Below are 61,072 nucleotides of genomic sequence, written 5' to 3' on the forward strand. Positions count from 1 at the left end.
TGTATATTATACATTTGTACACGCTGCATTTCAGAAAAGTGTGTAATAACCTTTTCATACCTGCGAAGTCACGTTTCCTTTTCCAGCTTAACGTGTGAAGTGCACCTTTAGTACATGTAGCATGTCTGTATGACGATATGAGTGTCAATACTTTGTATGTTAGCCGTTCGCGTGTGAAGTGACAGTCATTTCCAGTGTGAAACATGACGAAGCGTGTGCAAATATCACCTAGCATGTCACTGAGAAATAAAACTGATTGAAAATCAATAAATCGCACCATCATGAAATATAAAAGAATGATGCTGCAACTCCGTATAATGTTATTGTACAGGTGATTTATATCTTATTCTTACGTCTACCGAATGATATTTCATTTCCATATAAATGTAACCGCAACAAGCGCATATATTGTAGGTATAAACAGTATCCTTGCACTATAACTAGATCGGTTTCTATGAAATAACACTAAACACTAAATATTCAAGAGAGAAAAAATATCTACGATGAACAAACACAGCATGGAAAAAATCGAAGAATGATTTACATCATAACAGTCTGTCTCTGAGCATAAAAATTCTGTTTAAAATGGGAAGGTTTGTATCAAAATCGATAAAGGAATGATATTTCGCACGAGTAGTTCACACATCTTCGTTGATTATAGAGATAGCACACAGAAGAAAAATTGATAGAACAAAACTTTGTTAAGAGGTGTAGAAGTCATGTCGAGACGTGCCAACACAAGAGAAAGGCTACAGAGGAGAATATTGAAACACAGAGGTCGAACTAAATCATCGATGCTGCATGTTGTCTGGAGATTGCAATAAAGAACAGCGGCGACTTTTCTTTGCTTTTTATTTATTCTTTTTGCAATGAAAATATGTTAAGACGTAATTAGCAACAAATGACCAAACAAGCCAAGAATAAAAAAAAATTGTCACCCTTCTAATATGTAACACTCTTTCTAATTGGATATCTTGCCGGGGTCTATATTTATATAGACCCCGCTCTGTCGAGGTTTATAAAAGCACGTGCGAGGGGAGATAACTCAAACTAGAATATCTCTTCATAACAACAAAGTTGGCGTCCGACTCACTCAAGCGTTTGAGGTGTTCCAATCATTCACAGGATGAAATAGCCTACTAAATTGAAAGCAAAGTCAACGAAACGGGTGCCACTCCAGTGCTAATTACAAAGATGGTTACATTGTATGTATTGTCAGAAATATTGCCGAAAGGGTGTCCGGTAAGCCGGTAGGGGCTTTTTTGGCAGCAGTGAAGTACAACTGAAACTCTCAAAGTAACTTATAACTTTGCAGAAAAAAAAAAAAAAAAAAAAAAAAAATTGTCAGTGTGACAAATTTACATACGCATTAAAAAAATGTATATAAACAGGGAATCAACACATTTCACTTCGGCTTATAAAACTAACTAACCAGATATGTTGAAATGCAGGACCAAAGGAGCAGACATTGGAAGGTTGGGTGATACAAAAAAGGGTATTTTCTTATGCGCCACTACTCTTTTCTGTCCGTGTTGCTTCCCAATAGATGCCAGGAATAATGTGACCTGGTGAGTTTAGTGTATTATGCTACCGGGTCAAATGTGACATTTCTATGTGGATACACTTTGCATTATCTGTCATCTTTGTACATCGTCTTTATACTGCGGTCGTAGCTGCTGTTGGGAACCTATAATGTTTCAGACAAATTCCGCTGGGTATATAAAGTATTATGTTACCACATCTACATAACTACGTATCTGATTCGATTATATTGATCACATGGCGGGTGGGGAAACCAACATGTTTCCCTCTCGCGCTGATGTGTCCTCTTCATATTTCCCTACTCGTGACCTCTCTAGAGCAAGAATGAGCAAGACACAAAACACCTGCGTTCGCAGTGACTAAAGCAAACGACAATGGTCGCGTAATCCCGATCAATTTTACTTTTGGTTACTCTTCTGTTTCGACATAATCAAATAGGTATTGCCATAGTGTTAGGGAAACACGATTCTTTGTTTTCCCTCGATACAGCATGTTTCATTTGGACTTTGCACTCGTGAAGCATGATTAATTTCGGGAGTAAAAGAGTGTTTCCTTGCAACAGGTGTAATAACCGTATGTTGAGCTATATTAATGACTTGGTACGCGGGAAGATAACGCGGGCATATTCACCCACACCATCTTTAACAATTATACACCATAAGAAGATAAAATGAAATACCTGGTATTAATATAAGAGTGATCCTTGGTATAACATATTGTTACGTGCTTGTAACTTACTGTCTTAAATATAATGTTTTAATCAATTGACATTGAGATTTTCAATATATTCAAAATAATACAAACCAACTAAAGCAATTGAATGATTTTTAGCAATAGCAAAACTGTGTTCAGATAAATTATAATTCAGCATGCAGCAAACGTTTTTCAAGCCTAGTCAGTACTATGACGAATCGACGAAGTTGTCGTTCTGCCTGAACATAAGTAAATGACACGGATGCAAAAGTTCAACCTTCAGCGCAGATGCGTTACAAAAATTCTACCTGAGCTTAGTTGTCAAATTGGTTGTAGCCTAGCCCAATTAATGTCATGATCGTAGCTGCAGGCAGGGCAAGCTGTTGCTGATTCTAATTTCACATTTTTTTAATCACATCAGATTCTATAACAAAAAGAGTAAAATAGGTCATTTTTATACTCTGTAAAACATTTTTGCTGAAACAAATGAAACTTCTCGTATCTTCTTTATTGACTTTCTCACAAAAAACTTTTTGATTTTGTTACTGGAGTTTTATGTAGTGCTATAAAGTGCTTAACCTTTTTTTGTTTTATTGGGAGTTTTTTTCCATTTTGGGAATGCTATAAAAAAAATGTGAATTAAACGTGGATGTCGTCAAGGCGATCACAATATCCAATATTTAGTTATTTTATGTGTAGATGTACTTAGTGTTAAGATTAAATAAGAATAATATCAAAAGAATTCGCATAGGAAAGAGTCTTGTTTTATTATCACAGTACGATGCCGACATTTCAATTATTTTGGCTGATCTAGAAACTCCACAAGGAAAACCTTTAGGGAATTAGAAGCCTTAGAGAACTGAACATATATTCAAATAAAGCAGAAGTAATTGTATAAGAAGTACTTTTTTCAGTATGGATCTTTCATTGGGATACCCTAACACTGACGATTATTTCGCTGTTGATATACAGCAAATACTATTCAGTATTTGTTTATAACTCAATTCAATAAGTTTTTGCCAAACCCTAATGAATACTTTATAGAGAATCTTATCTCCGAAAGTTTTTTTCTGTGAAGTTGACAAAAATATAGAATGTGTATGAAGTAAGTAAAAAGATAGGTAAATGTTAAGATATACTTTAAATAAATATTGACACGACATTATTGCTTACTGAGTGTCATTTTTTTATATACTTTGAAAGAGCATATAAAAATATGACAAAAATTCAAAACATTGATTGAAAAGCTGTTTTGGTTCTTGGATAATTCTCAGCGATAAGGGTAATGCAATTTAATACATAATATTACTTTTATATAATTCAGTGATACCCGAGTATTTAACACAAAACAGATTTTGTTTTTGATTTTTTTGTTAGAGAGAGTTTTATAGAAAATATTTTATTAAGATGATGAAACCTGGAAGTATGTAAAATGTTTAAAGTCACATTTAAAGTCTAAGTCCTTTTTCTCCGACATCTACCATACTTTACGAGGGATGATCCCTAGTGAAATCTGGTCATTCATGTGGAAACAAATAATCGAATTCCAGCAAACAATCGAAATACGTGTTTTATTATAACGGAATAGAATAAAGCAAACTATTAAAAATAATCATTCTTTTTCACTATTCTGATGGTCTAATGTAATTAATCGGAAATCATGGGTTGTTGCCTCTCACTCAGTTTTCTTAAAATACCTCACATGAGGGAAATGTGACTGGGGTTACTCGAACACTTTAAGGGTAACCTAATGATTTATTTCTTTTATTATTTTCCATGCTATCAATAAAATAGAATTTTAAAAAACGCTGTTATATAGATGATGGACATGTTCGATCGTGTAATTGCACTTTATGCTTGTAAAAGTGACGCCTATAACCATGTTTCAAATAACTAACTTTGTGTATAGTTTTTACTCAATCACTGTAAAGACTTCATCTTTTAGCTTTGTTTAATATCATTTCATAACTGATACGCTCACCAAAACGTAATTATCAGATCAATCGTTTAGAATTTCGATGATTGATGATTTTAAAAGATGCCTTTCATATATCTAGTAACCTATATATATATATCTAGTATGGGTCAAAGAAGTAATATAGACGGTAAAATCCCATATAACACTGGATCCTAATGGAGGTATGTCCGTAGGATACGAATTACTTAAAATAGTATATGGGGCAAAGAAGTAATTCCAACAGTGTGGACAAGTTAGGTTGTCAAATTTTCGATGCGATTCGCTCCTTTATCAAGACGCAGTGAAACAGAACAGTTACATGCACATATACATCATATTACAAGAAGATAGAACTGATATACTATAATTGAAAATATAGCTATATTTTCATTTATAGTATATCAGTTCTATCTTCTTGTAATATCATATCTAGTAACTTATATATCTATCTAGTAACTTATATATCTATCTAATAACTTATATATATATATCTAGTAACTTATATATATATCTAGTTACCTATATATATATATATATTGTAACCTATATATATATCTAGTAGCGTATATTTATATCTAGTAACTTATATATATATATCGAGCAAAAATGGAGCCAACAATAACTAACGATGGAAAGTTAACTTGTTTGACCATTGGAAATATGTTCTGTAAGAAAAAAGTCAAATTTGCATGGTTTTACTCTTTTCTCACAGAACATTGTTTGTCAGGTTACATATCATTGAATGAATTATGTTTAACTTTAACAGAGAAAAACACGTGTAATTGTACTGCTGCTTCTTCCGCATCTTCTGTTTGATGATATAATGATTTATGTTATTTGAATTTTAATGGAAATGAAGTGCACTATTTTCCTACGTGATGCTTATTCAGGTATTATATATACCTATTCTTATCGATCATGTGCCAACATGATCCTTTACCATTAGCAGTGAAAATTATCGTTGGTTCATGTGCTATTTTCGGATTTGGTCAAACAAATAAATAAAGTATATCAAAACATGGATTTTATTAAAACTTTTAAAGATCATTTTCAGTTATTGTCCATTTAAGTTAATAAATTCATATGAACCATTTGTACGAGGACTCTTAGCCACTGCCATTTATCACATCAAAGATGCATCTGTCAAAAATGTACATCTTCAGTTTGACAATGTGCTTTTTAAACATTCTACACATCAACATTTTCATTGTATGCTTTACAGGTACAGTTTACCCGTTTATCTTTGGACTATCTACACATCAAAGTTATTATGATCGAAAGTTGAGTATATTGATAGTTAAGTATAGAGAGAGTTGAATATATTTCGAGGAAGCTATAATCAAAATTGATTATACTGAGAGTTTAGTATATTGAGAGTTGAGATTTGGCTATAATGAGATCGAACAAAGACAGACTTAAGAGTTTTATAGCTTAGTATGACAATCAAATATCTTCAAACATTATTTCTATCAAAAACATGACTTAAATACTTTGAACCACTCTACACTCCTCAGTTAAATGTAGTATCGGCACAAAACCAAACATTTCATTCTAAGCTTACCCCGATTTTTTTTATTTTGATTTTTTTATTTAACGTTGAGCTTTTTATCAATTTCCTATGATTAAAAAGATTGTATCCATTGATTTTGAATCAAAGATCATTTTGCAAAAATGTTTAATAATGTGCCCATCAAAATGAAGATAAAGCGGACATAAAACACAAACATGACCAACTAATAGTAACTGCTACATTTGTTAAAGATTTTACCGAAAACATTATGGTTTTATTACTTTCAACATTCGATTGATTCTTTTATGTCTCAGGTAAGTATTTTGCGTGTCAGATCTTAACATGTTAAGCACGTGTTCTTAATGTTTGTGAAAAGTATCATTTAGACATTTAGTGTGATATTATCATCTACATAAAATTTGTTAATGTTTTGATACATTAAAACACTAATAGTTAAAGTAATACGTATTTGATGATACCCCGTGGGGATAAAACGTGGGGATACCTTACATTTCATCACATTTTACAGCGCTGATTAGAAAAAAAGGTAAGTCTTTCTTTTTTCTAAGAAAAAAATTCGTCATACATGTGTATATTTGTAAAGCTTCATCATTATGTGATCAGTTTATATAAATTTGGTTTGATTTTATGAACATTTGTGACTTATTAAGTAGAACTTTAGTGGTATATTTGTATATTTTTGCATTTGTTCGTGAAAAAGCATTACGTTCGCATAAGACGCTACATGTATAACTCGACATTAAGTAGTTACTTGAGTGCAGTCTAAAATATGATACAATATCCTAACGAAAGAATATCTATCGCATGCGCAGACAATACAACATTTTAAAATGTTATCTTTTCGAGGCATTCTTCCTCCACATGCTATTAACAAAGAAGAATAAATCTTATGATTGTATACTAAAACAAATGTTAAAATCTGTAAGCAAAATTTGGAAAGGTGGTTGTGGTTTCAGGGATTGTTTGAAAAACCAGGTTTGACAATAAAAAACAGAGTGCTGTTGTATTTTGTGAAGAGTGGCGAACTTTCTCACACTTCAACAATAAGAAAACAAATATGTTTTCAAAGTGGGTAAATTTGAAATAAAGAGACACTAAAATATTAAATCGATAAGTCCGATAAGAAAAAGTAAGATAATTATAAATATACGTCCGGACCTGTCAATAAACAGACTTTCAAATATGCCGAGTAGTACATGGCAAGACATACATGTACATGTTGTTCCTTTTGACCATTGCTAGATTTGAAGTAACCAGCAAAGCCTCAACAAGCAACAACACTGGTTCAAATAGTTCTGCTTTTTAAAGTGTAGACCATCAGTATTGTTTACTGTTATCCTGGTAAACCGGTTTGATACTTATTCTCTTGATATAATTAAGACCTCGGTAATTTTTGTTGATATTATTAATGATGCTGATTTATTACCTAAATTCATCATTACGTATATTTTCATTGACGGTTTTCTGATCATTTGATGAACGGGTTCTAGGTTCATGTTTTCGTGTTAGGCGTTTTTTTGTTTGTTTTTTTATTGTTTTATATTTTTCATTCTCTTTTCCTATTCGTATGTATCGTCATTGCCAACTGAACAGTACTATACTCTGTAAATATGTATGGATATTTATCTTAACTCTAGACTCACTCATGTCAATTACTTTATCATCATATAAACCTTACTTACCATATAACCTGTTATTTATTCCAGTTTTACCTACTTCTATTTATCTTATTGGTCGAGTGTGGGGCAACCCCATTCCTCTTACCGTCGTGCCCCTGCACCGTTTTCTTTATTATTTTTAACGTTCAAATTTATTTTCAATTCGATCGCTGATAACATAACCACAGTCCAAATTTTGCTGACAAATTTCCATATTTTACTTCGTATACCATCTTAGATGAATTTTCATTATTATCATAGAATGTCTTTGGTTTGCCAACTGGCAGAAAGGATAAACATTAATATCAGCGTTATTAACTAAAAGTAATTATGTGATTATTGTTCATAGTTTTCTATGCTGTGTTATAGTAACTGCTAAGTTCTGTCAAGACCAACAAGGCAGATTGCCACTAAAACTTGGCAGTTTTGAAATGTTCGTACTGTCGTTATTATCTAATTCAATCATTTAAAGGGTTTTATTTCACTTTTAAACTAATCATAATCAATTCTTAATGATTTTTATGTGTTAAATGGCTTTTAAAGTTGATCGAAACAGAAGAGTAAAATAGAAATAACTTTTTAACGTGGTTTCAGAAACCTAAAGTGTCTTTTTTGCGTTCGTTTACTTCTTTTTCAAATGACAGCATTTTATGCGAACAAAAATCCGATATAGTACTTTATAAATACATTTTGATAAATAAACCTTTAAATCGGGCCATTATTTTCCAAACATTTCAGTGTTCATGTGCAATTGAGTAAATACATTTCTGTAAGAATCTTTTGAATAGTCATACCAACTTCGAAGATAATCAAATATTTAACTTTCCATCACACTTATGTTATGCTCTTCAAAGACCTGAATCACTCCATGTTCATCTTCTTTCCTTCGTTTTTCATTATTGAAGCATTATCATCACAATGGAGTTCAGGAGACTTTTGGTGAGAGTGGCGATCCTCCTCGCCTTTCTTACTTTAACAAATGGGATGTGTCCTATATGTCCGGACAAGGTTCATCCACAAGAGGCATTTTGTGCTGCAGATTTTGGTAAGAAAATTTCTAAGAGAATGATGGGAAAATTTGTCGTGAAATAAGAATCACTGGCAGCCGGTTCTGTTCATAGTTAGTTAAATCAAGTTTTCATTACTCCTTTCTCCAGAAATGACAATATCCATTGATTGTCTACAGCAGGAAGATGATGACAGGTCTTAACCTTATTGTTACAGTGATCAAAGCAACTGTGGATGATTTAACTAACTTCGGGGACGATCCTCTCACCACTGATATCGACCCACAAGACAAATATAAAGTGTTCGTCGAGAAAGTGTACAAGGTTTGTCTGTCATCTTTTAAAAACGTTTTTCGCTTTAATGATGTGCTTTGTATTGCCCAGTTGTATCCATCCAACAACTTTTACCACTCTAGGACCTATGGAGTTATATTTGATGTGGTGGTTTTTTTTTTATAATTCAACACTTTTGAAACATTTCCTTTTGATCATCTAAAAGTTGAATTATGTTCAGATTATCGCTCCCTTTTAGTTGAATTATTTTTTTATGAAAATAGCACATTTTTCTGGAGCAGAGTTCAGATTTGTGTACACATGTACCGGAATCTTTTCAATGTTGTAACAAAAACATAGATTTTTATTTATTTTTAATTCTGGAGGAAAGCATTACTTGTTCAATCTTACATCGAAATACCTTTCCTTGGATGGATCTGGCCAAAACTGAAAGGCACATTCAAATGAGGCTACAAAAAATAATAAAATATCAGTAGCAATCGGAAAAGACTATTTTAAAAGGTTTAAAACATTAACATATTGTACGTCATGTTTTAAACAGAGGTATACCGTATCATAACAGACATCATTTAGAAAATGTAAATAACATTGAACTATTACCGGTAATTACTTTTACGAAATTGATGTTTTACTTGTGCATAATTCCACGCAGCAAATTCGAAAGCACTTAGTTCAAACGATGTTTTCCTTTTTCTCATAATTCCATCTATCAATGATAAGGACTTTAGCAGCGTCACTTAATGTCACATTACCACTATACAAATTGCTGTGAATGTAATCTGTCACATATAGTAATACACTGAACATTATATGATATTTCACGAATGCGCTAAATCTTGGTTCTATGTTTAATTGTTATACTTTCAGGGAAATGTGACAACGGACTGTTACACTTATGTGTGGACACTGCGGGGGTCACTGCCGTGTGGCGTGGAACTTACACTGGAAAAGACGTTCCTTATCAGTGGTCAGTAACGAAATATCCAGATTTTCTTTAATAGAGAATTAACAATATTGATATTTTCCCGTACCTTTAGTGCAGAGTAAAAAACGGTACTTTTTAATATTTTTTCTAAGCATTTCCATGAGAACACGTTTAAACGCTATCATACAAATAGAAAGTATTACCAGTTTCTATATAACCGCTCAGTGAAGATTTCGATATGGCCAATAAATTCGAGAAATCAACTGAAAATAAGGGCAAACGCTGTTTCTGATTATCCAACCAAATAGATATAACTGATGTACAATGAATGCTTTAAATGCATTCAATCTCTATAAAATATACTAAAATCATTTAAAGTGAGGTATCAATATTTGGTTGTAATAAATATTTCTTTTAAATCCTTTATTTGTCAACGTTACCCCATCTTGTATTAACAATCAATATCCTCTCGGGACAGAGACCGGGATTAAACCTAGCATTACAACAGTGCTCCCTAAACATTAAAACACTGCGTTACTATTTTGAGATATCTGACCTTCTCTTATACATTGTAATACATTAATTTGATATACTATATAAGCAAACCTCAAATAACCCCATCCAGGGTTTGGTTTATGTTCACTAACACCAGATACCATAACAAATAAACAAGTAAAGGTTAACAAAACACTTGCAGTTGATCAGTTACATTGAATACCATTAGGACCAGAAATAAGTTATCTCGCTCTCCGTAACATTAATGTTGTGCTTCGTTAAAATGTAAACCAAAACTGTTCAAGAGATTTGGATAATACGATTTGTTGAATTCGTAAACATTAATAATATTGATTCATTATTGTCTAAGATTTAAAGTCGATGGCATAGATAAAAGTAAATTAATATAGATAATTATCATGAATGTTTGTATACACCACAGAAATAACCTAAACATATAAAACAGAGAATACCAAAGTTTAAGCAAAACTGCAGTTCGAATAAAAGTTTCCTTGAGAACATTTTTCTTGGTTAAAATGAATAGACCACTTCAGGGCTGAAGCGATAGTTCGAACGCCAAACCATGAAAACGGTGTTTGATAGACTGTATTTCTTATTATCAAACTAATGAGGAGGGGAATATAAAAAGAACAGTTCTTGGGTCTTGTGTTCGACTTCTATATATATTTAAAAATTATAGAAACGAATAAAGTAAAAATAAAAATAAATGATATTTATTCATTTTTTTGTGAACTATAACAGTTTATTTAGGACTATTCCCTATGTATATAGCGCTTTTAAACGTATAATGAAAATCTAACCCATTAAACTGATGTCACCTAACACGCGCAGAGATTTATGAGAGAAAAAAATCTAAAAATTGTAAAATCCATTCCTATGTCGTCCCCATCTTCTCAAGTAGTCCCACATTAACAGTTCATGATAATGGATGTATCAAGCTACACGTAGGCGGCATTAAGTTGTCTAGAATCCAGATGATAAAATGAATCTTTCTTTTAAACTTTAAAACATCAGGGACATTATTAGCTTAACGTCAATCTCTGTCGTATTGTCTAAAATAGATGTCCTCTTCCAATTGATGTGTATTTGTACATCGCAGGTGTTATTGAGGAAGGCGTACTCATAATGGACGCGTGTGGCCTCCATGAACCCTGGGATGACGTCACCAGTCATATGAAAATTGGTGTCAATAAGCGGTATGAGAAGAACTGCCAATGCGAGGTAGGTAAAACAAACTTTCATTAATTGCTAATTAATGTATCCTTGATTAGATAACATATAATTGTCACTTAAAATACAAAGTTAGAAAATAATTATTGAAAATTAAGTTTGCTTATTTACTTAATTGGCCTGTGTTGACTTTTTCAGTTTATGTTTCCGTATTCCGATTAATTTATATGTTGTCAAAACATTAAACAATGCATTAACCAATCGGAATCAAGAATATGTATAGTATCAGAAAAAATTTCTATGGGTTATTGACAGACTAAGAAGAATATATTGCAGCAACATTATCAAAATCACGAACAATTTAGTCAAAACGCAAACATTCATACTTATTCACGTGTTTTCCGCTGTTATATTTCTTTTATAAAGAATCTTAATTCAACTATACTTCTATTTCCAGATAAAAAAATATTTAAGTTTGCGTTCATCGAGTTATTCAAACGAAGATAAAAATAAATACCCGACCATAGTTTGTACTGACTCTTTGTAATTGCCTACAAAATTACTTTTATGATAAGTACTGTGAAATCACTAATTTTCGTGTGGTATAAGTTTCGATGACATCTTGGGTAATATTCATTCACGAATTATTAAGAAATTAAGTCCACGAAGCAATTACAATTTGTTGAAACAAATCTTGTTTGAGTAGGGACTCGTAATCAACGAATTCCTGTATTCACGAAGTGGTGTTTTGTCAGGAAACCACGAAATTTGAGCCTCACGAAAATATCCGATTTCACAGAATACGTCTGTATAGACGAGAATAAAAACACTGGGGGTAGCGCCTTACGTTCTTATTATAAGTACTGACATAAATACTAGTAGATTATAGTAATAGGCAAGATAACGAAATGGTCAGTCTCGTGTACGTGTAGTGTAATAAACGATCACCAGCATCATGTTACAAACACAGTACAATAATAACTCATATATTTCCTATATTCTGTATAAATATGCATATTATTACATTACAGATCGGAGATGACAGATGTAAGGTAGACCCAGCCCTTGACAAGTCCTGTTACTGCAAGTACGCCACCTGTGTACAGTTTGCCCAGGCCGGTTGTGCACCCGAGTGTAAATGGAAGCAAAGTCAATCCTTCAGTACCTGCATCACTAATAGCATACCTTGAACTGTACCTGCTTAAGAAGAAACAGTTTTGTCTTTGAACATTTCAAACAAACAGATGTGATTGTAAAAATAAAATAGTATTTTATTGCATCCCAAGAAAATTTCATGTTTTTCTTTCATGCCGGGAGATGTTTGCCAAAGTTTCACTGTTATTATTTAAATCGCCCTGGATGATATAATAGCGAATGTTTAAACAAAGCATACCATATACAAATATTACATCCAATTGTCGAAATTAACACTGGGAAATTATAATATTTTCAGTTGAAGGATGAAAGTTTCACTGGGCACATATTTATCGGAACATTGTGCATGTTATATACAAATATCAATTTAGAACTTTCGGCAATATATTTAGACACACATTCTAGAAAGACGTCTAAAGCGCTCATTTAAAACATGTGTCACGGAGCTCGTTACGTTTCAATGATATCTTCGTCAGACATATATTAGGGCTGTCGCAACACATAGGAAAACCGATATATCGCAATACACGAGCATATCGTATCGTATAACAATGAAACATAGCTGTATTGTAACACTTTTCAAAAAGTTAACTTTATGTATTGACTAGGTGTGATAACTTTGCAAAGTACTACACTTTCGAACAGGGATGCTAATAACCATAAATAAGTCATTGCAAGTGGCAGGAATTAGTTAAAATTTGGTTTATCGAGAACCTGTGTGATCCTTTTTAAATATCATTCAGTTTGATAACATTCTGACAATAGCGTTAAATTGAGCACCCTTTTTCTATGCCAATATATCTAGATATGTATCACAATACATTCCTTCTGTGTAGCAACACAACGTGATACACTCCCGGCGTGTTGCGACACCCATACTACATATACAGCAATGATTCCGATCGCTCATTTTATTAGGAAGTAGATGATTTAGGAAAAATACAAATGAGTAACATCGTTACAATGAATGCTTATATCAGTGCTGTGCATTCGATCATTCGTCATTTTTTATGATTTTATTCAAAACAAACACGTATACTGAAAAAATTTAGCTTCAATGTTTTCTAGCACATGCTATTGGTAGCATAACGGTAAAGGGGAAGTAACTCCTGATTATCTTTATGGCGCGTATTCCTATTTCAAATTTCTTCACAAATATGGCCATACATTAATCGCTATTTGTTAATTTCATTGTCTTATGAAACAACATAAACATAGACATTTTGTGTATCTAAACAACATGAAGGGGAATTTCAGAATAATAATGCATTTGTATTAAACACCTCGAAACAGGTATTTAGTTGGAAAAAAGAAATCTAAAAATTGACACGAAAATATTTTAACCGGTCACTTTATTTGAACATAAAACTACTATTTCTGATCCAATGCCTTAACGCTCTGAATTGCTGTTATATTAGTGTAAACAAACCGTTTTATTTTCCTTAAATCGTAAAAGGTTGTTAGTGGAAATATTTACTTTATCAGGGTCTTTTTTACCTAGTTGACAGCTTAACTACAGAACAGAACGATGCTTGCTAAACCTTATCAACATTATTCATTATATTTACGTTTTCTCTTCCTCTTATGTTCTTTTTTGACTTATAATTTATATTTAACATTAAAAAAGACAGTCAACACAATTTCGTTCAACAATTTGAACAGCGTATTTTCGCGTGCTGATTGGCAAACAAAGTAGTACTTTGAAAGGTGGGGTCAACATTTGGCCCCCACTTTGATTTCTTTTATTCTTTTGCCAGATGTAGATACATAAAAATGATCAATAACTGCATAAATGATTATTCATTACTACTGAAAACCGTACTGGATCTCCTTGCATAACACCAGGTTGAGTGATGGGGGTACCCTAACAAAATAATTGATAAATGTCACAGGCGAATGCTATTTTGAAAATGAATTATGATAGTGTACAGTGTATAAAATTACTGTTATTTTGATATTAAATATGTCATATTGGTATATATGAAGTTAGCGTAGTGATACTTTTATTTAGAAAAACATGCAACATTTTCACAAAATTAAAAATATAATGAACATTGTGAACTTGCCTATATATAGTTACAGTGGTAGTCTATATCTTAAACTTCGTTAACAACTTTCCATATATGTATTTTGTCTCCTGAATCAATTTTATGCAATATAAAAACCTATAAAGTACTTTATTAGCATGCCAAAGATTATTAATGCCCAATTTCACATAATCTTGAAGATTTGATTATCAATGTTTATTATGGTAAAAACCGATACATTTTCTGTTTTTGTATCATACCAAAACACTTTATTATATTACGCATGTTTTTAAGTTATGTGCAGCAGTTATAACTCATGAATATGTATTCTGCCAAAATAATCTTTCTTCTGGAGAACTACTTAAGGTTGAAATTGTGTTACATTGTGTTAGACAACGATATGCAATTATATAAAAATAATCAAATAATCTTTATAATAAAAATATTATACACTTTATGATACCCCCTGCAACAAAGTTAGGGAGTATACTGGAATCAGCTTGTCTGTCTGTCTGTCTGTTTGTCTGTCTGTCTGTCTGTCCGTCCGTAGAAAAAAGATTGTCCGGACAACTCCTTCTAAAGTAATGGACCAATGTCAGCGAAAGTTACCATATATGATAACTACCACCTCAAGTTATGCATACAAGTATTATGTTTTCATTCTGATCCTTCTTTTACAAAGTTATGGCCCTTTGATGGGTTTTTTATCCAGACAAGTCCTCCAAAACTATGCAGCCAATTTCAACGAAAGTTTATAGATATGGCAACTGCCCCCTGACATAGTGCATCCAAATAGTATGTTTCATTCCGAACATTTAAAAAGGAATTGGTTTAAACTTTGTTTTATTCAAATTTTGTTTGACAAAACATCGAAGTGCATGTTTTATAAAACAGAAAAGGAAACAAAAACAAGTGTCGTGACACTTATGTAAATTTGTTACCTGCTTAGTAATCAACTTTTTAACACTAGCTACAAGAATGAAGTAATATGTACAAAAGAATAATTACGGGAATAGTGGAGGGGGTAATGGATTGGTATGCAGTGGAAACCATATTGCTCTATTGCAATGAGTATGTGGAACACGATTCTGTAAAATATAACTATGCAATAGTAGATGAAAATGTCAGCAGTCCTGTAAATGGACACTCGATAAAGGTTAAAATGTATATACAAGTTACATAGATTAAATTACCACTAAGTCAACTATTGACAAAATTAGCATGTCACAAAGCACCGCCATGATTATTAAAAACGTTGCAGTTCACATACTAGCCATCAAACTTATCAAATATAAGTCCATAAAACACTTTCCCGCCTCGTCCCTGGTACGTCCTGCTCAAAAGGAATTATGTCCCTTTGTAGAAAAAGAACCTTGGTCTGCCTTATAAACTACTGGGCCGATTTCAATGAATATTTACAGATATGGTAATTACCCCCTGATGTCGTGCATCAGAGTACGTGCATCAGGGTAGTACTTTTTTCATTTCGACCCTTTTTAAGGAGTTATGGCACTTTGTTAAAAATCTTTGTCTTGACAACTCTTCCTTAACTATTAGAACCACTAAAGCAAAACTGGTTCATCGGGGCTAACAAGATTTGGTAAAGAAGTATGTTTTGGCATAGGGAGGGGGGACCATGCATTGCTTTGCAATGATTTGCCTTAGTTAGCCTTTAGCTAACATTCTGGGTTATATAGGAGTGGGGGTATTAGTTAGTCTTTGGCTTACAGCTCTAGTTATTATTTTATTTGGCCTATTGCCCATCCATTAAACAAAATATGGAGGAAAAAATTATTTCAGCACATTTGATTTTTTGTGACCTTGAGCGAAGATCAAGGTCATCAACGGTTACGAAATTTAAATCAAATCACATGAACAACCTACTTGCCAAATATCAAGACCAAAGGACTTTTGGTCACGAAGAAACACAAGTTAAAGGAAAAATGGAAAGAAAGTTATGTATTTCTTTTTTTGAATCAAAAGTGTTATATGATAAAATTAACCGGTTTTCAATTTTCTTAAAATTCCTGATGTTGAAAGATAATATTGGTAGCCAACTTTTAAGCAAGTATGAAATATAGACTGGTTTTAGAACTATGAAAATTAACGTGTCGAAAATGGAAATGTTATCTCAAGTAATGAAATTTCACATACTTTTCTGCTTAAATCTTCAATAAAAAGAACAATTCTTTCTTGAAATAGTCTTATATTCGGAATCAAAATGAAAGTTGGAATATGTTGCACACGATAATGATATAATTTTATAATAATTATTTTATTTAAATGCTCTAGGAGGAATTGTGTTACCGCACATTTAACACCCACACAGGTGTCAGGCAATGAGGTCCCATTTATCCTGAAATTAATTCTGAAACTAACGGTTTCTTATTTAAGCTTTCTATACCCATACCTTTTGGTAGTTATCTTGTTTTTAAATTCCAAGCGGGGACCGACGCTAATGTTAAATCTCCATAGGCGTTGACCCCACCTTTTAACAAACACTTTTATTCCACAATTCAGTATCAATACAATTGCGTATGATATGTCTTTAGGGTAATTTAAGTTTATCAATAGAAATCTGAGCTGAAAGTTAGATCTTAAATTGTTCCGATTTTTCCCCGGAACAAATTTCGCGCAGGGATAAATACAGTGAACATCGTGAATCCGACCTTGACCTCCAAGAGGGGGTTGTTTTTGGAAGTTAATTCGAAAGTTTCTCTTTGCTCATTTTGTGAAGAATCCAGACTTAAATTTATTTGTTGATTGTATGGGAATCTGACTACAGTCGGTAGATTCTATAACAGCCTCGTTATTTGACATGTCGTGATCAGAAACTGGGGAAACCGTGGCTGTGAGACGTGTGAAACTGATATCATTACAAAGATCTGACGGTTATGTGTGCTGTGACTCATATCAGTAGGTCTGTAACATATGTTTCAGTAGGTCTATAGAATATGTGTATTTCAGACATTTGTAACGAACCCCTGTTGATCAGTGCAGCGTAACAGACGATATTTCAAATAAATTGCACGAGTGTTAAAATTGTTTCCATTGCCGGCATTGGTGATTTCAACCGATGTGCATTTTGCTTCGCCTCGCCCGATACAAGTTTCTTTTAGACCCAATATTTCAACCGATGTGCATTTTGTACGATATTGCAGACCTTGGTCTTGTTTTTGTTGTAATAAAAGTATTTTTTATTTCCTTTTTTTCTTTTGCACATACATTTTCAATGACATTGTCAAGTCTCACAATGCCCAGCGATATATGTCAGCAGCTGTCGTGTTTATTTACATTGGATATTGTAGTTCCGGTCAGTGTTGTATTAAAACGCTAAGAATTGTGTCTCGTGCTGCATCAACGACACAGCTTTCAAAGAGGCTATATAGTGGCAATGCCATGCAAATGTAAATATAATACAATAATTCACTCCGTTTTCCTACGATATTACACGATGTAAGATATGAGAAGTGTTCATCGGGGCTCAAGTTGACGCTGATTCAAGTTCTGCTAAAGTATTTTGATTTTGATTTTATCGTCGGTATGCCTGTTTTATTATTCGGTACATGGCATTACTTGGGTTTGATTCATGTGTAGATGGCCGGTGTCTTCGATAACGAAGAAGACGCTTAACCTGCCGGAACACCTGATCTTATTCTCTTAGTACTTTTTTGCCTCAATAAAAGCTGTATGTATATCTCTCTACCGACGTTGTATTCGAAAGCAAATGCATTGCATCATCTGTTTCCAGAGAACTTCGTTTCGTTGATGATTATTTGTAGGGTCTCTGTGGTTCTTGTTATGTTACTTCTTCATCACTGTTTAGTTGTAATAGTGTCCGTGTATGTCGTCGCATATTGTTTTCTACTTTTCTGTTATTGGACATTTGTGAAGTCGCACACAGATGGAATGTGTGCTGTGGTGGTCTATGTTAATTGTCGTTGATTCAGATGCAGAACAAAATGGGTCTTAGTATGCGAAAGTCTGTTGAATGTTCAACGAGTAAACCCTCTCCATGCCACCCTCTCCACCTTATTCTGCAAACAAACCCGCGAAATAGGGAGGGGGTTGCAATAGCATAAATCTACACTAGTTTCATGAGTTATATTGTCAGTCGAAGATCTAGTCGATAACTCAATCGTTAGCATACGTACACACACACGAACCACGCACTAACGAGCATCATGCATGAATGCTTGTTTTGTTTTGTGCTACGTTACGAGGTACAAATTTGATCAAACAGTGGGGATTAAAGCATAGCGAGGTATTTGTATTCCTTTCCTCGCTTTGTGTTTCTTACCTGGCATGCAAGGACGTACCTACACCAAAACACACGCCCTCGCCAGTGGACTCCCCCGACCCATTCTTAATATTTTAATGTGTTATTACAACAACCCAAAATTGTCAAAACCATCCTTGCCCAGGAATATGGATTACATAAAACATACTTTGAGTGTATGTGATACACGCCAAAGACCGAAAGAAAGACGGACAAACAAATTGACTTTAATATTGCCTACGTAGCAGTTACTTGTTCATGTCGACATCTAGCAGGCTTTTTCTTTCTCTCCCCTGATGTCTGTTCACGCTATGGTATATTTTATCAATTGTGTTTTACAATACAATACGTGAAAATTGATTTATAGTTTGATATTTCATAACAATGTATGTCTAACGTGTAAATGCCAACATTTATCACATAAACACGTGGTTGTGGTTTTGGGATCGATTTTTCATTAGTTTTTTTTATCATTTTAATGGAAATAACTTTTGTTCGATACATCAAGCGCAAATATTTCAGATAATTCGTTTTTGATGACACCATATCTAAATAAATAGGATTGGTACCTGGCATCTCAATGCATTTCGAGATCGCAGCATAGACAAGGTAAGTCTTCATTTCAAAACTCTTATTTGTATAAAGATAAACAACATTACCATCCGTTGATGTGAACAGTACTGATGTAACAATTAACTTCTTTGGATAGACAAAATGTCTCTGTGATGTAGAAAGGGACATCGCAAATAAAGGTTAAGTTTTTCATGTTTAGCACTAGACTTAAACTTAAAACTCTGATACCGAGAGGGGAGATTTATCTGTCTGCATCACACAGGAGTGATTGATTTTTCACACACTCTTCAGGCAAAAATAAGGTTATAAAAAATAGCAAACCATGTGTACCGCACCATCACCAACACCCCACTATATTTATCACAAATTAAAAGATTTACCTTTATGTAAGTGATAACGCGACTGTGACGTTTTCAGAATAAAGGCGCCTACAAGCTGATTATTTAGCTAAAAGGTAGTTTGATTTTATCCTAGCATTTGTTCAGTGTTGGAGGAAAACGCTTTTGATGATTTTAAAGGTTGCGGTATCCAATTTCAGAATGGTTTATTCTTATGGAATTTAAAAACGAATTCATTATATAGCAACGTTTTCATTAGGTCATTTAATTATTTATATAGTGACATTGTACATTTTATATCGTAGCTTTTATGAAGGTTATCAACATTTCAATTAGGTTCTTAATATTGATACAGAACTTTATTCATTAAGTTAATGTATTTATTTATTTAATTGGAATCCCGCGAACGCATCACTATGTTTACCATACAGAACGTCTATACCTTCCAAAACAAGGACATTAGATATTTATACCTAATATTTGGGTTCTAAAAAGAGCTAATTCAATCGCAATCGCTCGTTTTTGTATTAATATTGTTCCAGAATTTACACAATGATTTACCAAGGACTTATTGTGACAGTGGGAGTCATCGTCACCCTGAACGCCCTTCAAATTTCCTGTCAGTGTCTTGAGTGTCCGACCAAGACTCATCCACAAGATGCATTTTGTCAGGACGATTTCGGTACGGATTTATACCATATCACTTAGGCGCTTTATCGTAACGCTATTTCAAATGAGTAACCAATGAGTGATCACATATATTTTCGTAAGAGATTTTAACTAATTGTACGTTTTTTATACGGTATACGTTTGATGGATATTACCTGAGAAGTCACCATGAGAAAAGTGATTCAGAAAGGTTTACCTTTATTTTACAGTGATCAGAACGACTATTACTGATGTGACGGAAGTAGATCCAAAAACGTCGTACAAGATCGATATTGTAAAGGTGTTCAAGGTGTGTATTTAAATGATGGTTTCATTATTAATTGCTCTCGTTTTGTTTTTCTATCGCCAACAGATTTTTTGCTGAAAATTTAAAATATAGTCGTACCATCAAGAAATTATAATCATTTTGTATCAAGGCTTAATCGTTTTATTCGTTTCTTACCTCAAGATACACAATAAAATAGATAACATCAAATTTCATTTTATATTGTAAAATGCTTCATTTTGTTATAATGGAAGTAGCTTAAAGAAAAAGGATTCCATTCTTTAGTCTCAGCTAGTGGTTTCAACTTTATTAAGACATATTGAAAATGTTAACGTTTTGAAAATATATTCCGAGTTACTGATATTATATAATTTCATTATTAAAGTAACTAATGTTTATTTTACTTTCAACTGTCATTTACATCACGTTACTTCCATTTTTAATGTTTATGAAAGCTAACTTTAAGATTGTTACAATGTATGACTATATAGATTGAGTTGAGTAAGAAATACTGGATTATTTTAAGCTGGTCTCCTTCGTCTCTCTGTTTTCAGGAGCCGGCTGTTCCATCCATAGTTCCGACATGTGTTCCATCGGGTTTATCGGTAAAGATTCCTCAATGTGATAATCTGTTAAAATCATATGATGCGCTAAAGTGGAGTGCACTAAAACGCGTCATAAACAAATACATCAATACACTTCCTCTGTAAATTTGGTGCTGCATAGTGGCTATGATGTATTGTAATAAAGATAATATCACCATTGTTGATACAAATTTCTCATATCATTTATTTTGTTTTTGCCATTCTATTGCATTATTTCCTCTTTTATTGTACACTGTTTTTCTTCATTTTTGTCATAATTCCATTCATCGTTAACACAGTGCAAATACTTGGAGGATACCAAGTGTCCATTTCGCCGAAAGTGTTAGACTGCATATATGTTTTCATATTCACAGGTGCCTCCTGAATGCTTTTTCAGCTTGCACGTACTCAACGCTTCACTGCCTTGCGGCGTAGAACTTGAAGTTGGGCAGGAGTATCTGATTAGTGGTTAGTATTTCATCGGCAGTAAGTATACCTAACATGTAATATCAGTAGTATAATCATGCAAACCATAAAATATCAGCAATATTATTATTTCGTCCATGTTACATCAGTAATGTAATTATACATCACAGAATAATCATACACATCACATTATATCAGCAGTAAAATGTACATACCATGTAATATCAAAAGTATTACACACCATGTAACATCACACATATTATTATAGAAACTTTTTTTATATCAGTAATATAAGAAATATCCGTAGTATAATTATACACACCATGTTATACCAGTAGTAAATACAATTATACATACCGTGTGATACCAGCAGTTTCAATGAGACATCCTGATTTGTTGAGACAAGTGATACAGGAATTGTACCTTTCAAAGAAACTGATGTATTTGGCTTTCTCCTAACACGCTTTTAATAATCACGCACAGCATAATGTAGCACTACATTTTAATTGATTTGTATTCTAACATAACAGGTACTGAAGAAGATGGTGAGATGATAATAGACGCGTGCAGTCTAGCTATACCTTGGGAGGAAGTAACAAGCCATATGAAGATCGGTCTCAACAAGCGTTATAAGAAGAACTGTCAATGTCAGGTACGTTGTATTCTTTTAATCAATATTTAATAAACCTTTAATATTTATTATTTCTTTCACATTGCGATCGATTTAAAATTGATGACGCTAACATTTCCACACTCGAGAATTTGCACTTGCGTAGTATATTTTTTAAGATACAATGAAATATAAATTGATGAATTTTATACTTTGATCCTTTAACACAGTAGTCGGTTCTTTGAGAAATGAAATGTTGATATTTTATTTTGGTTATAATAAGCTACATTGTAATACATACATTGTTATAAAAATAAGATTACTTTGAAGTGGTTACCATGGAAAAATTCCCGGATTAAGCCTTTAGGATTGACGAAACTAGATCACTCTCTATATGCTGCTACTATGTATGTTCACGTTGATTAAATTTAAAAGATAGAGCTACGTTGTATATATGCTATTGGATTACCGTCATTTTGAAGCTTCTCCTCCCGCCCCGTTTAACATGAGACAACCGTTAGAATCAAACATTTTGTTGACGTTCGGCTGTTCAAGGAATCGTGTTTGCGCTGATGACTAATACACTTTAAAAGCGAAAACATAAGTAGATATCTATATTAAGGTCAACAATAACTAAATATTAAGAATGTAAATATACAAATTTGAAATACGTGTTGATTTCAAACAAAAAAGACCTGTCGCTCATTCGATATGTAGATTTCCTGGGAGGCACAGTATTTTACCGGATTTAAATTTAGTTAGAAAGTACAGATGAAGCCTTGCTGATTGACTGCTTTAAATATTAAGTTACATAAGTCATTTTGGCTGATTTAGTTTTCTTTTTCATTAACATTTTTATCTGATTTCAATTTAAATAGCTAAGACCTAAATAGAATACCTGGTATTTTTTGTATATTTTTAATACATTTGCGTCAGTTGTAAAGTATTTTTTTCTCTTGGCCATAACAAAATGAGAACCTAACGCATTATGTGAGTATTTCTCTAAATTACTGTATTTGATCAAAGTTATGAAATTGTTTTGCAGCTGAATATATTTTTTTTGTATTATTTTTCAATATCGCATATTTTCAACAGTTGATACTTAACGTGTAAACCTTCCTTTGATAGACCGGGGAAGACAATTGTATCGTGGAACCACCTGAGGATGAACTTTGTTTTTGTCAGTATGCAACCTGCGTAGAGGTTAAGAAGGATGACTGTGCACCAGTATGTAAATGGAAGAAGAGTAAAACCTTCAAAACATGTGTCGAAGGTCCTTGATCCGCGTGCTAAGTGCTAGAAAGGCGGACATTATCCAAATTGGACGAGCAGGGTTGTCATGTAAAATCGTATTGGAAATACATGTAATGACACCAATAAACTGCATATCTCATTCTCCTAAAATATCATGTTTTTATTTTCATTTCATTATACTTAAATCCCCCACAAGTATATTCATGTGTACATTGTACACGTGTTACATACATTTTACTTTCAACGCAGAAATTATCCCTTATACCATTTGAAATATCATATAAGTAGACGAAATGTAACACTGTATACTTTAGAAGTGGAATTATGTAATGTAGATTGTGAAGAATTCAAAAGATATTTGAACCAACTTTGCGCGTCCTCTCCTCAATATGTTTGTTCTACAGGTATCAGAACATTATATTTTCTTCACTTCACTTTACTCATAACAAACTTAAGAAACGCTTTATTATCTATAATGCGAGTTTCTTTTCCTTGAGAGGTGAAGGGCGACAACCTATATCTTTGTAAACTTCTTCGATCATTATTTTATAATTCATCTTGGTGGACAGTTTCTTAGTTGAGATCGGTGAAAATGGGAAAAATTATGACTGCAGTCTGCCGGAAAGTTTGGCACGGAACTCAACAAAACTATTATCAACCAGAAACTCAATAATTTTCACGATTTCACACTTAGTATGGTTTATTTTAGGCCTTCCATATCTGATAGGAAAGCTTCCCTTGATGATAGTAACATTGAAAGATCATAAACAATAAATCGACCATGTCTATAATGGGAACTTTGCTATTCGTCTTAATCCTAAAAAAACCTGTTAAATACATGCACTGGATACTATGTACATATTTTAGCGTTTTAGCGTTAGTAATATTTTATCGATTTGCGTGCTTTAAATAAATGCGCTAAATAATAATTGAACTAATAAATTATTATTTGGGGTTTTGGGTTTTTTTATTCCTTTTACATCTTATACGCGTAAGCCCTAAAGAAAATATAAAAAACGAGGTACATGACGTAGATATTTTTATTTCTATAGCACGACTGAAAATACGGTTTAAGTGCAAGTGCATGAAGTGTTTAAAGCAGTAATATGTCTCTGGCATCCAGTTCCAGTAATGAGTTTCGGATAAAATCATTTAGCTAAACGTGTATCATCAGTACTTCTATTGATAGACAAAAAATTGATAAACTATCGTCGACAATTAAGAATAACTGAATTCGTAACACACTTCTCACTATTGTTGTACCAGTACTACTACATTCATCATTTTGAGGTAAACTGAGCAAGACGATATCAACAAGCAAATGCGGGGTTCATTTCAAAAAACTGTATACGGAACATTATATATAGATATAAAGTTCGTAAATGTACCTAGTGTACAAGACAAAAGTTCTACGACTTTTGTTCAACACTACTGATAAAATTTGTGTCAGCTTACTGCAAATGCTTCACAAACGTCAACGTAGAGTGGTCATATTTTTTAAAGCTCCCACGTGGGCTCGAACCTGGGACCCTTGGTTTAGTAGTTTGGTGCTCTACCGAATTTGTATATGTTAAGTTAAGCTGTATGTACTGTTTGGCACATCTAAGGAAAGGAGAAAGGTTCTGGTCGTCCCTGCGTCACAAAGGTGAGATAATTAGCGCGCATCCCTTTCACATTGAGCGATATTATTCTTAGCTTCGTCGCCTTTCAACATACGAAGGCGAAGAAATGGATCGAGCAAAAGAAAATTATTTTGTACCTTGCTATATTGGTCTCTTCGTTCCTTTGCAATTTAAGTCTACAGAGACGAAAGAACGAAGAACGCTAATGTCCAGTGTTCCTTCACCACTGCAACATGAAGGCGACGAAGCGATTATTATTTTCCATCGTCTCCTGTAGCTCCAGATTGCTACATCGGTAAGTAAGGAGTATTATAACAAGACCTCTTGTGACAAAGTGTGTTCATATTTCAACGGGAAAAAACTACATATGAAACCAAATATCTTCAAAGGTTTATGCGGTTTTCAATGTTTTCTTCGTTTCGTCGTTTTACGTCGATGAGTTACAATGTACTTTTCTCGTGTAGTAATAATAAAATATTTTACGTATCGGACATTATGGTGGCATATTTCTGCCATCCACTTGCGACTTACGAGTTACGTATGTCGACATAATTATTGAAAGATGTCGACATAATCTGAGAATATGTCGACATAATCTGAGAAGATGTCGACATAACTGTTAAATTATGTCGACATATTATCACATTTGCCGAGATAATTTTGCCGAGATAATTATCTCGTAAGTGGGTAACTCGGCTTTTTATCGTGTTAATGCTCGGGTGTGACATCGACTTGCCACTTACGACTTGCCACTTACGACTTATTTATGTCGACATCCTAGTAGATTATTGCCGACTTACCAAAACGAGGCTTGTGCACGAGGACCGCGAAGGTGGGCTGATGGTGACTGAACAGTGGTGACTATACTGGTGAGTAACTTGGTAAAATCAATGTAAATATGGGAAATCAAAGATATGGATATTACAGTAGGTTACTATGATGTACAGAGTTTATCAATCAAAGAGGGATTTTACATAAATAAGTCGTAAGTGGCAAGTCGTAAGTCGATGTCACACCCGAGCATTAACACGATAAAAAGCCGAGTTACCCACTTACGAGATAATTATCTCGGCAAAATTATCTCGGCAAATGTGATAATATGTCGACATAATTTAAAAGTTATGTCGACATCTTCTCAGATTATGTCGACATATTCTCAGATTATGTCGACATCTTTCAATAATTATGTCGACATACGTAACTCGTAAGTCGCAAGTGGATGGCAGAAATATGCCACCATAGGACATAAAGTATTTTGGATACCAGTGTCACTTTATCTGCAATAAATTATTTGAAAATGAACCCAGATAGAGGATATTACATGTCACATCATGACACGAAATTAAAAAACTCTTTAATCATATGAATTGAATTCATGTGCTAACCTACCAAAGCTCTGAAGGGAGAGAGAGCAAAGAAATAGGATGGTAATATTTCAGTCTTTCATTTCATTTACTATACATTTATGTGACTGTTATTGAAAATTCAAAAACATTATGTCCATCTAGCACTATTTTGATATTTGTTATTTAACAGAATAAGAAAGCGTGCTTGCAGTGAATATTGACGGAAGTCGTAAAATAAATGATTAACATGCACATTTACGAATGTTGTCTTAATAGTCATTATGTAATACAACCGTGCCTAAATTAGCTTTTGGTGCACTTGTTTTGCACCTTTCTTGCTTCTCCATTGACCCTTTCTCTTAAACTGGCATTTAAGCGTTTGTGAGAAACACTGCTTTGCTTCATGAAGACATTGTCCTGCTGTAGACTCCGTTGCAATGCAGTCATCATTGGCACATCTCACAATCTTGTAAATCAAGATAAGGTTCCTCAGATTCATAGTCCTGTATTTTTATGAATGAAAATGTATGAAGACTTGAAAGCAAAAAGCAAAGAAGTGGCAGGTTAACCTACTACGGAGTTTATCAGGAAATTTTCGCTGCAGTTTAAATTTCGCCTTATTCGCTCTCCAAAATTAATCATTTCACAACATATCATCTTAGAGGACTTTCATGTGGATGGCGAAATTAACACCGCGAATCCAAACAATTGCTAGATTTGAAGTAACCAGCAAAGCCTCAACAAAGACAACACTGGTTCAAACAGTTTTGTTTGAAAATTGTACATCATCAATATTGTGTACTGTTATCCTATCAAACCGGTTTGATACTTACACTCTGGATTTTTGATTGATATTATTAATGATAATAATTTATTTTCATTGTCGGTTTTCTGATCATGGTCATTAAGGTATTGATGGACGAGTTCCAGGTTCATGTTTTTGTGTTAGGCCGGGTTTTTTTTTGTTTTTGTTTTTTTTTTGTATTCTATTGTTTTATAATTTTTAATTCTCTATTTCAGTTCGTATGTATCGTCATTGCCAACTGAACAGTACTCTATACTGTAAACATATATGGATATTTATCTTAACTCCAGACTCGCTCATGTCAATTACCGTAGCATCATATAAACCCTACTTACCATACAACCTGTTCTTTGTTCAAGTTTGACCAACTTAAACATATATATACCTTACTGGTCGAGTATGTGGCAACCCTATTCCTCTTAACATTGTGCCGCGGTACCGTTTTCTTTATTATTTTTAACGTTCAAATTTATTTTCAATTCGATCGCTGATATCATAAGAACAGTCCAACTTTTGTAAACAAATTTGCATATTGAACATTGTATACGATCTTAGATGAATTTTCATCATTTAACAAGCCCTTGGTTTGAAATCTGGCAGAAGTGATTAACATTTATATCAGTGTTATTTTACTGACGTAATGATGTGAGTATTGTCCATGGTTTTCTATTCAGTGTTATAGTTCCTGCTAAGTTCTGTCAAGACCCTCAAGATAGATTGCCTCTAAAACTTGGCAGTTGTGAAATGTTGGTACTGTCGTTATTATTTATTTACTTACATATATATTCTGGTCATCTGTAGTGTTATCTTCAATTACAATTTCCAAAAATCTAAAATTGGGGCCAGTATATCGGTAAATGCGAAAGACTGTTATTACTAACTAATCGTCTGTGGAATTTTTCTTCTTTTTTCAAATGACAGCACTTTATGCGAACAAGCATCCGATATAGTACTTTATAAACACATTATGATAACTAAACGTTTAAATCGGACCATTATTTTCCAAACATTTTCGTGTTCAAATGCAATTGAGTATATGCATTTCTTTAATGATTGTTTCGAATAGTCATACCAGCTTCGAAGATAATAAAATATTTAACTTTCCATCACACTTATGTCATGCTCTTCAAAGTCCTGAATCACTCCATGTTCTTCTGTCCCTCGTTTTTCATTATATCAGCATTATCATCACAATGGAGTTCAGAGGACTTTTGATGAGAGTGGCGATTCTCCTCGTCTTTCACACTTTAACTTTAACAGATGGGATGTGTCCTATATATCCGGACAAGATATATCCACAAGAGGCATTTTGTGCTGCAGATTTTGGTAAGAAAAATTTCGAAGAAAATGATGGGAAAATTTGTCGTGAAATAAGAACTACTGGCATCCGGTTGTGTTTATAGTTAGTTAAATCAATTTTTCATTACTCCTTTCTGCAGAAATGACAATATCCATTGATTGTTTACATGATAAGCCACAGCAGGTCTTAAATTTATTGTTACAGTGATCAAATCAACTGTGGATGATTTAACTAACTTCGGGGACGATCCTCTCACCACTGATATCGTCGAGAAAGTGTTCAAGGTTTGTCTGTCATCTTTTAAAAACGTTTTTCGCTTTACCACTGTGCTTTAAATACGTTATATCTTATCTTGTCTATCTTTATACTGTGAACATGGTACCACATAGATATATCCATACAACAACTTTTCCAACACCGGAAATTATGGAGTTTTATTTGTATTTGTTATTTGTATATCGTTCCCTTTTAGTTGAATTCATTTTTTCTGAAAATAGCACATTTTTCGTGAGCAGAGTTAAGATGTGTGTACACATTTATGTACCGGAATCTCTTCAATGCTGTAACAAAACCATAGACCTTCTTTTTATAGTTCTGAAGGAAAGCATTTCTTGTTCAAACTTACATTGAAAACTGAAAAGGCATATTCAAGTAAGGCTACTAAAAATAATAAAAAGGTCAGTAGTAATCAAAAAAAACGATTTAAAAAAAAAAAAATTTAAGACAGAGGTATACCGTAACATAATCATTTAGACAATAAGAAAGGTTAGTAACATTGAACTATTACCAGTAATGCCTTTAATGGGATTGATGTTTTGATTATGTCTAATTCTTGGCAGCAAATTCCAAACCAATAAGTTCATACGATGTTTTCTTTTTTCTCATAATTTCATTTAGCAATGATAAGGACTTTATCTGGATCACTTAATGTCACCTTACCACTATACAAATTGCTGTGATTGTAATCTGTCACCATAGTAACCTTTGATTCTATTTAAGTTGAAAATATCGCTAGGGAATTTCAAAGGAGTAATACCCAGTATACACTGGCCATTATATGATATATCACGGATGCGCTAAAACTCGGTTTATATGTTTAATTGTTATGTTTTCAGGGAAATGTGACAAAGGACTGCTACAAGTATGTGTGGACACTGCGAGGGTCACTGCCATGTGGCGTACAACTTACACTGGATCAGACATTCCTTATTAGTGGTCAGTAACGAAATATGCAGATTTTCTTTGATAGAGAATTATACAATATTGGAAAACATCAAATAACCCCATCCAAGGTTTGGTTTATGTTCACTAACACCAGATACCATAACAAACAAGTAAAGGTCAACAAATAAATAAAACACTAACATTTGATCAGTAACATTGACTACCATTAGGACCAGAAAATCTCGCTGTCCGCAAAATTAATGTTGTGTCCTTGTTAAAATGTTACCCAATAATTTCCAAGAGATTTGGATAATACGATTTGTTGAATTAGTAAACATTAATAGTATAGTACAAAATGATATATTATTTATATTATAACATGATATTGTATTTCTAGTACATTATGATATATAACTTGAGTTATAACATGATATTGTACTTCTAGTACATTATGATCTATAACTTGAGCTATAACATGATATTGTACTTCTAGTACATTATGATATGTTACTTGAGTTATAACACGATATTGTATTTCTAATGCATTATGATACTGTATATACATGTAACTTAACTTATATGATGATATTGTATTTTTAGTAAAAAAAAAAAAAAATAAAAAAAATTTTTTTTTTTAAAAAAAAAAAAATATTGTTTTATTTTTTTTTTTTTAAAAAAAAAAATTTTTTTTTTTTTTTACTAAAAATACAATATCATCTTATAAGTTAAGTTATATATATATATATGATAATGCACTAGGAATACAACATCATGTTATTATTTAACTCCTACCAATGATATATATATATATATGATAATGCACTAGGAATACAACATCATGTTATTATTTAACTCCTACCAATGATATATATATATATAACTTAACTTATAACATGATATTGTACTTCTAGTACATTATGATATATTACTTATATTGTGACTTGATATTGTATTTCTCGTACATTATGATATATAACTTGAGTTATAACATGATATTGTATTTCTAATGCATTATGATACTGTATATACATGTAACTTAACTTATAAGATGATATTGTATNTTTTTTTTTTTAAAAAAAAAAAAAAAAAAAAAAAAAAAATAATAGTATTGATTCATTATTGTCTTGGATGTAAAGTCCATGGCATAGATACAAATAAATTATGAGATATAATTATCATGAATGTTTGAATACACCACAGAAATAATCTAAAATTGTAAAACAAATAATACCAAAGTTTAAGCAAAACTGCAGTTCGAACAAAAGTTTCCTTGAGAACATTTGTCATGATTAAAATGAAAAGACCACTTCAGGGGTGAAGCGATAGTTCGAACGCCAAACCCTGAAAGCGGTGTGTGATAACCTTTATTATTATCGCACTAATGAGGAGGGGGAATATAAAAAGAACGGTTCTGGTGTTAAACAATCATGCTACACGTAGGCGGCATTACGTTGTATAGTATACAGATGATAAAACGAATCTTGATTTTTAACTTTTGATTCTACAGGGAAATGAATAGCTTAACGCCAATCTCTGTCGTATTGTATTAAATAGATGTACTCTTCCAATTGGTATGTATTTCTGCATTGCAGGTCTTATGGAAGAAGATGTGCTCATAATGGACGCGTGCGGCCTACGTGAACCCTGGGATGACGTTACCAGTCATATGAAAATTGGTGTCATTGAGCGGCTTTTGGCTACAATAAATCATGTGTTTTCGAAATAATGTTTCATTTAAACCGTGCCAGCTACAAGGTAACGGCTACAAGACTGCAGCTAAAAGGTAACGGCTACAAGATTGCAGCTACAAGGTAACGGACAATATTTGTTATTTCATCATATTTTATTGAGTAAACAATAGGATTGAACAGCAGGCTAGGCCTATATAAGTTCTCTCCTTAGGTTGACATGACAAAGACAAAGATGAACGAAATGGTTTGTAAGAAAATATTGATGCAAATTATATATAATAAGTAGCATAGACATATATTTAGCAGATGGTATAGGGGAGATAATTTCATGTGTGTTTCAATTACATATAAATATTTAATTGATATTTTTAGCTATACAATGCTCTTATTAAAACGTCAATCATAATTAAGTAGTAATAGGAAAGCAATGCCCTAATGATATATTAAACAGAGAAATTGCTACAAATGTATTTTATTTTTTTTTATTTTTTTTGCAAGTCAATAATGCTCCCTGTTCATACCCTGCTGCTGTTGCATGAAGTAGTTAAAAGCATAGAACCATTTAGTATCAATATATATATATATATCATTGGTAGGAGTGATAAAAACTAAGGGATACAACAACATCAAAATATGAAAAAATAAAATGAGGCAATTCAGCTAGAAGATTTTGAAAATGTAGTGTAAATGTAAGATGTATTGCCAGTGTTCTATGTGTAAATCTTTCATCCCATCCAGTTTCAGACAAGTCTCTAACGGCCTCTACCGTTCACATATTATCCACACGAGAAGAACCCAGATTCAACCACAGAACACTAAGCATTCAAACTTAGCACATTTATGTTTTACTTTATTGCACCCATCAGTAAAAACAGCACCCAAAGCTTAATCCTTTAAGTTTATAATATTAAAACATCAATGTAGACAGTCAGTAGAATCACATAATGGTTTAAGGACAGTATTTTATCAGTTATGACTATATATAACAAAATTTATAGATTGTTTTGATTAGTTAAACACGTCTTCTTGTGTTGTATATATATTTAAGAACACTATCAAGTATAGATTTATCTTCAGTATTGTTAAACATAGTCAAGATGGAGACTCTTTCAAGTGATCTTTGAACAGATCATAGTTCAGGTTACTCGCCTCATTTCTCAGTTGACATAAGTTTATGATACCATTTCTGCTTTCACAATTTTTAAATACATTCGAGATATCATTATTAAAACATATTTTATTATTATACCTTGGCCTTAAATTTATTAAGAGTAGGGGAATATACTGTATCATTTTCAAGTCCATTGAACTTGTTGCACACTACTGGGAAGAAGCTTTTAGCATAGGATTATGTACGGACAATATCGAGGATTGTAGTCTACCATCAGTCAACCACCTTTTCACGCGGTATTTAGATCAAAAGAAATATAATCCTGATCAAAGGAGTTTCCAAACATATGTAGAAATGCAGCAACAATGATAAAGTTCCAATAAGACCCTTTAGTATGTTATAAATTCACTAATTATGGCTACAGCAGATAATAACAATGTTAAAACCAACCTCAGTGACTCATAGTCGACCACTAGAATGACCACTAGGAATACATAGGTTGGCAGTATGTTGACATTTGGCGTGTATTATCAGTTAGAGTTTATGTTTCTGTATTCCAATTTAGGTATATGTTGTCAAAACATTGAACAATGCATTGATCGATCGGAATCAAAACTGTTAGTATCAGTAAAATTTCTATGTGGTATTGACAGACTAAGAAGAATATATTTCAGCAACATTATCAAAACCACGAACAATATAGTCAAAACGGAAACATTCATACTTATTCGCGTGTTTTCCGCTATTATATCTTATATAGAGTACCTTTATTCAGCCATACATATATTTCAAGATACCAAAGTTTTCAAGTTTGCGTTCAGCGAGTTATTTTAACTATGATACAAAATTATAAAGGCGTGTCTTGAAATCCATTTTTTTCTACATTTTCGAAGGTCGATCATAGTTTGTACTAACTTTCCTGCAATTGCTTACAAAATTACTTTAATGATGAGTTCTGTAAAATCACTCATTTTCGTGTTGTTTTAGTTTTGTTGATTTCGTGGGTAATATTCATCCACGAATTCTTTTGTCGTCCATGAGTTAATTACAAATTTGATATAAAGCAATTCTCCGTTTGAGAGGACACTCGTAATCCATGAATTCCTGTATCCACGAAGTGGTATTTTGTCGAGTAACCACGAAATTTGAGCCTAACGAAAATATCCGATTTCACAGTATACGTCTGTATTGACGAGGATAGAAACACTGGGGGTAGCGCTTACATTATTATTTTAAGTACTGACATAAATACTAGTAGATTATAGGAATTGGAAAGATAACGAAATTGTCAGTCTCATGTACGTGTAGTGTAATAAACGATCACCAGCATCATGTTACAAACATAGTACAGTAATGACTCTTCGATTTCCTATACTCTGTACTAATATGCATATTATTCCATTACAGATCATCGGAGATGACAGGTGTGAGGTAGACCCAGCCCTTGGCAAGTCCTGTTACTGCAAGTACGCCACCTGTGTACAGTTTGCCCAGGCCGGCTGTGCACCCGAGTGTAAATGGAAACAAAGTCAATCCTTCAGTACCTGCATCACTAATAGCATACCTTGAACTGTACCAGCTTAACAAGAAACCATTTTGTCTTTGAACAGTTCAAACAAACAGATGTGATTGTAAAAATAAAATTATTTAATTGCATCCCCAGAAAATTTCATGGTTTTTTGTATACCGGGAGATTTTCGCCGAAGTTTGATTGTTATTATTTAAATCGCCCTACATGATAAAACAGCGAATATTTGAACAAAGCATACCATATAAAAATATTACATACGATTGTCGAAATTTATACTGGGAAATTATAATATTTTCAGTTGAAGGATAAAAGTTTCACTGGGCAAAAAATTCTCGGAACATTGTGCACGTCATATAAAATATCAATTTAAAATTTCGGCGATATATTTAGACACACATTCTAGAAAGAGGTTTAAAGCGCTCATTAAACATGTGTTACAAAGCTCGTTACTTTTCTATGATACCTTCGTCAGACATATGGCTAAAAATTAGGGCAGCCACAACACATAGGAAAACCGATATATCGCAATGCACGAGCACATCGTATCGTATAACAATTAAACATAGCTGTATTGCAACACTTTTCAAAAAGTTAACTTTATGTATTGGCCAATTTTGATAACTTTGCAAAGTACTACACATTCGAACAGGGATGCAATTAACCATAAATAAGCCATTACCAGTGGCAGGAATTAGTTAAAATTTGGTTTAACGAAAATCTGTGTGATCCATTATAAATTTCATTCAGTTTGATAACATTCTGACATTATTGGTTTTTTAAATTGAGCACCCTTTTCCTATGCTAATATATCTAGATATGTATCACAATACATTCCTTCTGTGCAGCAACATAACGTGATACACTCCCGGCGTGTTGCGACACCCATACTACATATACAGCAATGATTCCGATCGCTCATTTTATTAGGAAGTAAACTACACATCTTATCAGGTAATAGATGATTTAGAAAACATAACAAATGAGTAACATCGTTAGAGTGAATGCTTATATCAGTGCTGTGCATTTGATCATTCGTCTTTTTTATAAATTTATTCAAAACAAATACGTATCCTGGAAAAATACAGCTTGTATGTTTTCTAGCACATGATATTGATAGCATAACGTTAAAGGGGGAGTAATTCATGATCACCACTTTGATGCTGATTCCTTTTTCAAATTTCTTCAAAAATAAATGACCATACGTTAATCAATAATTGTTAATTTCATTGTCTTATATTTCAATTCCTACTCGAGTTGGACTCAATGCAACTACCAAATGTAACCTGTTTCATTTGCCGATGAATTTGACCAGATAAACATTGAATGTTCGTTTGGTTTTGCGAAGGGAGATCACATGTCTGATCTATTGACATATTTAAACAAAGATACCACTTGATGAGATTTCACGTTTTTATTGAAGCAACACAAGAAATTGTTCAAACAACTATAAACAATCAATCAGCAAAATATTATCACTATCAGCTCACGGTTGCTAGCGTTAGTGACAAGTCATGTACTACTCTAGAAGTTTTCCCTTCAGCTACCCATTATGCCTTGTGTAGGTATCAAAACCCGGGAGGCTACAAATTATCGAAAACAACGTGGATTCAAATGGGTCCTTTTTGTGTTTTTTTTCATCAAGCAGCATCATGCTTCTCTAACAAATTGTTGTCAGTCTAGTTTACTTATCATATACCAAGTATTCCTCCATCCCCTATATTTACGTGACAATGATAAGAATTTTATCATCAAAAGCATGATTTTTACAAGAGAAAGTAACCCAATTAATGGCGCTACCTATAATCATTGGATCAAAGAAAGACATTGAAACAAGATCGTCTATATTTATGAGAAATTTGTCGCATTAACGGCAAAACGAAAGAGAATTATCTTTTCGTGTTTCGTATATACGGTTACCTCCCTTTTAATTTCATTTTGAATATAATGGTAGCTGGATGTGGCCAGGATTTTTAAGTTGGCCAGTTAGCTGAGTTGTTAAAGCGATAGAAGAATGGTCGGAGGTCAAGAGTTCGAAACCTGATCTGGATCACTTACATGTGTACACCTGGAACAATGGTGCTGATTTCTTTTTTATATTTTATTTATACTATCATATTTATAAACGTTCCGCAAGTTGTTGGTTTCATTTTGTGTGTGTGTTCCCCGAGGTTGGCCGTTACCTTGTAGCTGGACAACAAGTCTCCATGGTTTAAAGGGAAAGTTCAGATGTTCATATTATTTTTTAAGTAATAACCAAAAGTAAATTTCATGTAATATTTCATGGGCGTTTAATACAAAAAAAACAGATTTAAGCATTTGCAATTTCTTTTGAATGAATTTTTTTGACGATGAAACGGAATAAAACGTAACGTAAAAAGTGGGTATGTCACTGGCATATATGTTATAGAAATGGAAGATAAGGAAGCAAGTATGAAATCATTTAGTTTGTCAATGTATAAAGCCAAACGAAGCGAAGTATCAAAGATAAAGAGATCGGAAATTAAAGTCTAGAGTGTTCCGAAACATTGTTAGAAAGTGAGAATTCTATATAGAACCCTTTTTCTTAAATCTGATATTTCATGTAAATCGTGCCAGAACTACTTCCAGCTACGAAGTTACGGCCAACCTTGGTGACTGATAGTTCAGCTACAAAGTGATCGCCAACCTCGGAGACTGATAGTCCAGATAAAAGGTTACGGCCAACCTCGATGAATTGTATCCTCGATATCCATGGCCAGGGGTTACGCTCACTATTCGCCATTGTTGTTCGGCTGATTTTTTTTAAAAGAAAATTGAACTTTACTGTAGAGTTATGATGGTTAATGTTAAGAAAGTAGAGGCTTAAGCTTTCATGAAATATTTCCACGGGTGCACTACACTTGTACAATTAAGGACTTCAAATTAACAAAACTGAGGTATTGCCCATGCCTGTTCAGTCTCCAAAACATTACTTCGAAAGTGCTTCTCCAACTGTGATTGCAATGTCGTTTTCAGAATAGATGATGTTTTATTTAGAATATACAGCAATATTTATACAACAATTAAATTGACAAACACACACATTTAACTAGCTATGAAACACCATACCACTATTAAAGATCATTCAGCATTGCACTAGTATAATAATAATCATAATATAATACAACATTTGATATAGCGCCCTATCTAGCTAACATAAGCCACTCAAAAGAGCTTTACAGTACTTAGATGTACAATTAATACAATTAGGATATACAATTTTGAGGAATTCGCAGGAGCTGCCTTATCAGGCGCTAACTGCTAGTCCTACTATGCCACCTGGCTAATATCTCCCTATGTGTGTATGCCTGCGTGTGTGCTGGAGATGTATTGTGTCATTATAAACACATTACTTTATTTTAACAGTAAAAACAGTGATAACGCACATTAACTACATTAATTTACTTCAGAAAAGAATAGATTGTCCTTGGAAGTCTAACAAATAGAAATAATGATCTGTCAATAAAAAAGTAAATAATATACACAAGTGTATAGTCCAAAATATAAGGTGAGAGAGCTTTACTGAAAAGCCGTCTGGTATATGGTAAGCTTTGGTCATGTTCAAGTCACATTAGCGGTTATGGATGTTCTCTTCCTTTTACTTTTGTTTAAATCCCCTGTATGCTACCGTCAGCGTACCCAAAATTGGACATTTTTGTTATATATTGGTGTGTTTCTTAGCATAGATTCAATTTCAAAAATGTTTTTGAACAGGCGAGACTGTTGCCTGAAAAGGACACTTTTTGTACTGGGGGGTGGGGGGAGATAAACGATTAATATAAGCAGGAAAGCACACGTAGTTCAAATGTGTTCAGACTCAAAGGAGATTCCAATTATATATCTTCTGCAAACAGCTTGCTTCAGTTGAGAAAAATATTAGAAAATCATGTTCAAATAGATAGCGTTAGTTAGGGAGATTTATGTTTTTATTATGTAATTATAATTGATTTATTGCATTGCACTGGTCAATGTAGTGATCAATAAAGTGACCGTTTACAATGAGTTACAGACCATATGATGATCGTCAATTAACTAAATGACTGTTTGAGATGAGACACTTGGTATGTACTGGGTATGAAGGATACAATGTGTTTATACATTTAAATGGATCTGATGAATTATTATTACAAATTTTCAGACAGCTTCGTAGTTTCTCATACTTCTGATACTACTAAGAATGTATATTTTTGTCTTGAAATATGTTTTCTGAGGAACTGCAAATGTCAAAAATTATGCCTTTACACACGATTTTGGTCAATTTGTGACATTTAATTATATAAATGGCTTCATTGTTATCTGTAGTTTGTTCAAATTATGAATCTGAACCCAAATGAAGCTGATAATTTGCTGTGAACAAACCCTATCAACCAAAGCATACAGTGTCTAACAAAATCACAATGTTTTCATTGTAGGTAATTTCTAAGTCAATATACAATTAAATTGACATCAGTAATAGTATCTTGTAGTGACAATTGCATACCTAATAATACTTCTATAGCATGTCAATGTCCTGGCCCGTTCTCACACAAGTGTCCCGTTTTGGAGTTCACTGATGGTCAATAACATAATGTACTTATTGTATAACAAAACATGCTATCCCTCATTGCTATTCGCCGTGTACACTTCCTGTTGTTTACCTCTTTAATTTCCATATTAGTTGATGTATGTTATGTTGGTTTTATTGATAATCAGTATTTTTAACCGTTTTCTTGACCATATTGATAAATGATGTTAGTTCGTGACATTTTCAATTCAAGCTATGTTACAAGTTATAACTGTACGTATATCTCTCCATCCGAAATTCGCAAGCAAAGGCATTGCATCTTCTGTTTCCAGAGAACTTCGTTTCGTTGATGATCATTTGTGGGGTCTCTGTGGCTCTTGTTATTTTACTTCTATATCAATGTTTAGTTGTAATAGTATCCGTGCATGTCGTCGCTGTGCTATATTGTTTCTACTTTTCTGTTATCGGTAACGCAGATAGCTGCAAAGTGTGCTGTGGTGGTCTATGCTAATTGTCGTTGAGTCAGATGCCAAAATAAATTCGGTATTGGTACGAAATTTTGTTGAATGTTCAACGAGTAAGTACTCTGCATGTCATCCCTCCACCTTATTCTGCAAATAAACCCGGGGAAATAGGGAGGGGTTGCAATAACATAAATCTACACTAGTTTCATGAGTTATATCGTCAGTCGAAGATCTAGTCGATAACTCAATCGTTAGCATACGAACACACACACGAACCACGCACCAACAAGCATCATGCATGAATGCTTGTTTTGTTTTGTGCTACATTACGAGGTACAAATTTGTTCATGCGGTGGGGAATTAAAGCATAGCGAGGTATTTTTATTCCTTTGCCCGCTTTGTGTTTCTTACTTGGCATGCAAGGACGTACCTACACCTTAACATACGCCCTCGCCAGTGGACTCCCCCGACCCATTCTTAGTATTTTAATGTGTTATTACAACAACCCCAAACTGTCAAAACCATCCTTGCCCAGGAATATGGAATACATCAATCATACTTTGTGAGTCACGTCAAAGACTGATCGACAAACAAATTGACTTCAAAATCCCTATGTAGCAGTTAATTGTTCATGCTGACATCAAGCAGGCTTTTTCTTTCTCTCCTCCGATATCTGTCCACTCTATGGTATATTTTATCAATTGTTTTTACATTACAATACGTGAAAATTGATTTTTCATTTGATATTTCATAACAATGTATGTCTAACGTGTAAATACTAACCTTTATCACATGGACACGTGTTCTTTATGTATGTCGTAGGGATCGTTTTGTCATTAGGCTGTTTTTATCATTTCAATGAAAATAACTAATGTTCCATACATCAAGCGCTAATATTTCCGATAATTCGTCTTTGATGACACCATATCTAAATATATAGTATCGACACCGGACATCTAAATGCATTTCAAGAACGCTGCATAAAGAGAAGGTAAGTTTTTATTTTAAAATTCGAATGTGTGTAAAGTTAAACAATTGATGTAACAATGAATTTCTATGTTTTGCTAGAAAGACAAAATATATATATTTGGTCAGTCAACAGAAGGTCGTTATTCGTGGATGACCTCTTGATCTGTTGATCTAAGAACATGCACACGATAGAACGACAACTTCAACAGAGTTTAAACAAACTACAAAATTTGGCATTTCTGTCAAAAACGAAAAGCACACAATGACCCAAATCTTACACTTGATGGCACTAGAATTCCTGTTGTTGAACAGACTAAATTTCTCGGCCTCATTTTTTATTCGAAACTCTCTTTCATACCACATATAAAGTATCTGAAGGATAAGTGTTCCACGGCGTTAAACATTATACGAGTTCTTTCTAATACTGATTGGGGAGCGGACCGTGAAATGCTTTTGCGCCTATACAGATCACTTATTCGAACAAAACTGGATTATGGTTCTATGGTATACGGATCGGCGCGCAGTTCTTCCCTGCAGATGCTAGACCCAATCCATAACCAAGGGGTACGTCTAGCCCTTGGAAGCGAATGAACCATCCCTTTATGACAGAAGAAAAAAACTTGCATTACAGTTTGCAGCTCAATTAAAATCAAACCCTAAAAATCCTGCTTTCTACCAAGTATTCAACCCAAAATACCAAACATATTTACGCAAAACCTCCTTTCGGGAATGCATTCGAATTATCCTCCTCATACACAACTTAACACCGATGGTTCCAAAGAAGGTGAGAGAAAGTGGCAGTTGCCTGCAGTAATGCTAAATCTTGCACTTCAGTTCGACTACCAGACGGCGCCTCCACCTTTTCTGCCGAAGCATGCATGCGACATTGGTTTGGCACACGACCATATCGATGAACACCGCATTAAAAAGGCAATAATTTGTTCAGACTTTCTATCTGTCCTAAACAGTTTGCAGTTACGAGATCCTAAAAACACACTCGTACAATACATTGCTTTTAGAATATCTCGAATCTTAAAATAAATATAAAAATAACTTTACTATGAATTCCGAGCCATGTCGGAATTAAAGGCAACGAATTTGTTAACAGGGAAGCAAAAAAAAATGAATGGCAGCAACGCTGGTCTTTCCAGACCAGCAACAAACTTTTTAAAGTACAACCGAAACTTAAAGCATCTGTTCCCAGTCGGAAAGATTGAGGAGAGGAGATTGTCCTCTCTCGGCTGGGCACACATTTCCTCCTCATTCGTACCTTTTAAAAAGAGAAGATCCACCTTCATGCCACGCATTTAAACACATTCGTATTAACTACTTTCGAGCCCCGGATATGAAAACTCTTTTCAGTTCCGTGGACTCGAAGGCATTTTAGTTTAATTATGTACACATACAATGCGAATGCTTTTAAAAATAAACATTTTGATCTGATTTTATCTTCGCTACGCACATGTTTGTTTATAAAAATCACCATGGCCCTAAATGACCACAGACGTCGATGGGCCGTTAAACCCAAACAAACAAACAAACAAAATAGATAGAAGCTTTGTGATGTAGACTGGGATATCGCAACCTGAGGGTAAGTTTTTCATGTTTAGCACGAGACTTTGACAAGTGTTTGAATTCAAAACTCTGATCCCGAGATGTGAGATGTTGTATGTCCGCATTGCATAGGAATGATTGATATTTAACCCACTCATATATTGAACCATCATCAAAGTCAAAGCCACTCTAATTTCTCTAATTAGGTAAAGATAGCTTGATTTTTCCTAGCAAAAGGAGATGCATTTGTTCAGTGTTGAAGAAAAACGCTTTTGATGATTTTCAAGGTTGCGGTTTCTTATTGCAGAATGGTTTTTAAAAACGAATCCGTTATATAGCATTGGGTCATTTAGTTCATTATATAGTTACGTTGGACATTCTATATAGTAGCTTTAATAAGGTAAACAACATCTTAATTAGGTTCTTATTTTTAATACAGAACTTTATACATTTAGTTAATGACTATTTATTTATTTAACTGAAATCCCGCGAACGCATCACTTTGTTAACGTTACATACAGAACGTCTGTACCTTCATTTTTGTATCTTTATACATAACCTTTGAGATCTGAACAAGCTTAGTTAATCGCAATCGCTTGTTTTTGTTTATATTGTTCCAGAATTTACACAATGGTTTTCCAAGGATTTGTGACAGTGGCGGTCATCGTCACCTTGAACGCCCTTCAAATTTCCAGTCAGTGTCCTGAGTGTCTGACCAAGACTCATCCACAAGATGCATTTTGTCAGGACGATTTCGGTACGAATTGATACCATATCACTTAGGCGCTTTATCGTAATGCTATTTCAAATGAGTAACCGATGAGTGATCACAGATATTTTCGTAAGAGATCTGAACTAATTTGTAAGTTTTTTCTTACGGTATACGTTTGATGGATATTACCTTAGAAGCCAGCATGAGAATAGTGATTCAGGAAGGTTTACCTTTATTTGACAGTGATCAGAACGACTATTACTGATATGAAGGAAACAGGAGACGACCCTACAACACCTGAAATAGATCCAAAGACGTCATACAAGATTGATATTGTAAAGGTCTTCAAGGTGTGTATTCAAATGAATGTCTTAAGATGGGTTTCATTATCAATTGCTTTCGTTTTGCCTTCCTATACTTTCAACATATATTTTGCTGTAAATTTAAAATATGGTCGTACCATCAAGAAATTATATTCATTTTGTATCAAGGCTTAATCGTTTTATTTTTTTCTTACCTTAAGACAGATGATAACATAGATAACATCAACATTCATTTTATATTGTCAAATGCTTCATTTTGTTATATTGGAAGTAACTTAAAGAAAAAGGATTCCACTCTTAAGTCTCAGCTAGTGGTTTCAACTTTAATAAAATATATTGAAAATATTAACTTTTTGAAAATATATTCCGAGTAACTGATATTATATAATTTCATTTTTTTATTTATTTTACTTGCAACTGTCATTTACATCACGTTACTTCCTTTTTTGGTAATGTTTCTGAAAGATATGAAAGATAACTTAAAGATTATTACGATGTATATGACTGTATCAATTGAGTTGAGTTAGAAATACTGGATTATTTTAAGCTGGTCTCCGTCATCTCTCTTTTTTCAGGAGCCGGCTGTTCCATCCATAGAAGCCACATGTATCGCATCGAGTTTATCGGTAAATATTTCTCAATGCGATAATATCATCTATTAAAATTATATGAATCGCTAAAAGTGAAATGTGCTAAAACGCGTCATAAAAAAAAGAAATACATCAATGACTTTCGCTCTAAAATTGGTGCTGCATAGGGGCTATGATGTATTGTATCATGTATTGATAAAATCACCATTGTTGTTATAAATTTCTGATATCGTTTTGTGTTTTTTTGCCATTTTCTCTTATATTCTAAACTATTTTTTTTTATTTGTGATAATTCCATTCATCGTTAACACAGCTGAAACAAATAGTGCACATTTCGCCAAAAGTGTTAGACTACATATATGTTTTACTATTCACAGGGAAACGCCACTGTTGGATGTTTTTTCAGCTTACACGCACTCAACGCTTCACTGCCTTGCGGCGTAGAACTGGAAGTTGACTCATTACAGGAGTATCTGATAAGTGGTTAGTATTTCATCGGCAGCAACCATATCTACCGTGTAATATCAGCAGGCCTAGTATAACCATGCAAACCATATAATATCAGCAATATTATTATACCGTCCATGTTACATCAGTAATGTAATTATACATCACAGAATCATCATACACATCACGTTATATCAGCAGTAAAATGTACATACCATGTAATACCAAAAAATATTAGTATACACACCCTGTTATATCAGTAATATAAGTATATACACTATGTCAACCAGAAGTAAAATTATAAACACCATGCTATATACACTATATTATATAAGCGGTAAAAGTATACACACCATGATATATTAGTATTATCATACATACCATGTTAAACCAGCAGAATAAATATACACCCCATGATATGTCAGTATTATTATACATACCATGTTAAACCAGCAGAATAATTATACACCCCATGATTTGTCAGTATTATAATTAAACATATCATGTTATATCAGCGGTATAATTATACATACCATGTTAAACCAGCATAACAATTTTACAAACCATGTTAAACCAGCAGTTTAATCACACATACCATGGTATATCAGCAGTATAACTACATATGGTACCACCTTATATCAGTAGTATAATTATACATACCATGATATATCAGTAGTATAATTATACACACCATGATATATCAGCGGTATAAGTATGCATACCATCATTATATCAGTAGTATAATTATACATATCATTTCAGCAGTTTAAATGAGGCATCATGATTTGTTGAAACAAGTGATACAGGAAATGTACTTTTCAAAGAAACTGGTGTATTTGGCTTTCTCCTAACACGTTTTTAATAATCACGCAGAGCATAATGTAGCACTACATTTTAATTGATTTGTATTCTAACATTACAGGTACTGTAGAAGATGGTAAGATGATAATAGACGCGTGCAGCCTAGCTATACCGTGGGAGGAAGTAACAGGCCATATGAAGATCGGTCTCAACAAACGGTATAAGAAGAACTGTCAATGTGAGGTATGTTATATTCTTTAAATCAATATTTAATCAACTTTTATCTTTACAATTTTATGTCTGATAATTAATTCATATTATAATTATGCAGTTAAAGTGGAATTTGTCGCGATATTGAAAAGCTGACGTTTTTCACGTTCATTAAATAGAGGCGAAAATATTTACACGGGAATAAATATAAATAATATTAAGAATTTAGAGGAATTGATAACAAGATTATTTCTTTCACATTACGAACAGTTTAAAAATGTGAACGTGCATATTATAATTTTCAGGAACAATGAAATATAAATTGATGAATTTTATAGTTTGATACTTGATCACAGTAGACATTTCTTTGTGAAATGAAATGCTGATATTTTATTTCGGTTATAAGAAGATACAAAGTAACACATGTTGTTGAAAAAAGTGATCTTACTTTGAAGTGGTTACCATGAGAAAATCCCCGGATTAAAACTTTAGGATTGACGAATTAAACTAGATCATTTTGAAGCTTCTCCTCCCGCCTCGATTAACATAACCGTTAGAATCAAACATTTTGGTGACGTTCGGCTGTTCCAGGAATCTTGTTTGCGCTGATGAAAAACACACTTCAAAATCGAAAACATAAGGGAATATCTATATTAAGGTCAAAAATAACTAAATATTAAGAATGTAAATATACAAAATTGAAATACGGATTAATTGCAATCATATAAAAGACCTGTCGCCCATTGGATATTTGGATATTTAGATTTCCTGGAAGGCACAGTATTTAACCGGATTAAAATTTATTTAGAAAGTACAGATGAAACCTTGCTGATTGACTGCTTTAAATATTTAGTTACGTTAATCTTTTTGGCTGATTTAGTTGTCCTTTCCTTTTCATTATTGTCAAGCATTCATTATGTTCTCTGATTTCAAATTCGAATGCTTAGACCTGAATAATTTACAATAGTTTTTAAGAGACTACCTACTGGGTTTTTTTGTACATTTTGTATACATTTGCGTAAGTTGTAAAGTATTTGGAGAGGAAATAACAAAAAAGGGGATTTTTTTTCTCTTGGCCATAACAAAATGGGAACTTTACGAATTATGTGTTCTCATCTCGTATTTTGTAAGCTTATATAAATAATGTTAATGGTGTTGAAGGGTGTATCATTTTAACTTGTTGAGCGAGACCGAGAACTTTTAGTTACAAGATGTATAAGTATTTCTCAATAATTCTGTATTTGATCGATGTTATGATTTTTTTTCAAGCTGGACATATTTTTTTCTGTATTATTTTTCAATATTGCATATTTTCAACAGTTGGTACTTAACCTGTTAACCTTCCTTTGATAGACCGGGGAAGACAAGTGTATCGTGGAACCACCTGAGGATGAACTTTGTTTTTGTCAGTATGCAACCTGCGTAGAGGTTAAGAAGGTTGGCTGTGCACCAGTTTGTAAATGGAAGAAGAGTAAAACCTTCAAAACATGTCTCGGAAGTGCTTGATCCGCGTGCTAAGTTGCAAGAAATGCGGACACTATCAAAAATGGACGAGCAGATGTGTCATGTCAAATTGTATTGGAAATACATGTAATGATACCAATAAACTGCATAATGTTTCATTCTCCTAAAATGTCATGTTTTTATTTTCATTTCATTATATTTAAAAACCCTTACAAGCATATTCATGTGTATATTTAGAGATATGCATTCATCTTACATTGTACACACTAACGTGTTACATACATTTTACTTTCAATACAGAAATATAAACTGTAACCGTTACGTTACACACATATGTACCATGCTATGGCTGGCTCTGCTAGTTGCCTAATCATGCCATTAACCTTATCTTTTATACAATTTGAAATATCATATAAGTAAGGGGTACAGTCGAAATGTAACACTGTATACTTTAGAAGTAGAATTAATGTAACGCAAATTACTTTGCATAAACATTCTACATGTATCAGAACATTATTCTTCACTTTACCTTACTCATAAAAAGCTTAAGAAACTCTTTATTATCTATAATGTGAGCTACTTTTCCTGGAAAGGTGAAGAGCGACAAAGTATATTTTTGTAAACTACTTCGAACATTATTATATAATTTATCTTGGTTGACAATTTCTTAGTTGAGATCGGTGACCAAAGTTGTTGAAAATGGGAAAAAATATTACTGCAGTCTGCCGGAAAGTCTTGCCACGGAACTCAACAAAGCTATTATCAACCAGAAACTCAATAATTTTCAAGATTCCACCCTTAGTATGCTTTACTTTTGGCCTTCCATTTCTGATAGGAAAGCTTCTACTACTGATAGTAACATTGAAAGATCATTAGTAATAAATCGGCCATGTCTATAATGGGAACTTGGCCATTCGTCTAAATCCTTAAAAATGTTAAATTCATGTACTGTGTATGTACATGTTTTGGCAGTTTAGCGTTAGTATTATTTTATCGATTTTCGTGCATTAAATAAAGCGCTAAATAACTATTGCACTATTTATTTATTTCTATTTTATCTTTTGCAAATTCCTTATTCATCTTATACGCATATGCCCAAGAAAATTATTCTTTTAAAACAACGAGGTACATGACGTAGATATGTTTATTTCTATAGCACGACTGGAAATACGGTATAAGTGCAAGTGGATGAACTGTTTAAAGCTGAAAAATGTGTCTGGCATCCAGTTCCAGTAATGTGTTTCGGATAAAATCATATAGCTAAACGTGTAACATCAGTACTTCTATTGATAAACAAAAAATGATAAACTATCGTCAACATCATTTAAAAGAAATTGTATATGGAACATTAATATATAGATTACATTATAGTTCGTACATTACGTAGTGTACAAGACAAAAGATAAAAAGGGTATATCCATAAGTCCCACGATTTTTGTTCAACACTACTGATTAAGTTTGTGTCAGTTTACTGCAAATACTTGACAATTGTCAACGTAAAGTGGTCATATTTCTTTAAAGCACCAACAAGGGATCGAACCCTGGACCTCTGGTTTAAGTTAAGATAGGCTGTATGTACTGTTCCGCATATCTAAGGAAAGGGGAAAGTTTCGGGTCGTGCCTTCGTCACAAAGGGGAGGTAGTTAGCGCACATCGCGTTCACATTGTGCGATATATTTCTTGGCTTCGACGCCTTTCAACACACGGAGTTGAAAAATAGGATGGAGCGAAATGACATTAAGAGGGCTCTCTTTTTGCGCCTTGCTATATTGGTCTCTTCGTTCCTTTGCAATTTAAGTCTACAGAGACGAAAGAACGAAGAACGCTAATGTCCAGTGCTCCTTCACCACTGCAACATGAAGGCGACGAAGCGATTATTATTTTCCATCGTCTCCTGTAGCTCCAGATTGCTACATCAGTAAGTAAGGAGTATTATAACAAGACTTCTTGTGACAAAGTGTGTTCATATTTCCCGTAACAAAACTACATATGAAACTAAATATCTTCAAAGGTTTACGCGGTTCTCAATGTTTTCTTCGTTTTGTCGTTTTACCTCGACGAGTTACAATGCACTTTTCTCGTGTAGCAATAATAAAATATTTAACGTATCGGACATAAGATATTTTGGATACCATTGTCACTTAATCTGCAATGAATTATATGAAAATGAACCCAGATAGAGGGAATTAGTCAATGATTGCCCCAGTGAAAACCAAGGGAGGTAACTATAAGTATAAAGCACTACTATGGAACTGTCTGATATCTTTCTCTTGTAGTGCTAGGTCTACCTCAAAATGAGGAATTTCTATCAGCAGATAATGACAGACATATTTTTTTTTTATTTAAACAAGGTAAAAAATCAAAACTGGATCAACCTTTTTAGATATTTAGATTCCTACGTCGTTCTATTCATAGAAATAAGGTCACACTTTGTCACAGGATATCGTGTTAATAGAATAATAAATAATTATGAAAATGTCATAAAATAACTTTCGCGCTATCAAGTAGTTTTCACTTTTTTGGAATATGCAGATTGTGTTACATCAATTACTTAGTCAATTCCGTAATATTTTAACAACCACATTCCGAAATATATGTAAACCTGAACCGGAAATATGAGCATGTTGTCAGCCATCCATGACGCCTATTGTTATATTAGTGTCTATATGCCTTTTGCACCATAGCCGTAAGGTGCCATCCGCACACACATACAACAGAGCTTACTGATGAAGATTTACCTTCTTTTGGGCCTGTATCCCTTGGATTTTATGTAGGATGGATTGTCAATAAATATACATGATTTATGTAATTGTTAATATCTAAAACATAAACAGAAAATGATTAAACAAAAATTGTAAAATGTTCATTTCACAAGCTAAATTGGAGTTATCTCCCCTGTACTGTTTAATTGGATTGGTATGACAGAATATATGTAATGTTTGTAAATAAGTTTGGAAAGGACTTAAATAGGCCTAGCCTGATGTCCAATCCAATTGACATATATAAAGTCAATAAAATCTGATGAAATGAAATGAAGATTTACCCAACGTTACCTTTAAAACAATAGTACATGAACAATATAATACAATATCGTTTAAAACGTGATCCAATCATGACAATACGCCTAAACCTTCCAACTGTGCAAACCTACCAAATCTCGGAATGAAAAAGAGACAGACAGACAGGCAGACAAATAGAATGGTTTTACTTCAGTCTTTGCTATCATTTACTATACTAATATGTGATTGTTATTGTAAAAGCAAACATTTTCTACCCATCTAGCAACATTTTAATTACATATAAAGAAAGCTTGCGTGTAGTGAATATTGACGTAAGTCGTAAAATAAATTACTAGCATACAAATTTACGAATGTTGTTTTAATAATCCTTCTTATACCATACGAGTTGGTCTTGTGCAATAATCATTATGTAATACAACCGTCCCAAATTAGCTGCGGAGGCACTTTCTGGCATCTTTCTTGCTTCTCCATTGACAACGATTTTTCTTAAACTGGCATTTAAGCGTTTGTGAGAAACACTGCTTTGCGTCGTGAAGACATTGTCCTGCTGTAGGCTTCGTTGTACTGCAGTCATTACTGGCGCATCTCACAATCTGGTAAATTAAGAAAAGAAACATAAAATTCATAGTCCTTTATTTTAGGTGTTGAGCGTTAATCTGCTAGGGTATATCAGGAAATTTTCGCTGCAGTTTAAATTTCACCTTATTCGCTCTCCACAATCAGGATGAATCGATCATGATCGTGTATATTAATGCACAACATATCATCTAGAAGGCTTTCATGTAGAGGGCGAAATTAATACAGGGCGAATACAAAATTTACCGGTACATGGCGAATACAAATTATACCGGTACAGGGCGCATACAAATTTTACTGGTACAGGGCGAATATAAATCTTAGCAAAAGTTTCCTAGTATACAGGACCTAAAGTAACAGAATTCCTGTTAGTCCGGTCACAATAGTTTTCCCTTTTCTTTTTTTTCAGAATAAAGAATTCCCATATCAAATAACACAGATGATTTAAACTAGGGTAATTCTTTTGTTTAATAACGAAAAGAAATTCCATGAGAATGTCTATCTCTAATTTTTATGTTTTCGTTGTAAATAAATTCATATTTCATTTCAAATTTCTTATTTCTAAAGCTTATTCTAAAGAACATACACAGCTATCATTCAAAGTGAGAGAGAGAGAGAGAGAGAGAGAGAGAGAGAGAGAGAGAGAGAGAGAGAGAGATTTAGGATCACAAACCATAGTTGTGTCGTTTGAAAAAGACAAAATAAATAAGATGATAAGGAGAAACAGTAGTGCATGAAATAATACATGGCTTTAACATAGTGTGATATCTTATTTTAGCAATCTGTGCGAAATATTTAATGTTTTGACGTCAAATGTTAAAAAGGTCATGACATATGCATTTTAAAACCTATATTTTGAAAAAGTGTATCGACTTCCAGTGTCAAACGGAGTCTGTGGTCAACCTGGACATTTTGTAAGGTGAAAATTACTCAAAATATATGGGATGGTACTTAAATATTGTATTCAACCAATTTGTTTTATAGCTGTAAATAACAGAGTAAAGAAATGATGATAATGCCCGTAAATTTTGCGTATACGATTGTATCCGAAGATCAGTGTATTAAAAAATCACAGTTTCAGTCTAGCAATAAAAGAAACCCTTCTAAACACACCTTCGGCTATTTTGAATACTAATATCTACTGTTTTCTTTACTTTTGAGCCAGAAAACCCAATTAAACGCCTAATACTTAAACAAAACACTTGCCTAGAAACTGGCAAAACAGTAATATAATATACAACGTCAGGAACTGTATAAGCGAGCGACAGAAATCGAACTCACGACATTTCTGTTTCAATGTGGGTACTTAGATTAGCACGTCACTAGTTCTAGATTTTCTATTGGTTTATTTCAATACATAGTTTTCATCTTAGTTTTTAATTCGAGAAGTTTGAGAAACAATGATACGTACGATCACCGAGGCCCCTCATCTGCCCAGAGCAGGTTTTGATTAAAATTCTGGGTATGTTTGTTAAATTATTTATCATATAGCCGAAACAATACAAAAAGTCAAATCTGTCATTTTTAAAAATGTGTGTATCAATAAAACATTTTTATACCTTTAAAACAATTGAAATGTTTAATAATAGACCTACATATGTTACTGTAATCATTTGACATATACGATTTGTATAACAATAAGTTTGTTACGTACCTCACAGTTCTTACAATTTCTGTTCCCTCGTCCAAAATACGATTTTGGACCATTTACCAGGAAAGACGTCTGCTGTGGTGTAAGCCGAGAGCATTCTGTGTTCCAGTCACATAAACCAATGCCATATTGTGTCTTCCCTTTGAGTTTTGTTGTTCTCCCTATATCCGAATAGATTTAAACAATAAATTTAAAGCACAAGATAACACGCCTTGCTGTTTTCGTGAAATTAAACCATGTTTCTGTTGAATACGTTTGGTTTAGTTTAGCATTGTTTAACGTCCTATACTCGAGTGTTTGTCGAAGCTCGGTTTCAAGAAATGAAAATGAACTAACTACTGTAAGAAAAACATAATAAATGAAGGGCCTTCGCTGGAAGAGATACTTACATCGTCCATACTCCATGGGAAACGCTCACTTTTGCTCTTTGCACCCCTGGAATATGTCATGACAAATTCGGAGACTCAGTGTAAACCACCATGTGGATGAGACAAGAAGACTAATATGATTATTTCATGTATATCAAAGGAATATGTCGGTGGCGTAACGGTAAACTGTCTTTGAAGTCGGGTGTCGCTCTTCTTTAATCTTCAAAGGACAGGTATCAGTCTAGCGATTGGTCAGGGGGGGTTTTCACCTGAGATCAATCAAATAGTTAGCCGCGTGCCTTCAGTTTTGCTATGAAATGATCCAAGGGTGCAGAGAGCGACTGGCTATGTTATTGGACCAATCGTTAGGCTGATACTTGGTCCTTTGAATATTATAGAGGGGCTATACCCGACTTCAAAACCAGACATTTTCATCGTAACGCAACTGACTGATTCTTTTGATGTACATCAAAGGATTCTCCGTCTCATCCAAGATGGTGCACACTGAGCCTTCTTTTTTGCTTTGACATATTCCATGTTTGCAGAGAGCGAAAGTGAGCGTAACCCCTGGAGTATCGCGGATGAGCTATGTATATCTAACCTGTAAGTAACCAAGCCACTCCCGCTGTTACGTTCACGCCACATGCAGCACTGTTCAAACCTGTCCTCACTTCAATAGTGTCACCAGCCTTTATCTGTTTACCCTATAAAAAAATAACAGTGCAAGTCCAGAAAACCAGAAATAACTTTATCCCTGTCCCACTGCACTGTGGTTTTAGCGTACATCCAGTAACCTCCCCTTTATTTCGTGTTGAATATAATTGTTGCACAGTTGTGCCATGACACTTCCGTTGACCAATAAGCTTATTAGTTAGAGCAACAACATAACGATTTCAGGTTCAGGGTTCGAGTTCAAGATTTTGTCTGCCTGTATAATATATTTTGTTTATTTAATCTTGTTTATTAGTTTTCATAAAGACTCGCAAGGTGTGGTTTTCTTTTCAGAAACGATTTGCCAATGCTAAAATCATGCTGGATGAAACAGCTCCCCATGTGGGTTAGTTTTTGGCAGTGGCCAGGGATCCTTATATGAAGAAAGTACACTACATGAGCTTAATCTGAAAATTTGTAAAACCTTATCGTCCGTTTATAAAGAATACCTGTCTTTAAAGACCACCTGTGTCAGCCAAGCATCATTCGAATAACACGATTCGTGCATATGAAGATAATAAACAAGCTTCTTCATAATATAATAAGTTCCTACCTTGATGACAGTCTTAATCAAGATTTTGTAAACCACGTGGCCGCCAATGTCTGGAAAATCGCCGGTTAGTGGGATTATCTGTTGGCCAACTTGATCTCCTTTGATGACTGAAACACAATAGTGGAAATAAGAAGTCGAGTGAATGAAAGAAAAAAGTATTTTACTTTGTACATCAAAACTTTACACAACCGAAAAGAACATCTAGAACATGCCAACTCTGACACATGTTAAGCGTGGATAGCTTTGGTAAGTCGACATATCCCCCACCCCTTTATTTTCTTAAGAATCAATTTTGATGTTATGTTTTCCTATACTAACGTTGTCTCTTGATGTGCTCGATTGTTAAGACTATATGACTGCAATTAATGTGTAAGTTTAGCTTTTCACTAATCCATTTCATAAACATTGTTTTTAAATAAAGGGGTAAATGTATTTTCGAGATAAAAAAAAAAAGGCGGACGATCGAAACCCTGTTGACACTGGTTTGTCCCCGAGTATGAAATATTTCTTGGACTAAAGTATCACCTTTTAAGTTGACTCACCAAAATCTGAATCGCAGACAACAGCTTGTGGGTGTCGGAAGAGACATGTACAGCCTTCGCTAACAGGTATTAAAGACAGGGCGACGCTGGCAAGCACTAGGATAGAGGCACCCAACATCCTCGTCTACTGCAATTATCTCAAATATATTAATAGTACACAAAAAATATAAACAATTTATCAACAATAAGGATAATTTGAAATATCGTGACTAAGACCCAGTATGGTGCATTGACTCTGTATTGCATTTGTACCAGTCACTGTCAGTGACTGCAAAGAAACACGCTAAAACAACACAACCAAACATTCTAAGTGTTTCAGAAAATAAGGTTTCCCTTGTTTAGGTTTCTGTATCACATTTACGATACGCTGCTTCCTAGTTCCGTATTTTAAATGATTGGTTTAAGTTTCTCTTATTATGCTCAGATGTAGCAACATGTGTAATATTTGTCACCAAACATATGCAGAAAGAAACTCGTGGAGATAACAGTAATCGTACACATAGATTACTAAATCTAATTTCTGTATCTACATATGTCAAAATAGAAAAATATTTTTCTTTAATTTAATGCCGTTTAGGTCGAAACAGGTTCATGAAAGAATACGTTTCCAGTGCTTTCATGAAATATCTAATACTTACCGTTAAGTGAAAACTGAAGCAGCTGGACGCTTGTATTCCTTTACCGAGTTGACTATGGAGGAAAACGTAGGTTATAGCTTATATAGAGCAATATACCATGTGGGCGTGGTCGGTATACACACGTGCAAAGTTTTATCTTCTAATCGGATTACGAAATTCCTAGAAAACTTAAATCTCAGAGGAAAAAAGAAAGGTTCCTTCAGATCTTTTTTTCAGGAATTATCGACATACATTTAGTATTATAATACTATATTCTATTATAAACGGGTAACAGAGCATACTAAAAGTATGGTGTTATAAAGCAATCACATTTAGCTTATTATACGCTTCAAAATAGCAAAACCCCATTGTCGGACTGTAAGCGAAACAGCAGCGCTTGGTTTATTTTTGTTGCTAAGGACGACTTCATTTTCAAATCCAGTGGTTGTCATTTTTACCTTTTTGCGGCCTGTACATGCACGTCTATAACCGTACATTTTACTTTACATCAATCGAAAGAGCCACATAGATATCATCAAAAATAATAGCTGCTTGAGTAAACACTTCTACATTTTGTAGGCAGAAAATAAATCTGAAACTATAATAATAATAATTATATGACTTAACATGTTCATTGCGTGCGTGCGTGCGTTGCGTGCGTGCGTGCGTGCGTGCGGTGCGTGCGTGCGTGCATGTATGTGCGTTATTTATCAAACGATAATAAGTTTGTGATATCGAAAAAGTGACTATAACGCTTAGTAATGTCGAAATGAGATAGAATTTGTATTTAAGCATTCATTTTATTTCCAGAGTTAATAGTTTATTATCACTCTATATCGACTCAGCAACCTAATTGTTCGGTTAATATCATAAAAATGACGTGTTACGTATACACAGAACTATTATATATTTGACAAGGGATCAGATAAGTGTAATACACACCACTTTATAACAGCTTGTGTGTTACTTTATCCAACATTGTATATTTGTTTTTTGATGTGTTTTTAATTGAGGTTGCTAATTGCATTCCTCGTATGCCGTACAAACTCTCTGCAAATTATTTCTGGGAATTGTACATGAAAAATAATACATCAACGAATATATATCATACAGGAAATTAATTACTTCGGCATTTCATAAATTTGTTGAAATAGACAATGAAATGAGCAAACACGCCATCGGGAATATTTTACAACAGCATTCACGCATACCTGAAACCGATCAGTTATACTGTAGTCAATTTCAGCGAATAATCACCTGGTTATTTAAACAACCACTTCCCCTCATTGCTGAATAGTGAAATTCCAGTCGCCGTTTGTTTGTTTTCATTTACATGACGCATTGCGTTGAAGTGTCAGGGATTCCTATGTGTGTGAATCATGTTGACCGGGTCTTCTACAAGACAGACTTTAATATACACTGCAGATTTTCGTCGTCATGACAATGATATATATCTAATTATATTTTTCAAGAATCCGTCGCGATTCACGGGTTTTTGAAAGCTGGATAAGGACATGATTTACTGGATTTGCTGAGAATCATTTTGACGGGTTCCATACGTAGTACTGGAAATCTATTTTTTAATCAGAGCAACTGGTCTGCCACTGACTTCGATATCTAAGAAGAACGTATCTCGTATAGGCAGATTGAAAAATGACATGTTTCCTTAACGCCAATATACACACGAACGATGTACGCGACAACATATGGTCTGGTTTATGTGGTAAATACAATAACCTTTTGATCTAACGCAACAGTTCAATAAAACTAAACACCATATAATATCCATTTTTCATGCACACTTAGTTTCGTAAATTAACTTTTCTGTACTTATAACGTTGAAAACATTATTCAGCAATTCCCTCCACATGTGTGCCTGACTGTGGGAGAAATTCGTATTCGTGTCAATGGTTGTTCGTGTAAAAATAGATATTACTTGAAATATTTGAACAGTAATCAAACGGCATTAGTTAATGGTTATAAATCGTAATCATTCGATCCCGAATTAATAGTTTGCGAGTCACTTTACTTTTTTCAGCCCCCACGTGGTATTACGATATTGACTATTCTGTAACATTGGAATCCTCCTTTCTGCATTCCCGTAGTTTACTTTGATGTAGCCATGCGTGTTGTGTAAGTATTACATGTTATAGTCTAGGACACTTGTGCATTTCCATCTGATATCTCTATTTGATTTGTTGATGTCACGATTGGAAAGGAAATCGAAAAGTTTGTGTAATTCCGTCATCAATTCGGGAACCACATGGTAAGACAACACAGAGAAAGGTTATAGACTGAACAATTGTGTAAATTGCTGCATAAGATTTTGTATTTTACTTTGCTGCTTTACGAGAAAGAAAGATTATATGAGATGTATTAGGAGCATATGAATCCCTACTGAGTTAACACGTATATAAACACATATTCTAGAGTGACTCACGTCTGTACTGTAAATTTTCGTCGTTACTCCGACACAACAGTTACATTGATAAACTTGTTACCAGTCATTTGATAAAGGAATATAAATACATCTTATCATATTCATATCCCTGTATATAAGATTGTCATCTTCGATATCAATATCACTGAAAAGAAAAGAAAACAATGCTACATATATTGATTGTTTAGGTAACGCGGACTTCAGATTAAATCCGCCTTGAAAATGTTATCGCAAACTATATAAGGTCCCAGTCCATTCTTGATTTCTCTGATGAGGTCACATAGTGGTTTATTAGTATCAGTGAGTTTCCCATTTTTAATTGAAGTGTTAAAAGGCGTTTACAGAATAAAAAAAACGAACTATATAAAAAAGACTTAAGAGACATTTACTTTCGTATTTTCATAGCGGCAATCCTAGAAAAGCCATAATATGTACGATTGAATTCATAACATTCTCAGCAATAAAATAGGACGAAAATGTCTCAGATTCCAATGGTGGATTATTCTTATATAACGAATGCGCATAAGAAGAGTTTAATTTTTTTCCAATATTGTTAGGAATTTCGTCGTAAATTTTGCACTTGCATCATAAGGTCACTGCATACACTATAACGCAATACAAGCGCTGTTTTTCACTCTCGCCATTACCGATAAATAGGGTATTAAGTAAATCTATTGTCGTTTCCAAGAAAGGGTATCCATGTCGTCTATTGTTGCTATGGAAATATTATCATTTAAAAGAAAACAATTAAATGAAACCGATAAATGAGAAAACTGCTAAATAGTCAGGAGTGCTACCTAAGACTGGTTCCCTAGTATGAGTCCTGTGTGACCTCAAGTTTGATATATACCCTGGACCCAATCCATTGTCCCACAATTCATATTATAAAGTAGTTACAATCCCGTTATATATGTCAGTGCAACCGGTACTTGCCCGATCTGCACTTTGTGGTTTGGACCGACGGGGAACAGATGGTCTGGTGTGTCAGCTTATTTCAGAGTTTTACCAATGGTAAAGAAGGTGATCCTTTCATCTTAACTTACATATATACAGTAGACATATTAAAAGTAGGACATTTCCACATTAAATTCAGCAAGATTCAAACATGCGTATAACACTTCAGAAGCCATTATAAAGTTCGTGACCATCGGGGAGTTTGAAGCTAGTGCCGAAACCATATTGATTTAAGTTCTTATGGCACTAAAGATAGATTACTAAGACATTTCATACTTTTTTTTCAAAACCATGTGTAGTTCAAATCTATTTAAACACATTTATGATTTACGATTGGAGACTGCACTGTGTGTATATTGAAACTTGTATATTCCTAATGTATAATCAACATGTATAGGTTGTGTCCGGTTATTCTAATGTTTTATCAGACATTTATATTACGTCACCAAAGGGATTACGTAATCATAAATGCTCCATATCAGGGTCCCATGTACATATATGTGTCGTAAAAGTCTATTGTTTACTGACCAGCTTCGATTTCCGAGAAATGCGTACATAGGAGATACACGGATACATGAGGGAAGATTGTTCCTGATGGAAAAGAATTATTCTTGTTTAGACTTACTATATTTACATTAACGAAAAAAGCTTAGACATACCCGTTACATATAAATGACTCAATTTAGACTTTTCTGACATATTTCATTTGAAGTAAACTTAGAAAACGTCAATCTGAATTTAAGGATCCCATAACCGCTGCCTAAGCAGTAACGATGCAGTTGAAACTCGTTCCCGGCAGGACTATATACATGTATATAGCTTAAACAAGTTATTTCTGAAAAGAAGACCATACCTTAATGATATTTTCTTGATTTTCTTACATGATTGTTATATTTTTTCTTTATGTTAACACATTGTACAGTACATCCGAAACAAAATTAAGATGCTTCAGGAAGAAATCCGTTGAAAGATAATTCTTTTAGTGTTTTACCTACAATGAGCCAGATAACTTATTTTAGATATAATAAGTAGCTTCATTACTTTTTGTATAAATCTACTCTCTTCTGTTAAAAGTGCAGTGTTACATATTGAGAACATTCCTTTCATTTCAATATAAGTTGGGTTGACATAATAACAATAATTTGGTATATATAGAGTTTAGTACATTGGTATAAATAGTGGTATTCGTCCCCAACACAGTGATTACATAGAAGACAGAACCATTATTATTATTTCTTTATTTCCTCCAAATTGAAAAGTTACAAAAATATACAGTGTAGTCAAAATACAAATCAAATATTATTAATTGATACTTAAATGCACATAAATACATCAGTTAACTACAGAGATGAAGAGAGAAGTTAATTTATCTTGAATTAGTTTAGTAAATACAGAAAGAATGGTCTCGTTAACAGTAAATCATACAAAATAATCAGAATGCCTGGGAATCCTGAGGTTTCCAAGGGCTGGGGAAAGCCCTACCCACACATAAACACACACAAAATGAGAGAAAAAATAGTAATTAGGTAGACATTGCTATTGTACGTACGTTTGTACGTGTTATTTCATTATTAACGCTGATACAACAGCAACATTTTGTCAATAAAAATAGCATTATGCAGTACAAAGGTTACATAATCAGATGAGCTTAATATGTGGGGAAGGCTACCCCCCAAGTAATACATGAATTAGAACACGCCAAGTTCTATATCAAAAGCCGTACTTATAAGACACCATAGATCGTCTCTAAGACTTTCAGTTTTTGTACAATGGAGTACTATATGTCTTATACAGTCATTATGTAAAATACCACAAAAATGGCAGAATTCAATAATATTTGTTGATCTTAAATTAGCACATAATCGAACTATATTGCTCATCTTGCTTAGATGTTCAGGGAATTTTAATGCTACTGTCCATAAAATATGTGGAGAAATTACATCATGAATGAGCAAAAATCTTGTGAAATTTGAATCGTTGTTCATTCTATCGTACATCATTAATTCCTTCCGATTATAAACTGCTTTATAGACAATTGACTTCCATAATGAACTACTTGGAAAAACTGTATCTGAAATATACTGCAACAGATAATTAAACAAATCATACTTGCGAAGTATTCTCACAATATCAGGAATAAAACCAGTTTGACAGGACTCCTTCAAAATATGCATGAATAGGCGTTTGAGGAATATAGTATGAGTTAAGTATTTACTGTCCAGTCTACAAAGACGACCGAGAAATAAAAGTTTTCTTATATCAATGTAACCTTCTATGGAGGGCCATCCAATTAAGGAGTTGGCCATATCAGTTCTGGTTCTAATGTTTAACCCTTGAATGGATTTTACGATAAAATTTTGAGCGCGCTCTAATTTGATCAGTTAAGTTCTAGACAGTTGCCATAGTTCACACCCGTACAGGGCAGACGGGAAAACTTTAGCCTTAATCAGCTTTGCAACTGTTAAAGGATTAAGAGTCCTAGGATGAGCACCAGATCGAATAAGAGCCATGGTTCCACTTTTTAGTTTCTTGCATGCAGACTCAGTTCTGTCCGATGTACATAATTTAAAATTCAAAATAACACCGACGTGCGTAATGTTTTCAACAACTGGTAATGCTTTACCATATAAATTCACATCTTTTACCAAGACTTGTCTTCTGCCTTTTGTAAAAACAACTATTTTACTTTTATCAACAGAGAATGAAAATCTCCGTTTACGACTATAGTTTTCGCAAATTGTAACCATATCTTTTAAACCAATACTTGTGTTACTGATCAAACATATATCATCTGCTTTTATGGGGATATTAACCCTGGTATCAATAACAAAAGTTCCTTTACCTGACGATTCGACATCATTTAGTAAATCGTTAATAAAAACCAGGTACAATTTTGCAGATAATGACCCCCCTTGTAAGATCCCTCTCTTCATGAGGACAGGTGATGACTGGTGACCCTTAAAGGCGACATGACTTACAAAACCGGTATACATATTTGTTAATATAGTCAAAATTTTGCCCTTAAATCCTATTTTGTACAGTTTGAGAAGTAACCCTTCGTGCCAAACAGTATCAAAAGCTTTCTTGCTATCTAAAAATGCAACAAAAGAATCAGAGTCATTTTCTAAGTTGTATCTTACACATTCCTGTAAATTAAAGGAAGTGCAAAGACTACATAATTTTTTCATATAAGCCGATTGCTGTCTGTTTGGAAACGTTTCTGAATCTAGTAAAAAAATCCATTCTTGGAGACAAAATTGACTCGAATATTTTAAAAAAGGCGGGTATTGGAGTTATACCCCTGTAACTGTTTGGGTCGTCTTTGGGTTTTCCATTGCCCTTGTACAAAGTAAAAATTGTTCCTTTTTTCCAGTCTTCAGGTTTATGTTCATATTTTACAATGAGGTTGAACAATTTGGTAATGAGGCTTAATAATCTATCACCTCCATACTTAATGTGTTCATAGACCAGGCTATCATACCCACCAGCTTTGCCATTCTTAAGTTTCTTACATACTACCCGCATGTCGTCCGTGGTAAAC

The 61,072-nt window shown here is 33.6% G+C and overlaps 4 protein-coding genes across 4 annotated transcripts; 3 read left to right on the top strand and 1 right to left on the bottom strand.

Annotated features, from left to right (window-relative positions):
• Nucleotides 1-6,233: 6,233 nt before the first annotated feature.
• LOC110461213 (metalloproteinase inhibitor 3-like) lies at nt 6,234-12,572 on the top strand. The gene is made up of 6 exons (XM_021514584.1): nt 6,234-6,249; nt 8,287-8,426; nt 8,606-8,712; nt 9,550-9,649; nt 11,223-11,344; nt 12,325-12,572. The coding sequence occupies exons 2-6, from the start codon at nt 8,300-8,302 to the stop codon at nt 12,481-12,483; spliced, it is 615 nt and encodes a 204-aa protein (XP_021370259.1). The 5' UTR covers nt 6,234-6,249; nt 8,287-8,299; the 3' UTR covers nt 12,484-12,572.
• A 6,741-nt stretch (nt 12,573-19,313) lies between these two features.
• LOC110461210 (metalloproteinase inhibitor 2-like) lies at nt 19,314-23,615 on the top strand. The gene is made up of 7 exons (XM_021514583.1): nt 19,314-19,363; nt 20,208-20,347; nt 20,544-20,623; nt 21,154-21,204; nt 21,558-21,651; nt 22,140-22,261; nt 23,348-23,615. The coding sequence occupies exons 2-7, from the start codon at nt 20,218-20,220 to the stop codon at nt 23,498-23,500; spliced, it is 630 nt and encodes a 209-aa protein (XP_021370258.1). The 5' UTR covers nt 19,314-19,363; nt 20,208-20,217; the 3' UTR covers nt 23,501-23,615.
• A 16,389-nt stretch (nt 23,616-40,004) lies between these two features.
• On the top strand, nt 40,005-46,485 carry LOC110461263 (metalloproteinase inhibitor 2-like). Its single transcript, XM_021514675.1, has 7 exons — nt 40,005-40,020; nt 42,173-42,309; nt 42,508-42,614; nt 43,163-43,213; nt 43,555-43,660; nt 44,547-44,668; nt 45,989-46,485. The coding sequence occupies exons 2-7, from the start codon at nt 42,183-42,185 to the stop codon at nt 46,139-46,141; spliced, it is 666 nt and encodes a 221-aa protein (XP_021370350.1). The 5' UTR covers nt 40,005-40,020; nt 42,173-42,182; the 3' UTR covers nt 46,142-46,485.
• Nucleotides 46,486-49,462: 2,977 nt separating this feature from the next.
• On the bottom strand, nt 49,463-54,208 carry LOC110461261 (metalloproteinase inhibitor 3-like). Its single transcript, XM_021514674.1, has 6 exons — nt 54,159-54,208; nt 53,521-53,644; nt 52,979-53,085; nt 52,316-52,418; nt 51,350-51,507; nt 49,463-49,712 (listed from the first exon to the last, which is right to left on the bottom strand). Exons 2-6 carry the CDS (start codon nt 53,636-53,638, stop codon nt 49,548-49,550), a joined length of 651 nt encoding a protein of 216 aa, XP_021370349.1. The 5' UTR covers nt 53,639-53,644; nt 54,159-54,208; the 3' UTR covers nt 49,463-49,547.
• Nucleotides 54,209-61,072: the final 6,864 nt, after the last annotated feature.

The sequence above is a fragment of the Mizuhopecten yessoensis genome, unplaced genomic scaffold, assembly GCF_002113885.1.
Source record: "Mizuhopecten yessoensis strain PY_sf001 unplaced genomic scaffold, ASM211388v2 scaffold10591, whole genome shotgun sequence".
Lineage (NCBI taxonomy): Eukaryota > Metazoa > Mollusca > Bivalvia > Pectinida > Pectinidae > Mizuhopecten > Mizuhopecten yessoensis.

Excerpts from the sequence above, each read along its gene's own strand:
- LOC110461213 (XM_021514584.1), top strand. The coding sequence starts at position 8,300 with ATGGAGTTCAGGAGACTTTTGGTGAGAGTGGCGATCCTCCTCGCCTTT. Across the intron at positions 8,713-9,549 it reads TCGTCGAGAAAGTGTACAAG|GGAAATGTGACAACGGACTG; the intron begins GTTTGTCTGTCA and ends TTATACTTTCAG. Across the intron at positions 9,650-11,222 it reads AAAGACGTTCCTTATCAGTG|GTGTTATTGAGGAAGGCGTA; the intron begins GTCAGTAACGAA and ends TGTACATCGCAG.
- LOC110461210 (XM_021514583.1), top strand. The coding sequence starts at position 20,218 with ATGATTTACCAAGGACTTATTGTGACAGTGGGAGTCATCGTCACCCTG. Across the intron at positions 20,348-20,543 it reads ATTTTGTCAGGACGATTTCG|TGATCAGAACGACTATTACT; the intron begins GTACGGATTTAT and ends TTTATTTTACAG. Across the intron at positions 21,205-21,557 it reads GTGTTCCATCGGGTTTATCG|GTGCCTCCTGAATGCTTTTT; the intron begins GTAAAGATTCCT and ends TCATATTCACAG.
- LOC110461263 (XM_021514675.1), top strand. The coding sequence starts at position 42,183 with ATGGTTTTCCAAGGATTTGTGACAGTGGCGGTCATCGTCACCTTGAAC. Across the intron at positions 43,661-44,546 it reads ACAGGAGTATCTGATAAGTG|GTACTGTAGAAGATGGTAAG; the intron begins GTTAGTATTTCA and ends CTAACATTACAG. Across the intron at positions 44,669-45,988 it reads AGAAGAACTGTCAATGTGAG|ACCGGGGAAGACAAGTGTAT; the intron begins GTATGTTATATT and ends TTCCTTTGATAG.
- LOC110461261 (XM_021514674.1), bottom strand. The coding sequence starts at position 53,638 with ATGTTGGGTGCCTCTATCCTAGTGCTTGCCAGCGTCGCCCTGTCTTTA. Across the intron at positions 52,419-52,978 it reads TGATTAAGACTGTCATCAAG|GGTAAACAGATAAAGGCTGG; the intron begins GTAGGAACTTAT and ends ATTTTTTTATAG. Across the intron at positions 49,713-51,349 it reads GAAATTGTAAGAACTGTGAG|ATTGTGAGATGCGCCAGTAA; the intron begins GTACGTAACAAA and ends TTAATTTACCAG.